This window comes from Rhipicephalus sanguineus, chromosome 6 (assembly GCF_013339695.2).
Source record: "Rhipicephalus sanguineus isolate Rsan-2018 chromosome 6, BIME_Rsan_1.4, whole genome shotgun sequence".
In the NCBI taxonomy this organism is placed as follows: domain Eukaryota; kingdom Metazoa; phylum Arthropoda; class Arachnida; order Ixodida; family Ixodidae; genus Rhipicephalus; species Rhipicephalus sanguineus.
Window position 1 is genome coordinate 63,808,605 of NC_051181.1, and position 72,089 is coordinate 63,880,693.

Here is a 72,089-nt window from a genome sequence, read left to right on the forward strand (position 1 = left end):
CGGAAATTGTGAAGATCTGGTATTGTTTCAACGTCCACCCGCTGTCGGCACCTTAACGCAAGACCACCGCGGCAGGTAGGTCCCGAGTGATTATTTTGTCACAAACGTAGTTTTGAAATTTCGCATTCGCGTTGCATTTGCTGTGAAGTGATGTTATGTGATGTTATGACACGCAGGACAGGTTTAACATGTAATTAGGCTCCCAACAGATTTGAACCGCGTACCCACGATCCGATGACGAGCGTCTTGACCACTCGGCTACCCAGGCACGCTAGCAGAGCATACCATAGCCTTGTATATCATAGTATAGCAAGATGCTGGGAAGGGAAAGTAAGGATGACGAGGAGAGAAATGGGAGAGGAGACAGTAAAACATAGTCTAGAAAGAGAAATAGAGAAATAGAGAGCGAAAGGTAGAAAGGGTTAGCCAGGAAAGAGACGGAAACACATAGGAAGCTAAAGAAAGAGAAATATATAAAGGGGAAGTGAGAAATGCAGAGAGAGAGAAAGGGAAAAAATGGAAGATAGAGAAAGAAAAACAGAATGACCGAGAAAGAGAAAGAGATAGGGAGATCCCGAAAAATAGAAATAAACGTATACCAAAAAGAGATACACAAAAACTAGAAAGCCAGAAAAACAAAGGCAACAAGAAAAAACAAAAAAAAATTGCAGAAATTCGCAAATAGCTGCAGCCAGGACTACTAAGGTGCCCATCATCTCCGCTGCCTCTTTACCATTGCGCCTCCAGTGAAAGCTGTGCTAAAAAAATTTTTCTTTAACTCTCACGCCTTTTTACGTCAGTGTTTGAATTCCTACCTAAAGATTCCTGTGCTCTTAGAAGCTCCTGTCACGAGAATATCGCCTAGATAATATATCACTACTGGCAGACATTTCAGGTGTTATCTATAATGTTCTGGAACAACACCAGTCCTTCCCGAGTGATTCGACACAATAGCAATAGTGACAATAATGATGACAAAAACGATTTTAATTTCATCTTTGTGATGGAAAAGAGCGAAAAAAAAACTGATGTAAGAACGTTATTGGCTCCGTGCTTGCTGAAAAGAACAAGCTAGCAATTTGAAAACGAGATAGAACATCGCACGCTGCACCTTAGCGTTTAGGATGCTTGAAATGCGACTAAACTACAGAGCAGCTATCACTAAGAAAAAAATGAGTATGTGTGACTCCTTTCCGGGAGTCTCGATTTGCCAAGTCTATGACTCTTTTTTAGATACATTTTAACTGTATTGTGAGTCACACGACTTTCCGATATGAGTACAGTGATCTCCAAAGAAAGTTGACCGGCCTCCTTAAAGAGAGTCATTATGCAGCAAGTCAGGACTCGCCTAAATGAGTCGAAAGACCCTTTTTTCCTGTATAGTGTAGCTTAAATGCAAGGTTACAACGGATTCGACATCCACACTCAAGAACACGATGTCGAAAAGTTGGCAAACATTTCTCGTAGAGAACCAGTTATAATGTTTATAGGCACGGACAAGACTGATGATAACGGACACAGGGAGCAAAACATCGCCTTACGTTGACATTTCACAGATGGCATTTCCCAAATGTCATACATGGGTCTTTTCTGATGGGGATTTGAAGACGGTGTCGCGGACAGTTTTTTCTTCGGAGATCCGAGAACTGAGAAAAGCCACATGTGTGGCATACGGCCCCCGGGTGCGTGGCCTTGAAGCACTGAAAGGGCGTCTCACTGAATGGGCCGTAAAACGGGGGGACAATGCCACACGTGTCGGTGGTTGTTTGTGTGTGTGTGTGTGTGTTTGTGGTGCGAGGAGGAGAGCCCAGCGGAGTCGGCACGGAGCATCAGTCGCCAGCGAACCACTTGAGCTGTGTGGACGTTTCTTTCTTGGTGTAGCACATAAATCAGTTCGTTTTGTTTTTAAACACTGGCTCTGTACGTCTTACCTATAGATGTCTCACGACTTCATCTAACGATTCGTAGAGACACTACACTCTTGGTGCCGAAACCCGGTACTTTCTCGCCGTGGACTTTGTGTTGTTTATTCAACCGTCAACGACTCCACGCCTTGAACGCCTCGGCAACGACGGACGTGAACCTACTCCGGTGAGCGAACTGTTTAACGAATTTGCTTAACGATGGAACGTCTCGTAAAGAAGAGAAAGGTCATACGAGCTCAAATTACGCGACTCATCAACGACTACGAGAATCGGCCACAGCCACTCGATGAAAATGAAGCGGCTATCCTGCACGCCAGACTTGCCAGTTGGCATAACGAAGTGAACACTGTCAACGACGAAATCGAGCCGCTGGTGACAGATGAAGACGCGGAGAACGAGTTCCAACAGACTTGCGAATATCAAGACCGCATCGTAGCTTGCCTCGCTCGCCTGCAGCGGCAAATGACTGTTACGAGTCGCCCAACGAACGCCGAATCAGCGGGCAATGGCAGCGCTTCACAGACGACGGCGGAACTCAGGACAAGGGTGAAGCTCCCGAAATTTGAGCTTGTGAAGTTCAGCGGGCGGCGCTCGGACTGGCAACCATTTTGGGAAGTGTTTGAGCAGGTGGTTGACAAGAACGAAGAACTGTCACTTATTGACAAATTCCACTACCTGAGGTTGTCAGTCACGGGTGATGCTGCTGCTGCTCTTGCGGGACTACCACCTACGTCTCGATGCTATCGCGACGCCGTAGAGCTTCTGAAAGGGCGTTTCGGGAACAACGAGCTCCTGATGCAAGAGCACATGAGGAGTCTGCTAGACATCAAACCATTGCGCTCTTCGGATGACGTACGAAGCCTTCGCCGCCTCTACGACACTCTGGCAGCACACATCTGCGGACTTGAGTCGCTGGGAAGGAAACTCCACACCTACGGTGCAATGCTGCTACCTGTGGTTCAGAGGGCCATGCCTCGGGACATTCTTCTCGACTTTGGAAGGAAGTGCGCCACGGACGCCAACTCTACTTTCGACGATCAGCGGAGTTCATCCACAGAGGGACCGGAGCCAACAACACCGGAGGGAGACAGAGGTACAGTGAACACTTTCAACAAACTCCTGTCTTTCCTAAAAGTAGAAGTCGAGAGCCGAGAAAATCTTGCTGCACTTCAGAGTTTGGACTTAAAGCAGCCCTCGAGGGAGATTCCCAGTCAGAAGCAAAAATCGAACTCAAGAATGCATGGCACAACTGCCCAATCGTCGGCAATGTTGCATCAGAACGTGACACCTCAGGAATGCTTCTTTTGTGGAATGAGCGAGCATGCAACGACAAACTGCGATGCCGCAAAACCACTTGAAGAGAAAAGACAGCTTCTGCGATCGTCCGGGCGATGTTTCAAGTGCACGAGGCGAGGGCACTTATCGAGTGCATGCCGTGTGAATGTGCGATGCGCGAAATGCCAGCGGAAGCATGCAACGACCATGTGTGACCCATCGTACCCGACCAGACCACCAGATGCTAACCATGCCGTCACTAACACGCAAATCAGTCTCGAAGCTGTCACCAAAGACGGGACTGTTCCTAAACAAACAGTTTTGCTGCAAACAGCAACGGTTCAGTGTAGCGGAAAGTCGTCAAATGCTCGCGTGCGAGTTATGTTTGATGGGGGTAGCCAGCGCTCCTATATCACCTCACTTACCGCACAGAAGCTTGGATGTGAGCTTGTAGGACAAGAGAGACTGAGTGTTGGCTTCTTTGGAGGACACCAAGAAGAACGGCCATTTCGAAGAGTAAAGGTGTTCCTGGAAGCGAAAAGGGGTGAGAAGCGGGAACTTGAAGTGCTTGAGACGGATGTGATATGCGACCAAACGATTCCCGAACCACCAAAACAAACATGGGAGAAATTGGAAGCTTTGGGATACGCATGTGCTGATTTCAGCAACGGCGACGGTCCGAAAGACATTGGTATGCTGATTGGAGCCGATTATCTATGGGCCCTGACCACTGGCCGAACGGTCAAGTTAGGGAAACGGCTCAGAGCAGTGGAAACGGCAGCAGGATGGACGGTGCAAGGTCCCGTTGAGGGAAGCAATAACGACGGTCGCTGCACCCAGATCGTGATGCTGCGCACTTCGGTTATCGAGATGACAAGCGACACGCCCAGCAAGCACTGGGCGCTAGAATCGATTGACGTCATTGAGGGGAATGAAACAACAAGTACCGCGCCAGAATTCTTTGAGAGCACACTCTCAATGGCGACACGGAAAGACTTTGAATGCGGGGCCCTCTCGACAACTGAATTGAATCGAGCTGAGTTGTTTTGGGTCCGTCACGAACAGAAAAAGGGGCTACTAAGGGAGTTTAAGAGTGTTCAAGAAGAACGGCAGCTTCCTGCAGATTCACCACTGAGAAACACATCACTCATGATTGATGAAATGGGAGTACTGAGAATCAGTGGAAGACTGCAACATAGAAACATGACCTATGAGGCCAAACACCCTAGCGTGCCACCCAAGGAAAGCAGCACAGCAAATCTCCTAATTAAGCGTTGTCATCACCAGGTACTTCATGGAGGAATTCGCGACACTCTGACGCAATTTAGAGAGAAGTACTGGGTGGTTGGAGCTCGACAGCTCGTCAAGAAGTCCCTGAGAGAATGCGTAACGTGTCAGCGCTTTCATGCACTACCTGCCAACGAGGTACTCGCTCCTCTGCCGAGGGACCGAATAACGGAGGCTCAGCCCTTTGAGGTAACTGGTCGATATTTTGCCGGACCTCTTCTCATTAAGGGGGCATCTGCTGCGAAATGCTACATCGCCTTGTTCACTTGCGGAGTAACCCGAGCGGTTCATTTAGAACTAGTTAACGACATGTCAACAACCTCATTTCTTCTTGCCTTCAGGAGATTCATAGCAAGACGTGGCATTCCGAGCACAATTTACAGCGACAATGCACCATGGTGGGGAGGGTTTTACGAGCGCCTCGTAGCACTGACGAAGCAAGCATTGAAGAAGACACCTGGAACTAACGACTCAACGAAGGAAATGACCTTGTCATTGCGGCGGGGAGTGTGTCGCGGACAGTTTTTTCTTCGGAGATCCGAGAACTGAGAAAAGCCACATGTGTGGCATACGGCCCCCGGGTGCGTGGCCTTGAAGCACTGAAAGGGCGTCTCACTGAATGGGCCGTAAAACGGGGGGACAATGCCACACGTGTCGGTGGTTGTTTGTGTGTGTGTGTGTGTGTGTTTGTGGTGCGAGGAGGAGAGCCCAGCGGAGTCGGCACGGAGCATCAGTCGCCAGCGAACCACTTGAGCTGTGTGGACGTTTCTTTCTTGGTGTAGCAAATAAATCAGTTCGTTTTGTTTTTAAACACCGGCTCTGTACGTCTTACCTATAGATGTCTCACGACTTGATCTAACGATTCGTAGAGACACTACAGACGGGATTCGGGAAACATATAGATACCGATCTCCAGAGTGAATAAAATCTGCAAGCAGATTCAAAATATAGATCTATTATTTCACGGCTGTGTTTCGATAAAAATGCGTGAGATCAGTCACGTCTGTCTAGCTAACTCGAACAAAGCGTTATTAACAGCTTTAAGTTAGAAAATAATGCGAGTAACATTTAGCGAGCTTTAACGCTCATGGACATGCTTATCCACTTCAGGCACGAATTATGATTGACTCTCTGCAAAAGAGCCAAATTCGCACAAATTTAAAGGCACTCGATATTGTATTCCCAGATAGAAAATGAGGTAACATTTTGTTTTGTGCCGTTTTCGTATTTAATCATGATTAGTGTCTAATTTAGTGCTTCATTAATCCGGAGTCATCATGTTCAATATTTATTTAAAAAGAGTGAAATAGACGGCTCAATAAGGGTGCGCAATTTGTTCTTGGGTGTACTCGTTTAGAGCTCATATGAATTATACTTTTGACGTTTGTCCTAGACGCGTCATGTCGACAAGGCGGTGGAACATCGTAGTCCCTTCACCAAAAAGGTCGGTTGCAGTCACACGCAGAGGACTGAGTTTAGGGAAAGACAGTGATTATGCAGAACGTTCACTTTATCCTATGAGCAACGTATATCTTTCTTTTTTAGTTGCTTGTCCAAATAACTGGCAAAACGAGATCCGCCCCCATATGTGGTCGTTAAGCCTCGACGGTTTATTGTGAAAATAAAGAAAAAAAAACTGGGACGAAAACATTAATGTGGGGTCTTGGGTCGCCAGCGAAAGGCCCGCTGGCCGCGCGTTTGAGACCCCCGATTTAGGGCGTAGTTGGTACCTTGTAACTGTACTTGCAGTAGCAGCCCCAAGTGAGCTTAGAACGGGTCTACAGGAGCCGCCCCTGCAGCCGTCGATGTTACTGCGCTGCATGTTCCTCGCGGGCTTGGCTTTTTTTATTTAAAGCTGTGAGCCACACTTCACAGGTGTTCCAAGCGAACTGTAATTTTCACCAATGCCCGATATGCCCTCATTTCCAGGCAATAGTTACCGACACCAGGGTGCCAGAACAGCGGCACCTGCCTCATGCTTCATGTACTTCACGTTCCACATTAGATAACATTGGAAAGGTGCAGGCAGGCATCGTGGTTACAAGTTTTCTTTGGTATTTATTGCGTTTGATGCTTTAGGAACGTCTAGGTCTTAGCGCAAGTTACTAGGTGTGTATTCGTATCCGAAATATAGCGCGCTCGCTACGGTGTGCGCAACACGGTGACTTTAGGAGAAGGACACGGTTTATGATTAAAATTATTATACATAATGAAGCATTCGAATAGACGTAACATTGTGTTGGTTGTGATGTTTCAACTGCCTTCTTTTTGGTCTTGGAAATGTAGTTGAACTGGGGGTTACATGAACAATATGTTTGTATCTCCAGGGCCACGTCGTATGTTAGCTTTACGTGGTTACTTCTAACTTGGTAATGCAGCGCGATTTTACGCTTGTCAAGCAGCCACCCTTGAAACAGCAACAATATTTATGTGTGACGAAATATTGGTAAATGCCGGCAACACCTACAGTGAACGAAGCGCCATGGCGGATGGGTGGGGCCATATCAAGCTAAGCTCACATGGCTCACATTAACTAAAGGCGCAGGATAAATTTATACTCAAGACAACACGCCGGAGTCAAAGAGGAACCCATATAAATCAGTAATAAACCATGTATATTAGTAAATCAGTAATGGCACGTTACTGAGCACTTTAATTGCCTTTTGTATGCGTAGAATTATGGAATATGTACTTTTCATGGAGTTACCATCATCAAAGAAACATTAAATTAAAAACTTGCCTTTCGTATATGTGTGATTCTACAGAGGGCACATTTCTTGCGAATGTGTTCTTTAGTAATGTGTATATATCCAGTAAATTGATACAAATATGCAGCTACAATATAACTTGTGCTTAGAGTGTATAGATGTTCACAGAGAAATTGAGAATGCTTTGATCGCATTGACCTAAACACATAGCTTGATGCGAATCATTTCTCAATTGGACAAGGCGAGTATATTCAGTATAGTTCATGTGTGCTATATTGTGGTCAGTTAGCAGGCTCCATGCCTTCTTACGACCCTAGCTCTGCTGAGTAAATGCTCTGCGAGGCAAGCGATGCCACTTTCCGAGTTTCCATGAGGGCTGCGCCCTTAGTACCCTACACTGTAAGCAAAAGTTAGCCGTGATTGGGGTTCTTGCGGCTAGTTCACTCTGAAACCTTCCTCGCTCCTAAAATTACTAACTCGTTTTGGAGTAAAAGTGGTGGATGACATTGTTTTGCCACCACCTCTGAGGAAGGTGGTAAAAGGATGCCACAATCCAATTTTACTACGTGGGGAGTTTTATGCCACGTGATTTTAACCACCATTTGAGAGTTTATAACCATGTCTCCTCAAGCCCCCCCTCCCCCCCCCCCTGCTTCGGCGACTTTTGTCCGCCGATGAGTGCTTTTCCAGTTCCAGTGAAGTTATACGAAGACCACAAATGTTTTCTTCTTGCTTTTTCAAAGCTGGTATGGCATTGTCATGCCTCATAGTTTACCCTCAGCCTACGCACTTTCACTAGAACTGCAGCTGCAGAAGCACAACGAGCGAGAAAAGCAGTCTGTGAACGAAAGGGCTTGCTCGAAGAAAAAAAAGAACCTGCTGGAAAGCCGTATTGCAGATTTTCGCATATCGTTGGCGTATGTTGTCTAATGGCCCTGGAGACAAGCGAGTGTAAGAAACTTGCGCTCTATATGTCTGGTTGTGGTGATGGCATGTTCAACTCGCGGCGGCGTCCGGCTGCGCACAGCGGGCTGGATCTCACGTGCTTCGAGCGGCCGTACGCGTATAAGCGCAAGCCTCCGAGCCTGACGCCGCGGATACCTCGCTTCTGTGCCGAATCGCAAAGAGCTACGAAGAACACTCACAGAGGCAACAAAATCAAGCTGGTGTGCTCGTCCGTGCTTTCTTCCTGGACAGTGACCGGCTACAACTTCGAAGCGATAAGAAAAAGGCTTCGCTACGTCGTCGGCACCGAGCCGGCCGCGGCCGGTGTAAGTGCGTCGCTGAAGCAGGTGAAACAAGCGTCGCGTAGATTTTGTTTCACAGAAAACAATGAATGCTGAAGTAAACTGCAGTTCGAACTGTGTATTTCGTTCCATGTGATAATCGCTCTGAAACATCTAGCGCGAAGGCGAGCCCCGATACGAGGCAGACGGGACCAGCGTGCGGCCGCCTGTGCACTGCGACTACGAGCACGGTGAAAACCGGGCCTGCGAGCTGTCTCGTTCGTTGTGTACACATCGCTTCGTAAGACTCCGCGAATACTGGACACGTATATCTTATTCATGTCCAAAATAACGACAACGAAAATTGCACATGTGACGCAATCTGGGATCGCCAGCTGTCGTTCATCGCATAGCCGTGCTCCTCGAAAAGGCCTAGCGACGCCCTTGGTAAGAAGCCGGCACAGGCGCGGCGCCGCTCTTTGCCGGCGTACCTGGATATGTGCTGCTACTGTGTTTGTGCACCGCTGCTCAATGAAAAAAATTATTGAATGGCCGTGGTTTGTGTGTGCTTAGGTACATTTTGCGTGTTTGCGCCTCAGCACTGCCAACGCGGATGTGGCCAACACGAAGGAGTGCCAACGAATAAATGGATAATCAAAAAGGTGAGATAAGGCGGCTTTATAGTAAAGGGTCGGTGTGACTCGTGGCGACTTGCGCCAACCTTGAAAGTGTACGCGTAGGCTATGAATCTTCATAGTTCAAGCCTGCAAAATATAATTCTCCTACCGGCACTACATGGCAGGTCAAGATGTGGCGCTTATATATTTATGGGTACTATGTTTTCTAGTTGATTAAATTTGAATTTCGATGAGTCATGATGCAATCAAACCCGTTAATGTTTCTTAACCACCAGAAAAAGCCGCGAAAACTCAGTTACGGGACTAAATATATGCTATTACTTCAGCCACAAGAAACTGCCAACCCAGAAATAACTCAGAAATTACACGAAAAACTTTGTAAAGGCAGTAAAAAGTTACTCAACCTATGCTGGCTGAAAACCGCAGTGGGGTATATACTTACTGCTGTTTCTGTGTTCAAAAAGGCAGTTAGCATGGGAGTAAATTTTTACCTCGACGGGTACGCAGTAAAAAAAAAAAAAACCCAGAAAAGGGAATGGGCTAGAGGACGAGCAGTGTACCCCCATTTCTGGTTATTTTTGTTTAGTGTGTATCACACGGTGTAACGTAAACGTGTTTTTGTTCTACTTTTCTTACACTTCATTCCATTGCTTCTGAAACATTATTGCATGCTCGGCTGCAATCCTCTTTTAGATTAACCCCCGGCCTCCTCCTTTTCCCTCCGTAGCAATGAAGCTTATTTCTTCGCCAACCAACACCTGTATAATTGATGTTAGTGGTTCATTGTTGGCATCTGGATGGGGCATTGACCTTTCGAAGCTAATAGCTCTGCTATGATTAGTGAGCGCTCCATGTTTAAGAAAGAAATGAATGAAACTGAAATCGCGGGCTAGTAATTCTTTTTTTGGATAATATTCAGAGGCTGCAGCTGGCACCTGATCTGTCCTCTTTTATGTGGCGCCTTCAAATCTTTACGGACTGCAATGGCGACACAGTTTCAAAAGGTCCAGTTTAGTTCATAACTTGTAACATGTCGTGTGCTTTAGTACAAATAACATTATTTGTTATATCGGTCAGCCAACCGGTCTCTTCTCAGCAGTACGATATACAGCAAGCATTGCGCTTACTCTCGTTCGCAAAGTAGAAAATATTGTCCCACGGGGTCGAAAGGGTGAGTGCCAGCTTTGTCGTGATGGGAAACTAGAGAAAACAGCCCGTAATCTACCTAGTTTTCCATATGAAACTACTTTGCACGTTCTTTGCACTCCGTGAATTGTCCACCGTTGCGAATTTTGTAAATAAACCGTGATTATTTTAGAACACAACTTCACGGCAGTAAATTACGTTCTCGTGAATTATACCAAAATCAAGCTTTAAATCATGCAGGCTGCCGCTATGTGCGGGCGTATCTTCTTATTGCTATACCACATTAGTTGAACAACATCTCTTTTCTTTTATTCTTACTGTGCAATGCGCACCATATGCTGTTGCAAAAATATTTCAGTACAGCAAATCACAACCTAACGCGGGTTGCGCGAAACGGGGCTCCACTGACTAATAGTAGTGTTTCATTCACAGTTTGTTTTTTTTTTTTTGCTTGACAACACAATTCGTCTATGGCTTAGCAGAATCCGGAACAGCTTGAAAATTGAAACTTTCAAAATGCATATTTCGCAATTATGCATAAATTTTATGCGTAAAAATGCATAATTTTTTCTCAGTTTTTCGTTTAACAATGACAGCACTTCACAGCTCAGGCAGGCAGAGGAAAGCACTCAATATATACGTTCTACGTAAATTAAATAAAAAACACTTTCCTTTGTTTTGGAGGTGAAATTTAAGGACATTTCCTGAAGACAAACTGCGCTCTAATCCCGTCTGCTACTTTTATTACGTTTGTTTAAAACGTCATCATGGATGAAGAAGTTAGTTCGCCTTAATTTCTTCCTCGGAAACCATATTATCGTTATTTACCGCATAGAATACTGACTGAAATTGCTTGCTATTTTACATGCTTGTTCGCCATCCGATACGTTGATGTGGCCGCTAAGACAAGTGAATACCATTCTCCAATCTCAGAATTTTACACCTTCGCACGTATTAGCGATTGGCCCTTGGCTTTCTTTAGTGAAAATAGTGGCCACGCGGTGTTCGCTTTCTCTTTTGCGCCGGGAGTGATACTCATCAGCATTATGAAATACTCCTTTGGCGATTTATTGCTCATTCTTGGGAGTAGTGTAGCTGCGAGAGTTGTTTGTGCTTTACAATTGCTTCTATATCGGCAGATTACCAGGTGAGGTGATCAGGTGAATCACTGTGCTTCGCTGCATTCTTACGTTCTGAGTAGTGAGGAACATCGGTGATGGCGCAGTCTGTGCAGTCACTCCAAACTATGTACGCGACTCAGTGCCTGAGAAAAAAAGGGCAGAAGTAAAACTGTGAAAATCATGTTGCCTGAGTGGGCGTGTGCGTTATATGTCAGATAATTGGCAAGAGATAGAAAACGGCCCTAGGACAGAATGTCTCATATTGTGGGGAACATTCTGATAGGGAACCCTCTCTGCATCACAGCAGGAATTTCTGCGGCACTATTGTCACAACTGTGTCTCCCGTGATAGTGTGTAGTGTGTTTACTAACGCCCCTTTTTCCGAAGCGCTGTGTATGTGCGTCCCTCTTCTCCGTCCCTGCCGTGGTGCGCTACGCCGTACGAATTATGAATCCTAACCAACTAGCCCAGCAACGTGCCTTAGCAAATTTGTAGCCCGAACGGAAAAAAACGGTGACACTTTGTTGCTGGCCCTTATGAAAATGACTGTTGATTTTCCATTGCCGGAGTATGATCGAATTATTGATTTTATTGATTATCAATGATTCCGCAATACTCATTGACTTGCTTCAATACTTCGTCAACAACATTTCTGTTGAGCAGTTCGCAATAAAAATATCATTGACTCATTTCTATTGAAATACCGTTGAGGGAATATTTCGTCGACAATAATTCTGTTGAGCACTTGGCAATAAATATTTCATTGACTCATTTCAATCGAAATACTATTGAGGGAATATTTCCTCAACAATAATTTTGTTGACCATTTTGCAATAAAAATTTCATTGACTCATTTTTATCGAAATACCATTGAGGACATGATTCGTAAACAATATTTCTGTTGACCATTTTGCAATAAAAATTTTATTGACTCATTTCTATCGAAATACTATTGAGGACATAATTCGTAAACAATATTTCTGTTGAACACTTTGCAATAAAAATTTCATTGACGCAATTATTTTGAAATACAATTGAGGAAATATTTCACCAACAGTATTTCTGTTGAGTATAGTTTGGAATAAAAATGTCATTGACGCAATTATGTCGAAATACCATCGAGGCATTATTCACTGCCAGTGGAACTTGATGCAATCAATGCCTCATAAATTTTGATACTGTAGGTCAGTCCAAAACGCGCGCGCACACACACACACACACACACACACACACACACACACACACACACACACACACACACACACACACACACAAACGCGCGTGCGCGCTGGTCGAAGTCTTCACGAAGGCTGTGCCACGGCCAAAACGTTCACAAACCAGTATATGCACGCAGTTTTCGTAAGTATACGCCCTTTCATTTCTCCAACCATATGTGCACCGGACCTACAGAACTTCCTCGCAACCTTACCGTTGAAACTCCACGTTTCTTTTGTGAACATTCGTCGCAGACCGCTCTTCTCGACCGATCCTTTATTGTAAAACCACGGCCGGTCTGGAGGCGCGCGCTCGCTCCGCGCCCCCCCCCCCCGCCCCGCCCCTCCCCCCTGGTTTCGCCGGTCGTTCTCATCGTTATTTACCACTAATGTCTTATTTAACCATCTGAGAACAGTTTTTGTGTATGCACGGGTTCTTTGACTCTAACCCTCCTGGGATCAATGATGCTATAAAAACGCATCGAAACTTGTAAATTTTGTGTTGTATTTATACATCGCACTTTTAACGAACACAGTAACTCACAAAAGAAACTAATATAACTGCAAGGACCGTATGGTCTTTCCGCCTTCGTTTGTCCATTGCCAAGGACAACGTATTTCATGGAATACTCCAAAGCGCAATGTCGAAGCGGGATAACGGTCACGCTGAACACAGGAAAACAGCCTCTTTAAGGACATAAATAGCAGAATTCAGTGCAGTATTGCTGTTTCTGTTACTATTCAGTATACACAGTACGTGGGCTTTCTTTTCGAATATAAACGAACTTGCCCAGAAACGAAGTTTGCTAAACTACTATTTTGTCGATTAGCTGTCGCCTTTCAACAAATAAGTATTTTCTCCTGCTTTTATTACGACGACGTGCAATGTACTTTTGAATAGTGTTTAAATGGGCAATTTCAAATTGATAGTAACTTGCTTACATGCCCAACTTAGAATATATCAATTAAGGCTAACAAAGTACATCAATAAGAAAGAAGCTGCAGCTGAATCACACTAAGGGCGAGGCATTGATGGTGCCATTGGTTCGTTGCTCAATACGAAGAGGCAGGCACGTAGAAACGAGTTTTTTTTTTTTTTTTCGGGGGGGGGGGGGGGGCTTGCCTACGTGCCTGCGAAGAGGTATTAAGGAGCACAGTGCACACTTGTTGTCAAAAGGCCCCGGTTTTCGACGTGCTTTTGTTTTGCACACGCACGGACGTGCACACTTAGCCAGCCGTAAAGACAGCAGCTGTTACTTTTAGCAGTAATTAAAACGTACCACTCGTGTACAGATGCTGTATATTTTTAAACAGCAAAAGCGCAGTAGTAGTAGTAGTAGTATTAAGAACCGATCAGACGCGGTTGACGCGTTGCGGCCGCCCGATTGTACACTACAGTACAGGCGCGCGTCCGAGAAAGAAGTGGTGAACAAGCTATGGCCTCCAAGATTGCGCGCCGGCGTATCAGAGGCCATGAACAGGGAGATGCAGTCGACGGAAGGGAGAGAGAGTTGCCGCAACTCAGTTCAAGGATTCAAATCGCCCGCTGAGCGAGAGAGCCAATCAGTTCAAACCGAAGAACGCGCACGCGCAGAGACGTCAGTGAACACGTGACGTTTTCAAACGGGTTCCGTTGAAAGGCTCCCTGCGCTCGCTGCGAACGAAGTGGTGTTTCGCGCATCTATTTTTACCGTGTTTATCAATATTACGTGCGGTTATCGTTGTTGAATGAACACGTACTACTTACATCGCGTGTCGGGACGTTCGGGTCGTTGTTTGACATGGAATCGACGGCGGCGATGCGTCGTCGTGGCACCAACCAACGGACGCGAGCTTTGAACAAGAGCGCAAGCGCGGGCCGTTTGACGAGACAGTCGCCGCAGCGGATACAACACCTCGGTGAGTTCAAGAATGTTACCAAATTGCGTTACTGAGTTACCTTAGTGCATGGAAACTTTTATGCAGGTAAGAGTGCCTGGGCGGGCGGCCAGTTACCACAGAAGGGATGCTGCGCAAGAGCAAGGGCCTGCTAAAAAAGTATGCATTGTGCTAGTATCGCTGCTTTCTGTGCTCTTCGTTATACCTTTCTATGGAGCGGTTGCCGTGTGCGTTGATTACAGTTGAAAACAAGCTGAAGAATGCGCGTTCCATTACGGGATTCTGTGCTCCTGCCACGCACGGCCTTGTGCTTGTTGAGCCGTTATAACTTGGCTGCACGAGATCGTCGCTTGGAGCGACTTGCACATTGCCTTGTCGCCGTAAAAGTGGGTCCGCTTTTAAACATACTGGTCGTTCCACACCCTTTCTGTGGTGTAAATGCAATTGAAGTTATAGTTCCATAAGCATAGGTATAATGAATTAACTTGCAAAGGTAGACGGGGACGCAGGTAGGAAGACACAATGCTGTCATGCACACGCTATACTGCTCAGAGCATATGTCTCTGGTTGCGTCGGCGTCTACCGTGCTGCGTCGTTTTTGCAAGTAATTAGCACAGTTGCCTTCTGGCTACGCAAGGTCGCGGCTCGTAGCACCTAGATGTGTGGTGGATGCCCATTGAAGCAATGCATTTGTGTGAATCACGCTATGGATACTGGTAGTAACAGGAAGTACACACATCAAGTCGCACAGCATGCATGTAGTGTGTGTGTTTTCTTTTTGGACATTACATATTTTTTATAAACGTTGTGTGACAGTCAGGCTCCTGTCATTTTCGCTCATGAACTTGAAGTCGAGGCGGAAATACTTTGCCGCAAGCAAAATTACATTTACGCTGTTAATTAACAACTCGTTCATCCACTTCTTAATTATTGAGGGAGGTAGTTTATATTAAAAAGATATAGTGTGTGCCAAGTTGTGGCATGCCGTTTTTTTTTTTTTTTGAAATCGCGTGAGTTGCACGTTATCCGAGATATTCAACTTCCAATTTTAAGGTTGATATCGAAACTGGGCGCGGGACACGCGGCGTGTCTGAACTGCACGTGACAAGGAAGGGACGACATTTCAAGCAAAACTTGGTATGCGCTAAATTGTCATGCACCACAACTTTCTAATATAAACAACTGCACTCAAGTCAGCAATTAAAAAGTAGGTAATGAGTGCTTGATATTTAGTGTCAGTTCAATTAAGCTTATTAAGCAAGTACATGCTCTTTTTGTTGCTGTGTTTGTGTGATAAAAATTGGGTCAGATATCTGACATGCCATTTCATATTTTCTTTGATGAACCATACACGTTCTACTACAAATTCTTGTAACAGGGAATGGCACCATTGCAAAAGCTTCTTATCCCAAATGGTAAATGGTTTAGGCTGTGCTGGTGCATTGAAACACTACTTGATTGTGTTGTACTGTATAGTCCTTGTTTTCCTTGGTGCTTTGCTAAAGAAAGAGGAAATTGAAAGGGGGTTCTTATTTGCAGGATGTACAACTAAGATCTAGCATTCAGTGAAACTGGTGACAATGCTGCTTTAGTTTATGAAGTAGTTAATTAGAGAATGCAATTTCTGATATCTGTATATGTGTTTGCAGATCACAGTGAGCTTACTGGCTCAGGCGTGATTACAGCACTGAGAAATTGAACAAACTAAAAAGAATGGAATAGATCAAGGGGCTCAGTTTTTTTGTTCGACAAAACCTGATGAAGCCAAGGGAGGTATAGGGGAGATTATTCGTAGTTTTTAAAAGTAGTGTAGTAATTATGACATAAAGAGGAATTAATGTAGACAAAAATACAAACATTCTGCTGCCAGGGCCTGAACCTACAACAAAGTGTTGCATCTCATACTCCACCACTCTAGCTACGACATAGTCGTTCTCTCATCCACCCCACTGGGCACTTCTGTGTGTGTAATCCCGGCAGTGTCCACACCAGCATTCGTAGTCATGCTGGTGTCGCATAGCCCGTGAAATCTACGAGCTGGTAGCTGATCAATAAACCGTCATGAGCTACCTGAGGGCATAAAGTTTGCTGGCACGAGGCCCTCGCTATTAAAGAACAAAAGAACGGGAGTGGATCAAGGGCTCATTAAATTGAACAGGCACTTCTAGTGTAAAGGACCAGGTCTGCACATGAATGGACTTTAGTACAGCAAGGATAGTTGTTTCAGAGAGAGGAAAATTGGGCATGTTGCTAAAGCATGCCCAAGATTTAATGAAAGTAAGAACAGCAGAGGGACAGAAAAACTGACACAGTGCTCAATCTTTTCTGTCCCGTCTGGCATTCTTGCTCTTTTACTGAATCTTAAGCTTTTTTGAAATCTCCACATTCATGATGTCATACAATAAATGGGCTCATTGTCATCCATTCTGCAAATTGAGCACACGTATATTTATTTAATATTTTGATGGGAGTGCTCCTGGAGTTTTCTTGTGTTCAAATTACCTATATGGCAAGCTGTATATCTCACCCTTTTGTAATACACAATTGTAGCAAAATTCGACAACTAATGCAAATTACAATTATTTGCAGTGACCCACTGCTACTGTAATACTTGTTCTTAATGCATCCTGGGCCTATTTTCGAGGACAATTTTGGTATATAATCATATGCCTGTGTTAAGCCATCATGCTTAATATTACTACTTGTGTACTGTAAGGACTCTTTGTGCACAAGTTGACGGAACTTTTTGTGGTATCTGTTATGCATGTATCCAGCAGCTCAAGAGACTGAAGTGGTGGACAGCTTGCTGTGAAAGATGGAAGCGTTCTTCCTGCAAGTCTGGACAAGGCCATATTAAATGGTATTTATTTGTTTCCATCAATACAAATCGACCGTTTAGACCCTTTCAATTGAGACCTATTGCTCCTATATTGTGAGCAACTCCAAGACAGGAAACAATATGTAATAGCAAGTGCATGTCATATACATGTTCCACTTGGCCATTCATGCTTGTGGCCACCTGCTTCTGGTAGGATGTGCTGAAAAAATATGTTGTCAGCTACCTGCACAGCGCCATAGCAGGATATCTCACTGTTTGAGGAAACTTGGGACATCTATGCGAAGCAGAATTAACAAATTGATTTTCAGAGTTTCATGATAAAGTAAAACTTGGTAAAACAAGTTGTAAGGTATGCATGCTTGTGCGTTAGAGTGCCGTCTTTGGCATTGTATTTGCCCTAACCAAGTTGTGCCAATGAACTGGCAGCGGACTATGGCATTCAAGTATTATTCTTTACGTTTATGTGCAAAACAGCAATAACGAAGAGCAAGACTGGTAGAGCACAGCCAGAGTGCTGACTACGAACTGAATGTTATTAGTAAAATCCAGCCATATATTGCAGTTTCAAAAAGTAATTTTCACAGAGGAAAGGAAGAAAGGGACACATCAGGTGTCTTATCATTGAGTGATGTTAATTCCGCTGCCATATCTATTAATGGCGTGCTGACTATCTTGTCACCAGATGAAGCAAATTTTTGCATGCACGCTCCTTGTACTGTAATGCTCAGTGACTTCCATATTCTTTTTTACATTGTTTGGCCCCTGCCACGGTGGTCTAGTGGTTATGGCGCCCGAAGTTTGCGGGATCGAATCCCGGTCGCGGCGGCTGCATTTTTGATGGAGGCGAAAATGTTTGAGGCCCGTGTACTTAGATTTAGGTGCACGTTAAAGTACCCCAGGTGTTCGAAATTTCCGGAGTCCTCCACTATGGCATCTCTCATAATCATATCGTGGTTTTGGGTCATAAAACCCCTGATATTATTACATTGTTTGCGCATTCCATAGCTTGGTCGTTAACATTGTCCCGTCTGCTGTTTAAAACTTCACTACAAGCTAATAGGATATTGTATTCCAGATGAGTTATTCGATGTCTTGTGTGATTGGTGGTCCCCTTATATTTGCATGTGATGTTTGGTGCTTGTTTGCCGGTAAGCACCTAGCCCATTTATAACACGCCGTCAGTCAACTTCGCCGCTAAGTTAGGGAAAACGTGTTTAACTTTTTTCATCATGCTGACTAAATCAAACAGCTCTGAACAGGCGTTTGATGTCTGCTATTTTTCGCTTCTTACAAACTGTGACATGTACCTTGGAATACCACTGTGAAACTGTTCAACTCTTTCGTGATTTCTTACTTCAAAAGGAGCATTTGGTTGTCGTAGACTGCTTGTCAGTAAGTGTGGGTTTATAGTTATAAAAAAAATATTCTTACAAGTATATCCCACAGTGAGTATGCCACTTTTGAAACAGAACATTTCTTATAGCTGTTGTGTTCTGCAGGCTTTAGTCTAACCAGCTTGCATAACTGCAGTAAAGCCAAAGTAAAATGGTGTTCTGAAGTTTGAAAACACACTTCATTGTCAGCCGTGTTATTAGGTTTGTTTGTAGAGAAGCCTATGAAGAGTAATTATGACATACAAAATGCACTTAACAGCATATCAGCTTGTACGATGCAAATTAAATTGAAGCTACTCTTAATTCTTGTGGCGTGGTGGAATTTTGTTTAGGAGCAATGAAAATATGCTACACGATACGAACTTCCAAAAGCTGTTTGCATCTCACTTGGGTGAACAGACAAAATTACTTCAAAATGTCTCGTAGTTTTTGTAAGTTTTCTTAGTAAACATATTGTTACTCAGTAGGCAAAGTTAAGTAAGAGAGTTGGGCTAGTTTGTGTGATTGCTTTAGCTGTGACATATCTCCTAACGCCTATGCTGAACAGGAAAATGAAGAGTGAAGGGGCAGAGGCAGCTCAATCTTTTTGGCAGCTCAACTGCCAGAGAGTGCTAGGCTTCAGCTGACGAAATTGAAACAATCAGACATGCAAGGAAGTCACTTTACGTGCAAGCAAATCCACTGAGCAATGCACTCTATTTATTTGACTGTTAAAACTGAAAACGTAACTCGTGTTTTTAACTAGATAAGTGGGCTCTGACTGCTCTCTAGACAGACAGGCAGTAAGACTGCTGCATTTTCATGGCTGGTGATAAATATGTAAGCGTGCCATTTTTGAACTCGCTGGGCAAGAAGTGGCGTATCTTAAGAAGCTTAGCAACAGTGACTTCTGTCGCCAGTGAAACTTTTTTTGCTGGCCTGCTTAAATGATATTCTGGCACACTTGTTGGATCATTTGTTTGTCCATTGGGGATACTCTGGGTTTGCGAATGAATTTAAGCAGTTGAAGGCAAGAGCTCTGCCCTGTCTCTCCTCTTATGTTTGTTATATGTCTAGCTGAAAATTATGTTGCAGCCAAAGTGGTAAAGTATGGTTCACACCTTTGACATAGAAGGTATTCATAAAGCTCTGGCACAGCGTGCTTTTCGTTCTTGCCCTCTTTTGCATTTTTACTGGGGAACGCAATGTGCTGGTCATGCACTGCAGTTATACCCATACAGAACTAATCAAATAATTTCATCGTGACGTGTGCAAAGATTGTTATATTTTTCTAGTGGAACTTTTAGTTATAAGTGCCCTGTCCTTCTGTCGCAGGCTTCATCTGTCACAAATCGCTGGCCACGAATGTAAAGGATACCTTGGCCCCACTTCTGTCGAGGGAACCGAAGTTGCCTGAACAGATGAAGAGGGGTGGTGCTACCAATAGTGAACGACTGTGATTTTATAATGTGCAAGTGTATGAAAAATCTTGTTACACTAATTTAACGTTAATTGCATTCACTAGTCAAGTGTCAATATTGTAATGTGTAAGTTTATGCACAGTTGCATTAAGTGAGCGCTCATTCAAGCTTCAAGTTCGCAATCATATATTTTGGTGGTATTCATAGGGCACACATTCCACTTTAAATTGTGATCTGCTCCTTTACTGAGGGTGCATGCAGGTCCTTGAAACGATTGAAAACCCTTGAAAAAGTAAAAGTACATTTTTAAAGCCCTGGAACCCTTGGAATTTCTTAGCATATAGTGTCCAATATTGACAATACTAATTTCTTTCGGTGTTCTGTAAACATTTGTCTAGCAAACTGAGGGAACATGTCATGCTCAGTGATGATTCGGCTACTCTGTTTACCTTGCTTGCATCACTGCTTTACCGATCATTCATTTCATTTCCGCAACTGTCGGTCCGCCTTCTCCCCCTTTCTCTTGATTTGGCTTCTTGGGACTCGACTTCACTTCCAGCGCTTATGCTAGTTTCTCTTCTTCTATAGCAAGCTCACTACTTGTGATAGATCTTCTAGCTCAACAAACATCCACTGTCCTATAATGCAGGCAAAATGTGAAAAAAAAGTTGATGCTTTGTGTTAGAAGCCAAGTACTTCTGACTAAAGCTGATGGCACTGCTGCTCAGGCTTAGTGATTGACTCCCATGTAGTGATTGTTATTGCTCTTTTGTGTAGGCAAGAACCTTGACTTTATATGTAGAGGATATTTGCTAAGTTGATTGCTCTACTGGCATAAATCCAATTCGCACTTGACTCAATTGTTATCAAAGCCCAAAAACAGGAGAAGCATGATGACTGCATGGAGTCAAAAATGTATTCAACGATCGAATTGTAAAAATTGGGGATAAAATTTTGAAGCGGTCATTACTGTTTTGTTGTTTAGCAGGTCAGTACTCGGAAAAAGTAGAAGCGTTGTACATCACCGTCATGAAACTAAACAGTTTCTCAATGCCTGAAAAAGTGAGACGGGGGAACTGAACAAGATTACTTATCTAATATAAAAGATGTCCCAGCAGCTTCATTAATGCTGTGAATTTTGTGCACAGTAGGAAGCTAATATGATCAGGTAGAGTATCGGACGCATTATCTCAAGGTTGTAGATTTGGTCCCTATCAGCAGCAAGTTGATTTTTCATCCTTTTTAATTGCTTGCCATTTATGTCATAATTACTACTCTACAGTTAAAACCTACAAATTATGTCCTTTATACTTTCCTTGGCTTCATTGTCTCTCGGTTCTGACTTGGCTAAATCCCATTTTTTACTTCAAATGCATAAAGCTCCCCGTATTGTTTTGGAAACTTTGTTAGAGCAGAAAATTGATACTTGTGATGCTGCCTTCCATCCTCCAAGAACCTTCTATAGGAATCCTTGAAGATCCTTGAATTTGGGCTTTGAAACCAGTGTGAGCCCTGTTCACTCCTTCTGCACATTTCTTCCCGTAGTGTGTGTGCCTTGCCAGTAGTGTTTATGCGCTTTTTTACCTTCTGATACTTGTAGTTGTCTAAAATTTATTTATTAAAGTGGTGCTTTACATAGTGTTTAACTTATTTTGTCAACTTGGATGCGGTTTGCACATTACAGTGGGAAGTTCTTGCTATGTCAAACCACAAATACTTAGAAACTTGAACAAAAGTTGTTGCTCAAAAATAAATATTTTACTTAGAAAACTGTTCTCTTCTTTTTTCCCAAGTTACACAGAAACTCGGCTAGTGTCCATTAAAACAAGCTAATAGAGAAGAATAGAAGTTCATGGCAGTGTTAATGTGTTGCTGCTTGGCATGTGCCTTGGTGTCGCCAATCTCGGGTGCAAGTATAAGTGTCGTTTACTCACAGGTGTTTGCACCCTGCAAACACTACCTGAATGGACAAAGGGAGCCATGTATACTGCTAAAATATGACCTGTGTGAATATCTGTTGGTAGAGGAGACTGGTATATAGCTTTGGCTGTGAGAGACATTACCTCCTTTGCTGCACCTTACAGCGTGTGAAAAACAAGCAGTGTATTCATAAACGATGATGCTAAAGGTTTTATTCCAGCTGGCAGCAATCTGAATGTATGTTGCGTAATTGAGATTATTGTTGTTTTTAAAGAATGGGCAAATGAAAATGTAGGCACTTATGTACTGCAGGCCAAAGGTGACCTAGCTAGGCCTGCAGTACACATGTACTTACATATACATTTGGCCGTTTTCCCAAATCAAGAATGATCTCAGTCAGGGTATGAGCGTCACCCATGTTTCATTGACCTTTCAGTGTTGAATGTGAAAACCCTATCAACAATGCTTCAATTTGACGTTCACCGTTTTTTCAACGATAAATCAATATTGATTTCCTTAATGGTCGTTCAATTGAAAGTCGTGGGCCAATTTTCAATACTGGTCAACAGCTAGCGCAACGAAATTTCACTTGAACCACAACGTATTTTCAATTGACATTTCTTTTCCTCTCAATGATAAATCAATGTTGATTTGCGTAATGGTCTTTCAATTGAAAGTCGCGGGCCAATTTTCAATACTGGTCAACAGCTACCGCAACGAAATTTCACTTGAACCACAACGTATTTTCAATTGACGTTTCTTTTCCTCTCAATGATAAATCAATGTTGATTTGCGTAATGGTCTTTCAATTGAAAGTCGCGGGCCAATTTTCAATACTGGTCAATAGCTTGCTCAACGGTTTTTCTATTGATCCACAATGCATTTTCAATTGACGTTTCTTTTCCTCTCAACGATATATCGATGTTGATTTACAACATGGTCTTTCAATTGAAAGTCGCGGGCCAATTTTCAATACTGGTCAACAGTTTTCTCAACAGTTTTTCTATTGATCCACAATGTATTTTCAGTGCCATCTGTTGACATTGCTCAATAACTTCTCAATGGTTTTTCAATGAGAATTTTTGTAAGGGGGGCCGCAACTGGCTAGAGGCTTTGAAGCGGAATTTGCCTAGCGTGTGTAATATTGTCACGTAGGTCGTGACGTCGACGGAGACAGCAGAGAGCACGTCCGAGAAGAAATTGTTTATTTGACCTAACTTGTGGCCGGGAAACTTAAAGTCAAACTACAGAGATGCACTGATAGCGGCGAACAGAGCGTCGACCGTCGATCAACTGTCAAGCGGTAAAGCGAGTCGCCATTTATACATGTGCCGTCGAATATTCCATCGTTATCGTGGGTTGTCGCGCATTTTCTACAATAAGCTTGAGCGTTCACGTCTTGCGCGCAATCTTAACAAAACGATCTACTACAATCGCGAAGCTTCTCGAACCCTGCGGCCTGAACAGCGTCGAGCGTTGATAACCGTTCAATAAAACTTGTAACTGGGCGAGTTGGTTCATACTTGAAGGTAAAAACTGGTAAGCGCAAATAAACAAGACAGGGACACAGGAAGACTGAACATGGACAGGCGCTTCCATAGCGCCTGTCCATGTTCAGTCTTCCTGTGTCCCTGTCTTGTTTATTTGCGCTTACCAGTTTTTACCTTCAAGTTGATAACCGTTCTTGCTGGTCAAACCCGAATACAATAAGTTGGCGTGGCATTGCCCCCCTCTGTAAAAGCATCGTCCCGATGCATGTGAAAGAACAAAGAAGAGAAAAAAATAAGTGCATAAATAAATTACAATAACAAAGGAAACAGTAGAGTCCACAGATTCGCTAACGCGCAAGAAACGGCTTAAGGCGCACGACATGTACTTCAAGTCGTGCGCGGCGTCGCTGCGAGTTCGTAATGCCGTCCGGGATGACCTCGTAGTCAAGAGCGCCGAGACGTCGAAGAACCTTGTATGGACCGCAGTATCGCCGAAGGAGATTTTCGCTAAGCCCAAGTCGGCGTATCGGCGTCCAGACCCAAACATGGTCGCCGGGCTGGTATTACACGGAGTGTCGTCGAATATTGTAGCGACAGCTGTCGGTGTGCTGCTGCGTCTTGATGCGCAGGCGGGCGAGCTGTCGAGCTTCTTCGGCACGTTGTAAGTAAGCGGCGGCGTCGGGTTTTTCTTCGTCGGTGACGTTCGGTAGCATGGCGTCGAGCGTCGTCGCCCGGCTCCTTCCGTAGACCAACTTGTATGGCGTCATCTGCGTTGTTTCTTGGACGGCCGTGTTGTAAGCGAAGGTCACGTAGAGAAGGACGGCGTCGCACGTCTGGTGCTCAACGTCAACGTACATGGCCAGCATGTCGGCGATGGTCTTATTTAGACGTTCGGTGAGGCCATTGGTCTGCGAGTGGTAGGCGGGGGTGCGGCGGTCGCTCGTGTCGCTGTATTTGATGATCGCCTGAGTTAGGTCCCGCTGGCCTAGTAGGCGTTGTCTTCCGTCGCTGGCAATCTCGGCAAGTCTTAACGTAGTGGGCGACGACGGCAGCAACGCGTGGCCAGTAGTATTTTTCCTGTATTCTGGCGAGCGTGTGGGAAACACCGAGGTGTCCAGCCGTCGGGTCGTCGTGTAGGGCCTGGAGGACTTCTGGTCGCAATGATGAGGGCACGACAAGAAGGTAGTCGGTTCGAAGTGGCGAGAAGTTCTTCAGGAGAACGCCGTTCCGTAAGAAAAACGACGGCAGTCCTCGCTTGAATATCTTCGGAACAACGGCGGTATTGCTCTCGAGGCACTCCATAAGGCCCCCCGTTTCGCGTCGGCTCGTTGCCTTTCGGCGAAGTCATCGGCACTTACAGTTCCGAGGAAGCAGTCGTCGTCGTCGTCTTGCGGCGGCGCGTCGACCGGGGCATGAGACAGGCAGTCGGCGTCAGAGTGTTTTCGTCCGTATTGTACGCGACGGTAATGTCGAATTCTTCAAGCCTCAGACTCCATCGTGCGAGACGACCTGACGGGTCCTTCAAGTTAGCTAGCCAACATAAGGCGTGATGGTCACTGACAACTTTTAAGGGCCTCCCATGAGGTAGGGGCGAAACTTTGACGTAGCCCAGAGGACGGCGAGGCATTCCTTTTTTTGTTGTGGAATAGTTGACTTCGGCCTTGGATAGTGGCCGGCTAGCATAACCGATAACCCTTTCAAGCCCGGCAGTCTTTTGCACAAGGACGGCACCGAGTCCTACGCTGCTTGCGTCGGTGTGTATTTCCGTATCGGCGCAATCATCGAAATGCACAAGTATGGGTGGCGTCTGCAGACGTCGTTTAAGTTCTTCAAAGGCTCGCACTTTCGCCGTTTCCCACCTGAATTCCACGTTAGACTTCGTGAGAAGAGTGAGTGGTTCGGCTATCCGTGAAAAGTTTTTGACGAAGCGTCTGTATAGGCGCATAAGCCGAGAAATCGGCGCACGGCCTTCTTGTCGGTGGGTGGCGCGAAGTCGGCGATGGCGACTGTTTTCCGCGGGTCTGGGCGCACTCCAGAATTGCTGATCACATGACCCAGAAACAAGAGCTCGTCGTACACCAGATATCACGTGGTCGTGACGTCGACGAAGACAGCAGTCAGCACGTCCGAGATGAAACTGTTTATTTGGCCGTACTTGTGGCCGGGAAACAAAGTCAAACTACAGCGATACACTGATAGCGGCGAACAGAGCGTCGACCGTCGATCAACTGACAAGCGGTGAAGCGCGTCGTCATTTATACATGTGCCGTCGAATATTACAGCGTTATCGCTGGTTGTCGCGCATGTTCTAGAATAAGCTCGAGCGTTGGCGTCTTGCGCGCAATCTTAAGAAAACGATCTACTACAATCGCGAAGCTTCTCGAACACTGCGGCGTGGACAGCGTCGAGCGTTGATAACCGTCTCTGCTGGTCAAACCCGAATACAAGAAGTGGGCGTCGCATTATCAACTTTGAACGATCAAACACACTTGATAGATCAGAAGCACTGATCGAAAAGTTTCTGGAAGTGTTTAATTCGTCACTAGGACTGATAGCTGACACGGCGGTCAAACCGGTGCTAAAAGACAGCTGTACGCCCGTTTTCTGCAAGCATCGCCAGGTGCCATTGAATTGAATTGAATTGAAGTTTATTTGTCCTGAATTCTTACAGGATCGGGAGCAGAGGCTAAAGGCTATGTAGCCTGACATGGGGCCTCTGCTCCTAAATACAGTTTGGCACGCAGGCCGCTGAACATCTCACTCTGTCGCAGACATTTTCAGAAATAAAACAATAACACAACAATATTTAACATGTTCTTGTTACACAATTTCAGAGAAAACATAACAAAAGAACTTCATCACAAAAGCTTCATCAAAAGAGACTTCATCAATACACAATGTTAAAGAAAGCATAAGAAAAGAAACTACAACACAACTGAAATTGATAGATAGGATGTAACAAATCAAGCATAGGAACTCTAATAAGCATACTCAATATCATGGTTCATTAGGATGGACTTGATAATGGTGTTCGAGGATATGGAATTGAAATCTATGAGACCGTGTAAACGATTTAACATTGTGGGTATTTGATACTGAACGTGTTGCTTGCCATAATTTGTCCTTAATGCTGGGACTTTCCGGCGTTGATGACGCATGGTATAATGCGTATTGTCAGGCGGGTTCTGAAGACACTGTGGCTTGTTTTGTTTCACCCATTGCAGAAGTTTGAAATGATACAGTTTTGTTGCCGTTATTATTACGTATTTTTCAAAGAGTGGCTTAGTTTTCAAATCCTTGATAATACCATGGTACTGCTCGAATGCTCGCAAAACTCTTTTTTGAAGAGCCAGTAATTTTTGATAGTTTTTTTGTGTAGTAGTACCCCATACCAAGATACCGTATGTCATTTTAGAGTAGAAAAGAGCATAATATAATTCTAGTTGTTACCACTTCGGTAAGACTGGGCTGAGCTTATATAAACATCCAACGGTTTTACTGAGTTCTACCGTTAGTTTTTCTATATGTGTGTTCCATGTCAAGCCTTCGGAAAACCATACACCTAGAAACTTCTGGCTGGTGACTTGCTCTATCTCTTTGCCCTCAAATAAAACAGTCGAACTATAGTTACGCGGCTTATTAGGTGGGGCAAACACAATGTATTTCGTTTTACTAACATTTAGTTGCAGTTTATTCAAACTAAGATAAGAGGACAACTTTTGTAGGTAGTTATTAACCTGGTGTTCAAGCTCTAGAATGGATGTGCCGCTGAAGAATATGTTAGTGTCATCAGCATATATTATTAACTTGGGAGAACATGGGATATCACACAGGTCGTTTATATAAATTATGAACAATAGAGGGCCAAGAATTGACCCTTGCGGTACTCCTCTTGTAATGTTTAAGTAAGTGGATGCACTGTTGTTTATACAAACATATTGATGGCGGTTTGTCAGATAGTCTTTCATTAACTCAAGAACCACACCACGTACGCCATATTTGCTTAGTTTACCCGTTAGTACTTCGTGACATACCGAATCAAACGCCTTCCTAAAGTCTATGAACAAACCGAGTGAGTACAGTCTGTGTTCGATGTTTGTGATTAGTTCATGTTTAATATTAAGCAGAGCTGCTTCACAAGATTTATTTTTTTGAAAACCATACTGAGCCTCACTGATCACATTATACTTGTCAAAGAATTTGTACAAGCGTACGTTTATTGCATTCTCGAATACCTTAGATAAAACAGGAAGAACGGATATTGGCCTGTAGTTGTGAATTGCCTTTTATCACCACCCTTGAACACGGGGCATACTCTCGCTATTTTTAGGCGGTCTGGAAAAATGCAAGTTTCAAATATTCTATTTATTATATAAACAATCACTGGAGCTATAATATCAGCTACGTATTTTAGCGGAGTTGCCTTGATCTCATCAAAGCCAGAGGCTACGTTATTCTTAATCTGGTTTATTAATTGTATCACTTCCTCTGATGTCACTGGAGATAGTGACACGGAGTTTTTAAGCCCGTACTCTTTTAATGTAACACAGGGAGCTGTACTGCTATCATTTTTGTATTCTGCACTGGTCACAAAGTAATCATTCATCTTATTCGCTGCGTCACTATCAGATAAGGTGCCTGCACTGGTATGAAAACATAGCGGTGGTGCTTCTTTTTTCTCAGACATTAGATTCTTAACCTCGTCCCACACCTTCCTAGAGTCATTTTTTATCTTCGTAAACAACTTTTCGTAATATGTTTCCCTCGCGCGCTTTAAGGCGGTGTTCAACCTATTTCGGTATTTTTTAAACTCTGAGAACGCCTCCAGGTTCCGTGACCGAACAAAAGTGTGGTACATTTTATTTTTTGTTTTAATCATTTTCAGTAGTTTTTTATCAATCCACGGCTTCCTTGCGCGTTTGGGTTTTCGATTTCGCAAGGTCATTGGAAATGCTTGATTATAACATACTCTAAGTTTTTCAAAAAATGCCTCGTATGCTGCATTTGGGTTTCTTTGCTCAAACACGCATGTCCAATCGACTGATTGAATATGTGAGCGAAACACTTCCAAGCGTGCAGCACTAATGCTGCGAGATAAGGCTTCCGCTGTGGTTTCGCGTTTGACGTGCATATTCGGCAGTAAGCAAAAAATTGGTAGATGGTCGCTTACGTCAGCTGTTAGCAGTCCAGAAAAACAGTCTCGAGAATAAATGTTTGTTACACATATGTCGAGTGAAGTTGCACTTTTTTCAGTTAATCTTGTGGCTTCCGTAATACGATTGGTGCATGTAGTAGGTTGTTGAATGCTTCCAACCCATTACAAAGAGCTCTGCCATAATTCTTCATCGTCATCACGCACAGCATCAACAAAGTGCGCATAATGCCTTACATGCGTTTAGCAGGTACCACGGCTGTCTGTAGAATCACGAAAAATGGCACAGTGCCTACTGCCCTACTTCTCAAAAATTACAATGATTTATAGCGTAGTGGGTTCCTCGCAAGTGCACTTCTATTGGTTGCCAAGGAAGCCCATAAGGCTCCCATGATCCATTGCCTCAGGGTCTCAATAAAGTCAATTCTCTCTCTCTCTCTCGCTCTACGTTTCTCGGGTTAACGTATGTTATAAAGCGTGGTGGGACAGTTAAATAACGACCGGGCGTCACACAATATGCATTACGTAACTAGTGGGTCGTTTAAAGCTTCCAACCCATTACAAAGGGCGGAACCGTAATTATTCATCGTCATCAACTGTCGCATCAACAAACGGCACATAATCGCTTACATATGGTACCTCGCTTCTCCGCAGAACAACGAATAATGTCGTGCTGGGTGCTTCCAACTTCCCCAAAATTACGCTTTGTGGCGTAGTGGGTACGTTGCTAATGTACCTGTATTAGTAGCCACAGGAGAGTTTATAACGGGCTCTAGAAATGCCGCTCTTCCAGCTTTCGCTGTGACTGTGCTGCGCTTTCCGCGCAGGCCTGGCGTTTTTTCACTAAGACAGAAGGCAGCTTACTCACCGGCTATTTTGCCAAGGGAGATGTCCAAAATAGCGCGGTATTTCTCGAAGTGTCAGCTTATTCGCATGCTGTGGTCTTCTTAGATCGCACCACGCCTTAGAGCGCTAGGCGCAGCTTTGAACGTAGCTTTCGTCCCTATTCAAGCAAGGAATTTCGAATCACTCACGTGCTTGTGGAGATTGTGCGCTATGGTCAACAACGTACAGTCGAAGGTCATCAACTTGTTGCTTCTACCATACGAAGAGTTCGTGGCCGGATTGTGACCAATTAACGAAGGTTTCGCGCCGTAGACTAGTATGCACTTTGGCCGGAGACTAAAAGAGCGGTCCTAATGTTCGCATTTTCCGCATTAAACGGCATCGCATTAAGGATATTTTATTGCATTAGCCCTTTCACAAGAGGGTGTCGCCTGAGCCCGTATAGATTTTTTGATTAGCTAAATTCGGACCATTCTGCCTAGCACCCCTGCGATATAACTTCTCCTTTAAAAAGTTCTCAGACCTTCTGGTCACATTTTTCTGAGATTTATCGCTTTCCGGCGCTAGGCTATATAAGAGGAGTACTCAACTGTGATATAACTCTGAGCGTGTGAGTCAGTCGTGACCCCACGGGAAGGAAGAAAACAACGCAATCACCATAGACTGCTTGGCAAAAAATACGTTTATTAAAAACCATGCGTGCCTGCATCCTTTAGTAGTCACTACCACGTGGAGAATAACAATGGTCTTCTGAGTGTCCACCTTTTGAACCTAATTGCCATTGTCGTCGTCATCCACGTCATTTTCGTCATCCAAGCAGAGGTCGCTGTCGCGAAGGGGCACCATGACGCCGCACACGTCGTGAAACTGTTCCAAGCAGGAGACGGGCACCAGGTCCTCCACCGCCTTCGAAACCCACAGGGTACACTCTGCAGCGGAGCAACGAAGAAAATACCTGAGTGTTTTGACACAATTGTAATACTGACAATAGTGGTAACAAATACAGTTTTAATTACATCTTTGTGTTGGGAAAGAACGAAAAAAAAGCTTATCTAGGACGTTGCTGGTTTCATGCTTGCTGAAAAAAAAACAACCTAGCAGTTTTATATTTTATAGCTAAATACAGCAACGCACGCTTGACCTTAGCGTTTAGGTTGCATGAAATGCAACTAAACTACGGAGCAGCTATACTCTGAGAAAAAAAGAGTCTGTGTGACTCCTTTTGGGTGTCTTGACATATGCCACGTATATGAATCTCTTTAGAGAGACACGTAAACTCTCTTGCGGGAGACACGATTTTTCGATGTGAGTATAATGATGTGCAAAGGGACGACGTGCCTCTTTAAAGAGTGATATACGTGGCAGGTCAGTACTCCCCGGAATGAGCCAAAAGACTTTTTTTTCTGAGTGTAGCTTCAATGCAACCTTGCAAAAGATTGCACATGCTCACTCAAGGAGGCGATGCCAAAAAGTGGGCAAACATTTCTCGTAGAGCTCCAGTTACAACGTTTATAGGCACGGACAAGATTGATGATGACCGATACAACGAGCAAAACATCGCCTTACGTCAAAATTTGAGAAACGGCATTTCCAAAATCTCATACATGGGTCATTTATGAAGGGGATCTGAAGACAGCATTCTGGAAACATACAGATACCGATCTCCAGATAGAATGAACTCTCGAAGCAGATTCTAAAGCATAGATATTTTATTCCACGGCTATGCTTCGATAGATGGTGACTGCATGGAGTGCCTCACAAAAATAAATGCTTGAGATCAGTCACATCTGTGTAGCTTATTCGAACAACGCGTTCTTAACACATACACAGGTTGAAAACGCAAAAGACGAAGACAGAGGAGAGGCTTGACACACACGAGCGCTGACTAACAACAGTATTTTATTCGGAACCAAGCAACCACATATTATAGCTCACAAGGCGCGACACATCACGTGTGCGCTGTCGGCACAAAAGTCCTCTCACGACGCAAGAAACATAACTCTTTCCTAGAAAGAGCAATAGACGGCTGTGATACACATGCGTCACCTAATCTATCAATTAACTCCGCCTCAATGATCTCGCGGGTTAACCGATTTCTATTTCTGCTCACAACTGAACACTCGTCGTTAGACGGGTCACACGTGGTCATAACAGCGCAAGATCTACAATGCGCATCTAAAAACCCGCCTCTCATCTCGGACACGTTGTAACGATGCTCCCGGAGCCTATCATTAAGGCATCGTCCACTTTGGCCAACATAATAGCTACCACAAGTCAAAGGCAGTTTATAAACTGTACCTTTTGCGCAGTCAACGAAAGAAGTTTTATGCTTCTTATTGCACTCACTATTTTTGGGGGCACACACGCTAGTCAATCTGCACAAAGATCGCAGTTTATCTGCCGCAGAAAAAACAACTGTAATGCTTGCACGTTCACCGATACGTTTTTGGCGGTGTGAAAAACCGTGAATGTACGGAATGACTGCTACTTTACTTTTGGAAGGCGGAGAAATGATTCTATTCGGTGCCATATGGTTCAGAAGGCCTTCAGCAACGCTAACGAGTACATGCGAGGGATACCCCGCATCCCGGAGGCGAAGTACCTGCTCATAGAAACTATCACTCATGAGCTCGGGGGAAGACCTACGCAAAGCATTGGACAGACACAACTTCGCAATACCCCTTTTCACCAGCTTTGAGTGTGCCGAGGCATACGCGAGCAACGGTTTGTTCGCGCGCGGCTCAAATTTCCAGTACACACGTTGATCGCAAGATAAAAAGATTGATGTCAAGAAAGCGTAAGCTTCCCCTACTGAAACGTTCCGTATGCCATTCCAATAATTCCGTATGTTTCCGTAAGAATCTTACGGAAATATATGAAAAATATATGGAGAATATACGGAAAACATATGGATTCCGTATGGAAACATATAGAATTATTGGAATGGCATGCGGAACGTTTCAATAGGGTTCCGTTAGATGGTAACTCAAGAGTTAAAACTAGGTGTGATAATCCATGACGAAAAAAGGTAAGTGCGCTAGTAGGTAGCGTCTCGAAACCATCAGAATTGCAATCAAGAAAAATTTTAAAAATCATCCACATACCGGAACGTTTTTGTGATGCTAAAGTCATGAATGCGACCACTAAGGTTTCTGTCCAGTTCAGCTAAAAACAAATCACTTAAAATAGGGGCAATGCATGAGCCAATGCATATCCCTTCTTTCTGTATGTATGCCAGGTCTCCCCACTGAATGAAGGTAGACATAAGGTAAAACTGGAGCAATTATAAGAATCCACCACATGACGTGCCAGTCTCATTCATAAAAGGAACACTTCCGAACCTATCAATACAATTCTGTACGCAGGAAAGCAAACAAGACTGAGGTAAAGAATAAAATAGATCCTTTATATCCATGGATAATGCACCACGGTTCTCGTTCGAAGGCGACATCAGGTAATCTATGACACTATCAGAATTCTTGACAAGGAAGGGGTCATCAATGGGGAGCAAATTTAGCGATTTTTGCAGAAATAGGGCAATAGACTTTTGCCACGTACCATTCTCAGAAACGATAGCTCTGAAAGGAGCGTCAATCTTATGTGTTTTGACGCTGAAAAACACTTCGAGACAACCGCGCTTGCTCACGTCTATACCTTTGAGGACACTGTCTAATTTGAGCCTTTCACACAATATTTTTGCCTTTGCCTTTTCCTTAGGGGCCGGTTCACATTTGCCGGTGTGTTTTGAATGTGCCACGACTCGGGCAAGAGCCTCCTTCTCTGATTCCGTTCTGTTTCCAGAACAGAAGCGCCGTCGAAGTTGATCTTATGGTCGTGCTTCTCACAGTGCTCTGCAACAGCGCTGCGTTGCATTTCCATCTTCCTGACGTCGTTCTTATGTTGGCGCATTCTTTCTGGGAAGCACTTGCTCTCGCCTATGTAGCTAGCTGGGCATTCCGAACACGGCACCCTGTACACTACGCCCTGGTGTTGTTCCCTCAAGGGTCGATCCTTCGGCCGCGGAAGCAGGCGGGTGAGCGTCGACTCTGGCTTGTGTATCACCGTGACCTCCTCTTTTCTGAGAATCTTGGTGAGCTCTTCACTGATGCCCGGCACATGTGGTATGACAATGCGCTTGGCTGGCTTCTTGGATTCCATTGTGGCCGGTGGGGTGGCCGGGGAGGGGGGAGGGGGTCGCGTAGCGTGTCTTTCGCCACACAGCGTGACACTCGGCGAATGAAAGCTTCGGTGTATCCGTTCTTTAGCAGCTCGGCGACGACCCTCTCCTCTTCTCTCTTTCTCCCCCCGCCTCCGACGTGCAGATTATGCTTGCACGTGAAAGGAGCGCCGAAACTACCGAAGCTTTGTGGGCAGTCGGACGACAGGACGTAAAATGCAAATACCTGCCGGTGTGCGTTGACTTTCTGTACACCGAGAAGGTCATGCGCTCGCGCTGCCGTCCGACTGCCACATCGAGAAATGGAAGCGTTGCGTCTCGCTCTCGCTCCACCGAGAACTGTATCGCCTGGTCGACAGTGTATAGATGTTCACAGAGACATTGAGGATACCTTGATGACATTGACCTAAATACTTAAGTTGATGCGCATCATTTATTTTATTATTCTGACGATGCGAGTGTATTAAGTATAGTTCATGTGCGCTATTTCGTGGAAAATTAGCAGGCCCCATGCCTTCTTACGACCCTACTCTGCTGAGTAAATGCACTGCGAAGTAACCGATGCCACTTTCCGAGTTTCCATGAGGGCTGCGTCCATGGTGCCATGTGACGCGTGTAACGTAAACATGTTTTCGCTTTAATTTTAGTACCCTTGTTTCCATTGGTTCTCAAACATTAGTACATACGCGGCCGCAATACATAATTATTGATGAACGCTCGAAGCGTATTTCTTCGTCAACCAACACATGTACATTTGATGTGAGTGGTTCAATGTTGGCATCTGGATGGGGCAAGTGCCTCTTTAAGCTAATAGGTCTGCTACGATTTAGTGGGTGCTCCATTCTTAAGATAGAAACCAATGGAAATGAAATCGCGGGCTACTACATTTTTCGGATATTATTTAGAGGCTGTAGCTTACACCTGATCTGAAATCATTTACGTGGCGCCTTGACATCTTTAGAGACTGCAATGAAGGTACAGTTTCGAGAGGTCCAGATTATTTCATAACCTCCAAAATCTGCGCTTTAGTACCAATAACAAGATTTGTTATACCGATCAGCCAACTGGCCACTTTCAGCAGTATGAGATACAGCGAGCTTTGCGCTCACTCTCGTTGTCAAAGTAGAAGAAAATGTCACATAAGGTCGAAAGGATGAGGACCAGCTTTGTCGAGAATGCAGCTCGTAATCGAAGCTGCAAATTCCCTATTGCAAACCACTCTGCACGTCCTTTGTACTCCATAAATTGTGCACCGTTGGAAAGTTTGTAAAACATGGACCACGATTTTAGAATACAACTTTAAGGCAATAAATGACACTCTCGTGAATTACACCAAAATCATGCTTTAGGCGATGCAGGCTGCCGTTATTTGAGGGCATATCTTCTTATTGATAAACCACATTAGTTGAACAACATCTGTTTTCTTTTTGCTTAGTGTGTAATAGGCGTCCTAAGCTGTAGCAAAAATATTTCAGTATAGCAAATCACAACCTAACGCGGGTTGTGCAAAATGAGGCTCCACTGACCAACAGTAGCGGTTCAATCACAGTTTTAGGAGCGAAGCTCCTTATAGCGTCACTTGGTCGGTCGTCGCTCCGTCGGGCGTGTCCCTGCCGTCGCGTCTCCCGTATCATTCAATAGACGTCAGACTCTGCCCAGGCGGCGCTGCGAAAAACACCGCCACCAGCGCCCTCATCGTAGCCCTGGCACTAACTGGGTAGTGCAAAGAGAGCCGCCCGCAAGCGAATGTGCATAGGCCGCAATATAACCTTCCTCTTTCGTTGGTGTCGAGGCGCGGTTTCCTGAAAATCGAGGACCTGGAAAGCTTCTTCCGCCAATCCACGCTTCAGAAACAAAGGAAGCTGATCAAAGCGAACTGCGAGTACAATGCAAAATAAGTTTTAGTTATTCCCGCGCGCTGCAACTCGCAAGTACAAGCGAGCATCACACGACACCGAGTTCGAGGCAAGCCCCCCGACATCCGTTCTCTAGAGCCTAAATGCGTTAAAATCGGGTATATACGTATGCCACAGCGATAAAGTACCTACATACACGATCAATTTACTTAGCTATGCATCTTACGATCAGTGGTACAAAACTCGGTTCATCAGGGGCGAAAGGCTTCGGCGATTTTCGCCTTTTCAGTTGCATTCTCCCTTAATTCATCTCTCGCTTCCTGTGCATTGGAGTGTTTTATTACGCATCCTCAAATGGTCTCTTGATGGTCGTCTTCCGTTTGTATGTACTGCAAATGGGTATACGTGCGTGTCCACTTTCGCGGGGTACAACCAAAGGCAAAACCGTGGCCTCCGAGATAGCTACGGCAACCGCGGAGGACACGGGCGAAACAAACCTGAAGGGGGTCACGACCAACATTCTGCGATTTACTTGTATGACACACGTGGTGTTAGCTAGTTAGAACCAGAACTCTGAGCCTTCAAAACGTACATACGTCCGCGATGCTGTGTTGTGACGACCAACTCGTCGCGGTGTGCGTATCACGCGTCTCCAGTCTGCCTCTAGCTGCTCACTTCGTGTTACACGACAAGCACCGCGGTCAGAGCCTCTGCTGAGCTTCATAGTCAAGGTTACCACGGTTTTGCATCAGGGCTACGCAAAACAACAGCAGAGCCACACATTCATGCCACCGGCTGTGGAGAACGCGGGTACTTCGCTTACCCAACACGCTCGCAACGGCCCGTATCCAACGCTCTCGCCTTTCTTCTTCGTACGACAACTATGAAAATCGGTAAAACTGAACGTTGTTGTTCAGTCTTTTACGTCCGTGGCAATTCACAACGCAACAGTGCGTCTTTTGCGGAGTTTCTTCGTAGCGTGCGGAGGGCTCTCGTCTGCTGCTGTTTTCGCCGTCGTTGAAGCGAGTGATCCAGCAAGCACTTCACGACTGTTCGGTGGCGCGTCCGACTAGCGGAGAGCAATTCACAGCTCTCGTTCTGAGTGCCAAATGCGCAAACACACGCGATATTAAGCTCAATCGTTGTTTCGCACTCGCTGGTTGCACCTGGTCCCATAGCAACTGTGCGAGAGAGTCGGTCTATGCACTACTCAATACTTCTCCGACAGGTGCCGCCACACATCTTGGAAACTCCAGAGTCTGACGTCTATAGATGGCGCTGTCCCATAGAGATGCATGCAAACTGCAGTTGGGTGACGATATACTAGATGGCGTTGTTCCATAGAGATGTGTGCAATATGTGTGAAAAAAAAAACAAAAAAGGAAAAAAAGAAAAGAAAGAGAAAAAAGCAGTGGCACCCTGCACGGTAGATGGCGTGCAGTTATCAAAGCGGCGTATCGCTTTTGATTACTGCTGGGCGAAGCCACTGACCATTTCCCGGTGTAACCATGATTGCTTCAGGAGCTTCGCCCAAGCTCTTCATAATTCACCCGTGGATATGCTGTCATTTTTTTCTTTTCCTTGAGAACACAATACGTCAGTGGCTTAGCAGAATCTGGAACAGCTCGAAAATTGGAAGTTTCACAATACATATTGCATAATTAGGGATATTTTTTTTTAATTTTTCGTTTTTCATTGACAACGCTTCACAGCTTCGATAGGCGGGCACTTAGTCGAGGAAAGCAATCAATGTATATGTTATTGCTATAGTAAAAAAGCAATTTCCTTTGCTTGAGAGGTGGAACTTTAGGAAATTTCTTGGAGACACACCGCGCTGTAATCCCGTCTGCTACTTTTAATATGCTTGTGTAAAACGTCCTCAGACAGGAAAAAGCATGTAGCATTAATTTCTTCCTTGGAAGACAATTTATCATTATTTACTCCATAGAATACTGACTGAAGTTCCTTGCTACCTTACATACTTGTTCGCCAACCGAAGCGCTGCTGTGACTGCTGAGACAAGTCAATACCAATGTTCAATCTCAGAATTTTACAGCTTCGCACGTATTAGCGTGTGGCCCATGGCTTTCTTTAGCGAAAAGAGTGAACATGCGGAGTGCAATTTCTCTTTTTCGCAGGGAGTGATACTCATCAGCATTACAAAATACTCCTCTGGCGATATATTGCTAATTCCTGGGAGTACTGTAGCTGCCAGAGATATGTGTGCTGTACAATTGTTTGCATATCAGCAGATCACCAGCTGAGCTAATTAGATCAATAACTGTATTTCACTGCATTCTTACGTTGTGAGAAGTGAGAAACATCGGTGATGGCGCAGTCTTTGTAGTCACTCCAAACAATGTACGCCACTTCCACGTCAGTGCCTGCGTAAAAAAATGAGCGTAAAACTATGGGAAAATTGTGTTGCCTAAGGGGACGCGTGGGTCATATCTCAGAAAACTGGCACGGAATAGAAAACGGTCGAAGGACAGAATGTTTCGTATTGTGGGCATCATTCTGATCGGGGGATCTATCTGCGCCAGAGCAGGAATTTCTTCGGCACTATCATCACAACTTTGCCTCCCGTAGTATTGTGTGATATGTTTACCAACGTCACTTTTTCGACTTGTTTGGGCTGCGTATTTCAAGCCAAAATGAGCGATGCCTTGAAACGGGCACGCAGATAACTGTGTTTGTCCTCCTATTGCTTGATTTGTAACTACCTCATACGAAGTCGAGATTTTCCTCTCGAAGTGGACAGAGTAAATTGACAGTACTTATAAGAAAAAAAAATAGACTGGATATAAAGCATCTGCGGCTCGAGGCAGTTGGTTCGTCGCTTTTGACAGCATGGTAGATGGATGCTTATGTTTCTTTAATGATAGAGAAGCAAGATAAACAAACGCCAAATCGCCCTTCTACGTGTCAGATAAGAGGTAAGTAGGATGCAGATATGATTTCATTTACAGCAAAGCGACAACCAACAATAGTTCAAGTGTAATCATTTGTCGCTGCCACCTCAAGCTCACATATAGCTCTATGAGATTAAGGACTGACTTGAAAGTAGCAAGCAAATGATAGTGCTTTGTCTGCTCGGCCTGACGGGGCTAGATTTGGCCATAACGTTTTCTGTAGACGTAAATACAGGCAACCAGTTGATTTTGTGACACTAACGTCTAGGCACAACCATTTGTTACAGCGCACCTAGGGCAAACTAGCTACAAGGCACATGTACAGCTGGAAATGTGAACCGCTTTACTGCGTAATACGCTGGCACCTTCATTTCGCAGCAGGCCTTGTAGCTGTTGCATAATTGAATGGAATACATTTCACGCTGGAAAGGTTCATTTACGTTCACATGTTTAATGCACGTACCCTTACACATTTCTGGCCGGCTTATTTATTTCCACGACACAGACAATTTTTTTGGCTTTGTCAGTTAACCTTAATATTTCCGTGGTAGGTTATCCTCGTGCAAGGAAAAAAGTAGCTGCAGAGCTGTTGCGCTGGCATACCCGCGTTTGTCAGCGTAGTGCTACTTCACGATTGAATCTAGACGTTATCGCAGACTCAACTTAAATCCTTTGTTTACGTAGACTAGTATTTTCAAATACGTATGTTTCAAATACGCGAGTGTTCTTGAAAGGTAGGCCTATTTACTCGGTTGTGTTCGTGAAGTGGCGTTGTCAGATTTCATACAAGTACTGTTGCGATAATAAATACCATTTTCTTTCTTCATGTTTTTTATGGCATTTTGTGAACTACTTATTTATTGTTCTTTGTAAAAATGTACAATACAACTCCAATAGCCATGCACAGCTCTGCATTATGTGAAAATAAATAAATAATCAAATAAACGAATATATAAACCATCGAATAATTTCGAGAGACACTGGACAACAACGACGATAAAATTGAAGTAGTACATATATATATATATATATATATATATATATATATATATATATATATATATATATTTACACTCACTTTTGCCAACAGTGAAGTTTGTCGCATCCGGGGTTGCACCAGCGGTGTGGTGAAAAGCAACGCGTTTTCTGGAAGGTAATTTTTGGCATTGATTATTTTGTCCTACGCAGAACGAAATAAAGCTGTTTTGAGTACTAGTAATTCTAAGCACATGACCATGACACTGAAGTTTACACACCATCTTTAGATCAACTAGAATACTTGTTGTAGATGTCGGTGCGTGACTGAGCAAGTAGGACGACCAACATCGACACATCTGCACATGAGTGCAACTAGCAGACGACCGGAATCAGGTCCCTCTTCACGATAACGTTTGCAGTGGTGTTAGTTCAGTGTAGTTAACGTATGTGCGCCATACCTGCCATAATGGCATGCACAGCCGCCACACCCACTAATTGAAGACAATCGATGTTTGATGTAATGACTTTCGCTCATTGTGGACCTCTAGGAAATGTATAGCAGTACAGCTCTTCAACGTTTCTGTTTCGCCGGCGAGGTTGATCATATTTAATAGTTCTGCTAAAATTACCATCAGCCGCTTTTTGTAAATCTCAAAGCAGCAGCGGAATGATCTCAGGAAGGGTTCCAATTCTTTTATTTCACCCGACCGCCTGTTTCCACAAATTAAAATGTTACTTGATTATAGAAAAATAATTACTACCATAATCGATGATTCTGGTGATGTTCAACTATGTGCCGCGGGAGAAACAGTAATTATGGAGGCAGCTATCAAACGTTGGATGCCCCTTATTTCGTAAGATTTTCTGACAGATTCCTTGAAAGACCCTGTATACCCGTCTAGCCGTGGTCTAAATACCTGGTCCCAAAAGCTAGGCTTCTGGTGGTAAGGTTCTTAGCTGTGGTTACGTAGGCAATATCAAAGATGGAGAGTGACATTTGTTATCCTGATAGTCCCATGCTATCGTTACGTATAGCTTTAGTCTGACTCTGTGTAAGTTTCTTAGGTCGTATTTCTGAATAGGTGATAGAAAAAAAAATTCGGCAGATCGCACGTGCCGCCGGAATCGATGTTCTGCAAAGCATGCGGCGGCAAGGTGACTGTGGCGTAATATCTTTACATGAGCGAAACGTTACGAAACGATGCTAAAGATATGTGCAATTGGTATACGCACACACATATGTTGAAAAATCACACGTGTATTACAAAACCAGTTTACAGTTGCGTAATCATGTCAACAGCAACATGGGTAATAACAACAGCAGACGGGGTAAGCTGATATGTAGTGCTTTTACTTGTCCGTTATGATGAAAACGCACGCACGTTTCACGATCCAGTGTGCATTCGTCGAGGGGTTCTTGAGAGTTTTCAGGTAGAAGGCGGCAAGCGGAATGTCTTTGGTAGTGTAAATAAAGTACGCAACGCAGACCTCGCCGATTCCTCTGCTTGTCTGTGGGTGTTCTGCGCCTGGCGGCCGGCAAAGAGGGATGCGGCCCATGTTAAAGTTGCGCATCGCCGTTTTCCTATATGTACCCGCGCATGCGCCCCTTCAATGAAGCCTCTTGCTGTGAACAATACACCGGGCTCATCGATCCAGTTTTCAGAAAGTGGTAACGCGCGAGTTTCTGGGAAAGAGTGTCTTTTTCGTGGACGTGCGCGCACAGACACTGTATGTTGAGAGCGGCGAGCGTAAGGGGATTTTTCTGGTTGCGGCACCGAATGAGGGCTGTAGCCCGATTCAAGACAGTGTCTAGAGGCATGCTTGCTAGGCGTGTCATGTCATCGACTGGCTGTCTGTCGACATAGCCGGCGACATTTCGGAACCTGAAGTTACCTTTTGTGAGGGTGCGGTATAGGCCATCGAGGCTCGTAGCCCTGGAAATTGCTACGTAGACCAAATTCAGTGGTTGGCGCTTATCGTATCCGTAGGCTACCTGGGCGTATGTGGTCCTTCGTGACTTACATAGAACTATGACGTTTGCTTGCCCAAGGCGAAACTCTCTACGCTTACACAAGAAATTTTTCTGACGTATATCGTGGTTGTGGTGGTTCGCATTACCACGGGCACCCAATTCAATTCTATTGAGGGGTGTGCGGTAGTGATGTGATTCGTCCTGGCTGGAAGGACGATATGTACCGTGGACGTTGGAAATTGAAGCCACAGTTCCTCACGCTCGATGTACCACGAGATACCCATGTTTCCATTAACGAGACCGTCGCTTACGTCGATGTTGGCTTGCGGATGCTCAGGCAGACCGGCAGGCTACCCATGTCGCTTGCGTTCTTCTTGGCCACCTTCTTCACCTTCTTCCGGGTATCCTGGTGAACCTCCTCGTTCTTCTAGCCAGTTATTACATGCGGGATGACATAACACGTCGCCCGCAGCGTAACGCGCGCAGCGTGGACGCCGCGTGCGTTAGAGCGATCAACGTCCGCATTGCTGTGGTATGGCCGTATGCCGTCAGGGCACACATCGGTGGCTTCTTCACGTGTCACAAAGCGGGTGTCAATCAATCTGACGTAATACTCGGTTGTATGAGGCCATAGACCAGCCTCGTAAGAAATGAAAAGAACAGTGCGTCATTAAGGAGGACGACGTGGACGGGTGGATGTCAGCCGAGCGCGTTCCAGGGGAGTTCTTTCTTCTGCTCCCTGACTTCTCTCGAGTTTCAGTGTGTACGTTCGCGGGTACTGTGTTGATTGAGGCTGTGAATCACCTGTGGCACATACCGGCATAACGTGAACTGTGGTATGCGGGTATTTGTATTCTCACTACTGCTACCTCACTTGTGCGCTTCGCTGTTAAAAAGAAGCGTCTCTGCTGGTCGTACCTGAACAGGGGGTCTCAGTAGCTTTAAGCGTAATTAACTTCTTTTGAGGCTACACAGGTCAAGAGCATAACAATCATTGATTATGAGAAACGGCGCAGTGCAAGACAATGGAATAAGTTTTCACATCTATTGTTGCATAGCATGCATTCATTTAGGTGTTATGTGCGGGAACGTTTGCATTTCTCTGCACTGAAATTCGGCCGCCGCTGTTTCGCCTCGAAGCCACGCTCTCGTGCCCCACTGCTTTATGATATTGTCACGTGGTTGTGACGTCGACGAAGGCAGCGATGAAAGTCCGAGATGAAACTCTTTATTAGGCCGAACTTGTGGCCGAGAAAATGAAACTCCGGCTACAGCAATACACTGATAGCGGCGAACAGAGCGTCGACCAACTGACAAGCGGTCAAGCGCGTCGGCTTTTATACAGGCGCTATCGAATTTTCCGGCAATATCGCTGGTGGCGGCATTATCTCTCGGCAAAGCTAGAACATTCACGGGCGGTGCGCAATCTTGACAAAACGATCTACTACAATCGAGAAGCTTCTCGAACACTGCTTTGCGGACAGCGTCGATCGTTGATAAACGTCCTAGCTGGTCAAATTAACAAGACGTGGGCGTGGTATTGCCCCCCTCTGAAAAAGCATCGCCCCGATGCTTGTGAAAGAACAATGAAGCGAGAAAAAAAAACAAGTATATACATAAATAAATTACAATAACAAAGAAAAAGTAGAGTCCCCAAGTTCGCTAACGCGCGAAAAACGGCTTAAGGCGCACGACATGGACGACTTCAGGTCGTGCGCGGCGTCGCTGGGAGTTCGTAATGCCGTCCGGGATGACCTCGTAATCAAGAGCGCCGAGGCTTCGAAGAACCTTGTATGGCCCGAAGCATCGCCGAAGAAGATTTTCGCTAAGCCCACGTCGGCGTATCGGCGTCCAGATCCAAACACGGTCGCCGGGCTGGTATTCCACGAAGCGTCGTCGAAGATTGTAGCGACGGCTGTCGGCGTACTGCTGGGTCTTGATGCGCAGGCGGGCGAACTGTCGAGCTTCTTCGGCACGTTATAAGTAAGCGGCGGCGTCAAGGTTTTCTTCGTCGGTGACGTTCGGTAGCATGGCGTCGAGCGTCGTCGCCGGGCTCCTTCCTTAGACCAATTTGTACGGCGTCATCTGCGTTGTTTCTTGCACGGCCGTGTTGTAGGCGAAGATCACGTACGGAAGGACGGCGTCCCACGTCTTGTGCTCAACATCGACGTACATGGCCAGCGTGTCGGCGATGGTCTTATTTAGACGTTCGGTGAGGCCATTGGTCTGCGGGTGGTAGGCGGTGGTGCGGCGGTGGCTCGTCTCACTGTATTTGAAGATCGCCGGAGTTAAGTCCGCAGTAAAGGCGGTACCTCTGTCTGTGATGAGGACCTCTGGGGCGCCATGACGCAAGACGATGTTCTCCACGAAGAACTTGGCTACCTCGGCGGCGCTGCCTTTGGGAAAGGCCTTTGTCTCTGCGTAGCGGTTGAGGTAGTCAGTCGCTACAACGATCCATTTGTTGCCGGAAGTCGACGTCGGGAACGGCCCCAGTAGGTCCATTCCGATTGGCTGGAACGGCCGGTGAGGTGGTTCGATTGGCTGCAGAAGTCCCGCTGGCCTAATCGGCGGTGTCTTCCGTCGCTGGCAATCTCGGCAAGTCTTAACGTAGTGGGCGACGTCGGCAGCAAGGCGTGGCCAGTAGTATTTTTCCTGTATTCTGGCGAGCGTGCGGGAAACACTGAGGTGTCCAGCCGTCGGGTCGTCGTGTCGGGCCTGGAGGACTTCTGGTCGCAATGATGAGGGTACGACGAGAAGGTAGTCGGTTCGAAGTGGTGAGAAGTTCTTCTTCAGTAGAACGCCGTTCCGTAAGAAAAACGACGGCTGTCCTCGCTTGAATACCTTCGGAACAACGGCGGTCTTGCACTCGAGGTACTCAATAAGGTCCCCCAGTTCCGCGTCGGCCCGTTGCCTTTCGGCGAAGTCGTCGGCACTTATAGTTCCGAGGAAGCAGTCATCGTCGTCGTCTTGCGGCGGCGCGTCGACGGGGGCACGAGACAGGCAGTCGGTGTCAGAGTGTTTTCGTCCGGACTTGTACACGACGGTAATATCGAATTCTTGAAGCCTGAGACTCCATCATGCGAGACGCCATGAAGGGTCCTTCAAGTTAGCTAGACAACGTAAGGCTTTGAAGGGCCTGCCATAGAGGTAGGGGCGAAACTTTGAGGTAGCCCAGAGAATGGCAAGGCATTCCTTTTCTGTTGCGGAATAGTTTGCTTCTGCCTTGGATAGTGATCGGCTAGCATAACTGATAACCCTTTCAAGCCCGTCAGTCTTTTGCACAAGGACGGCACCGAGTCCTACGCTGCTTGCGTCGGTGCGTATTTCCGTATCGGCGCAATCGTCGAAATGCGCAAGTATGGGTGGTGTCTGCAGGCGTCGTTTAAGTTCTTGAAAGGCTTGCACTTGCGCCGTTTCCCACATGAATTCCACGTTATTCTTCGCGAAAAGCTTCAGTGGTTCGGCGATCCGTGCAAAGTTTTTGACGAAGCGTCGGTAATAGGCACATAAGCCGAGAAATCGGCGCACAGCCTTCTTGTCGGTGGGTGGCGCAAAGTCGCTGATGGCAGCTGTTTTCCGCGGGTCTGGGCGCACTCCAGACTTGCTGATCACATGACCCAGAAACAAGAGCTCGTCATACGCGAATCTGCACGTTTCTGGCTTCAGGGTCAGACCAGAGGCCTTGATTGCGTGAAGTACTGCCTCAAGCCGCCGGAGATGCTCGTCGAAGGTCGAGGAAAACACGACGACGTCGTCCAAATACACAAGGCACGTCTGCCACTTCAATCCGGCCAGTACGGTGTCCATGACACGCTGGAACGTCGCAGGTGCCGAGCAAAGACCGAAAGGCATGACCTTGAACTCAAAGAGGCCGTCGGGTGTTATAAAGGCAGTATTTTCTCGGTCTGTCTCGTCGACTTCGATTTGCCAGTAGCCGGTCTTGAGGTCCATCGACGAAAAGTACGTCGCGTTGGGAAGTCGATCCAGGGTGTCCTCTATTCGTGGGAGGGGGTACACGTCCTTCGTGATTTTGTTCAGGCGCCGGTAATCAACGCAGAAGCGCAGTGTCCCGTCCTTCTTCTTCACTAACACCACGGGTGACGCTCACGGACTCTTGGACGGCTGGATGATGTTGTCGCGTAGCATCTCGTCGACCTGTTTCTTTATCGCGTCGCGCTCTCGAGTAGAACCTCTGTAGGGGCTCTCACGGAGTGGTCGAGAATTCTCATCTGTTATAATGCGGTGCTTCGCGAGGGGCGTTTGTCGGACCCGCGATGACGACGAGAAACAGTTCTCCTATTGCAAGAGCAGGATTTCGAGCTGGTCTTGCTTGGCCTTCGGAGGGCTCGGGTTGACGTCAAAATCCGGTTCGGGACCTCTATTCGTCGAAGCAGGTTCGGCAGCATCGAAGAGGGCGAAAGCATCGCTGGGGGCTGCACATTCGTCGATGTAGGCAACCGTCGTACCAAAGTTGAGGTGCCTATATTCGTGGCTGAAGTTTGTCAGAACTACTTTTGCTTTACCGTCACGCAGTTCGGCTATACCTCGTGCGACGCAAATTTCACGGTTCAGGAGTAGGTGCTGATCACCCTCGATGACGCCTTCAAGGTTCGCAGGTTTTTCGGTGCCGATGGAAATAATGACGATGGAGCGCGGCGGAATGGTCACCTGCTCTTCTATCACATTCAATGCATGGTTGCCTGGCATCGCGTGGGGCTTTGTCTGAGTTCAGTGTTATCGACTCAGACCTCAGGTCGATGACGGCGCCGTGGTCACTTAGGAAGTCCATTACAAGTATCACATCCCTGGAGCAGTTTTGTAGGATTACAAAGCTCGCAGGATAAGTCTGGTTATTGATGCTGACTCTCACCGTGCAGACACCAATCGGCGTTATCAGGTGGCCTACAGCTGTCCGGATTTCGGGTCCACTCTAAGCGGTCTTTACTTTCGTCAGCTTGGTGGCGAACGGTCCACTGAAGACAGAATAGTTGGCTCCGGTGTCGACGAGAGCTGTGATGCTGTGGCCGTCGATAAGAACATCGAGGTCGCTACTTCGTCGTCTCGCGTTGCAGTTAGGTCGTGGCGTGGGGTCACGGCTGCGTCGGTGTGTTCCGCTGCTTCCAATTTGCGTCGTCGGGTCTTCTTTAGTCCGCGAGATTTCGTCGTCAGGGGTCCGTCTGGTTCGCGTCGTGTTCTGAAGGTTTCGTCGCGGCGTCGTCGTCGGCGGCGGAGGATCTTCGGTAGTTCGTCGTGCAGCAACCGCACCTCCATCGGTTGCTGGCCTTAGTTTTCCGGATACGGGCTACGCGACCGGCCCCGGTTTGGGCCAGTGTACCGCCGGCAGTGCGGTGACATGAAGCGGCCGGGCGACGGCGTGCGGGAAGGTCGTCGTTCTTGCCACTGTGTTCCGGTGAGGTAGTCGTCGATGTCGCGCGGCCGTTCGCCTGGCTGCGGGCGCGGCGCGTTGATTGCGAATCCGCGGAGTCCCATCTGTCGGTACTTCTAGCGGCGGTACGTGTGGCCGGCCTCTCCGCAGTGGTAGCAGAGCGGGCGGTTGTCGGGGGCACGCCAGACATCGCTCTTCCTCGGGGTGTTGCGCTGGCCGACAGGTGGTCGGTAGGGCGTCGGTGGCGGCGGCGGCGTCTGGCGACGGTACTGCGGCGGTGTGGCGTCTTGGCGGGGGCGTGGAGGAGGAGCATGACGGCGGGCTGCAGCAGCATAGCTAATAGCTTGCGGCTGCGGCTCTGCTAGCTGAGGCGCGCCGAGTGAATGCTGGATCTCCTGGCGCACGACGTCGGCGATGGACTCTACTTGAGGTTGCGACGAAGGTAGAATTTTCGCAACTCCTCTTGCACGATTGCTGGAATCGTCTCACGCAGGTCGGCGGGTCCTAGGGCTTGAACGTCGGCGTAGCTTGTAGCCGAGAAGCTGCGGCTGTATTGCCGCGTTCGCATCTCCAGCGTTTTCTCGATCGTGGAAGCCTCTGATGCAAATTCAGCGACCGTGTTCGGCGGGTTCCTTATCAATCCAGCGAAGAGTTCCTGTTTGACACCCCGCATGAGGAACCTCACTTTCTTCTCTTTGGGCATAGTTGGGTGGGCGTGTCGAAACAGGCGATTTATCTCTTCCGTGTAGATGGCAATATTTTCGTTGGGTAGGTGCACACGGGTCTCCAGCATAGCCGCGGCCCGTTCCTTGCGGACCACGCTCGTGAACGTGCTTAGGAACGTCGTCCGAAAGAGATCCCATGTTTGTAGGGCGGATTCTCGGTTCTCGAACCACGTCGTAGAAGTAGACGTGGCGCAGCTTCTCTTCAGTGTCCCAGTGGTTGAAGGTGGCGACTCGCTCGTACGTCTCCAGCCAGCTCTCCGGGTCTTCAAACGACGATCCACGGAAAGTCGGTGGCTCCCTTGGCTGTTGCATCACTACCGCGGGCGGTGGCGCAGTGTCTGTCATCGTTGCCGCAGTCGTGGTCATGGCCTTTCTGTTCCGAGTGTTGTCGGTAGAGGCCCGTACTCTGGTGCTAGGCCTTGTTGCCTACGGCTAGCTCGCTGGTCGTGGTTGGCGTCGATGTCTTCTCCGCGCTGGGGGCTGGGTTCACGGCTTGACGGGGGCGTCCGGATCATGAAGGAACAGCACCTCCACCAGATGTCTCGTGGTTGTGACGTCGACGAAGGCAGCAGTCAGCACGTCCGAGATGAAACTCTTTATTAGGCCGAACTTGTGGCCGAGAAAATGAAACTCCAGCTACAGCAATAAACTGATAGCGGCGAACAGAGCGTCGACCGTCGATCAACTGACAAGCGGTCAAGCGCGTCGGCTTTTATACAGGGCTATCGAATTTTCCAGCAATATCGCTGGTGGTGGCATTATCTCTCGACAAAGCTATAACAATCACGGGCGGCGCGCAATCTTAACAAAACGATCTAATACAATCGAGAAGCTTCTCGAACACAGCTTTGCGGACAGCGTTGATAAACGTCCTAGCTGGTCAAACCCGAATAATTCAAACTAAAACGAGAAGTGGGCGTGGCAATATACCTTTAACGCGATCAAGGGAGATTTGCCCCCTACAACTGAACAAACGCGTGACAATGAACCGCAGCTACCCCAGTGTTATACCACATTTAGACAGTGGAGGCGCACGAGCATAGAGTAGCCATAATCAGTACCTAACTATAGAAATGGTTTCGGCAAGAGATCGTATCGGCGCATAATCAGCGACGCAGTGTTCTTTTAACCAAGCAGCGCGGTCGCTGTCGTCGTCGCTTACGACATACTGCGCTTGCCATCGCAAAAGGGTCGTAGTCATCCACTTATCATTCTCACATAAGCTCGCCTTTCGCAGCTCTAAGTTGTGTCGTAATAATTCGCACAACAGTAAAAAATGGTTGACGAGCGGATATTGGTAAGGTATTTCGACCAGGCTTATGACCGTATGTTGAATTTTAGTTTTTTACTATTGTGTCTTGAAATGCATGACGAAGACGGAGATTCCGAAGTTATGGCTCTCAGTTTTGTTAATTCAGCCTATTGAATAATGAGTCAGAGCAAATAAAATAATTGGCCGCGTATATGCGTGCTTCGCTGCAAATGTCGTCGAAAGACGATGGAAGAGGCGCTGCGTGAGGTATGGACGCCATCCGGCAATACGTTGGGAAACGTGAGTGCTGTGTTGCGGGCTGGTAGTCCCGGCGCAGCGGCAGGCGAAGACCAGCGGTGACCAACGCGACCGGTGGGAACGCCGGCCAGCCCGAATACGCTGTTTGGCGCGATGCGCCGAAGGAGAAGAAACGTCCGTACTCAACGAGTACTCTCCACAAACTCTTATTTACACGTCACCTGGGTAAAACAGGAATGCCAGAGCGGCGCCCCCTGTCATTCGTACAATGCAATACTGAACCGAAACCGAAACACAACATGAGCTTGTGCAGAGGGCACGGAGGAAGACAAGTTTCAGCGCAGTCGCATTTTCAGCCCAGCTTAAGAAACTAGGGTCTTTAAAATTGCGTATCTATGTATTTTTTATTAAAGGAACACACCACCTAATACTTCCCTAATGATGTTGCGTCTTAGATATGCGTAATATTTACTTTTTGATCGACAACGTTCACAAGTATGAACAGCCGTACCAGTTCAAGATGGGTGGGCGGTAAGCAAGTGGTTCAACTTTGGCCGTGTGGCTGAATCGGGTGACGTGCCGACAAACAGAAAGACAGACCAAAATTTCTGCGTTTAAGTTCCCCAAGAAAGACTATAGGCGATGCGCAAAGCGCCGACGACGCCATCTGCCGCCATGGCTCGGAAGAGCTCGCGGGGCCCGGCGAGCAGCGTTCCCGCGAGCGTCTATACGCGAGTGCACGGATGGATGTGTTTTTCATCGTGATTTAACGATTCTGGCGGGCCTCAGCGATGTCGAAAAATACCTGCTGCGTTGTCGGCTGCTCAAACACACACAAAAAATCGCCAGGAACGCACATCTACAGGTTTCCGGTGCTATTTCATGAGCGAAAACGACGGCGGCGGTGGATTGCGGCTGTACGACGTAGAAGCTAAGCAATAGCGCTTTGTTTACGGCAGTGTTAGAACGATTACCGTGTTTTTATTTCTTCTGTTTTGTCGCTACGTTTTCAGCGAACGCTACTACGTTACACTTGGTCGCCTCGCTGCATTGTAGACATTCACATGAGGTTGTTATTACTGATAAGACGCGATACCTTGGCTCACTTGAAAAACGAATGGCGCGAAGCGCAATGCGAGAGAATGTAGGGCAGGCGACGGCTCCTTTAAAAAAGCGCCGTGGAATCACACGTGTGCTGTACGAAATCGGCTGCATTCTACCTATTGATGGCACTGGAATGCGATCATCGCTGCAGAATGTTCGCTGTGCGCTTCTTCACCGATGATGACAAGCTTATCGTTTATTTTTTCACAAGTTTATCGTGCTGGTTTCAAAGTTTTACCAACGCTGACCCTTCACGTGGCCGACCCTGTGAAATCTATACGCCGGTGCGACAGCGCTCCCTCAAAATCTACTATATCAGCACATGGCACGTAAACGAAGCTACTGTGTCGAGAAAAAACATTGGTTCACGCTTCAACGCATGCAGGCGTTAGTGATCGGGACGTTATAAAGAAAGCGGTGTACTTACGATGAGCTCCACTTCGTAGGAGAAGCTTGTTGTCGATTGTCTGTGACAAACGCTTGTCGCGTATGGGGACACTGTCGTCCCACACAGCTGTGACATCGGACACATGTCCACTATTATAAAGTTCGGCTCCTTTGCGCACACTGTTGCCGCAAAAGTAATTATCTGGGACGCGCACAACCGGCGAATCGCACGCGCGCAGATGAGGCTTCCGCTACGCGACCCGCGAGCGGTTCCAACGGCCGCCGCTACGCGGCTTTCAGTGGCGCCCCTATAAGCGCTGCGCATCGCGGATAGTCTTTAATAAAAGACGCGTTTCCGCAGATATACACGAAGGCAGCCACATGCACTGGACCACAGTCCAAGACTTGTGTGTTCATTTCTGTGCGGAAACGTACGTTTAGTTTGGGTGCGCTCCTTTATTACCCAGACTCACCAAGTTCCGGGCATCTGTGAAGTATCTATCAGTATCTATCAGAGTCCATGGGTACAGTTGAAATCCTCAATAACGAAATCGGCGGGGAAAGCACAAAAGTTCCCTCTCGCGGGAATTTCGTTGGCGCGAGAATGCGGCAGAAAAAACACATTTATTTCCAAAAGTCAGTAAGTTTGCCTTGGCGGGCCTTACCATGCAGCAGTTTCATACCTCTCGATCGGGAATCTCGTTTGCCACGGCACAAAGTTCGCCCCATGCACAGGTCAGTGACGGCGGCACTGCGCTGTCACCAGTACCGTCATCAAGTGTGCCTACAGGCGAACCTTCTTCCGGCTCCGCTGGATCAGCACGGATCAGCGCAGAATCGTGGCAGCGAGCTGCACGCAACGCCGAATTCTTCGGCGGTGTCCATTTTTTTCCTGCCCTTTGCCACCTCACTGATGATTGCAGCCTTATCTTCCAGCGTTATGAACTTCCGATTTTTCGTTAGAGGCGGCATCCTCGCAGGCAGCAAAATCGGACGAAACAGTCGCAACCCACAGTTCACGTTGCACCAAGCGCTCCACAAATGGCTCCACAAATGGCTCCACAAGTGCTCCACAAACGCTCCACAAATGGCTCCACACACGCGACCATGTGCACGCAAAGCCGACAAAGCCAAGCACAGATCCAAGGTAAAGAATGAAACTACATGAGGAATGTGGATTTGGCTACGTAGTCCGCGACAACGAGCAGGTGCCTCGGCAAGCCATCATCATCATAATTGTTGCCAGCTTTATGTTTTTTTTTGTAAACAATGATGGCGGCTGCTTCTCAGGTGCGCTGTAGCGATAGTTTCGCACAATTTAAGCGTGCATTTCAGCAGTTTTCGAATGTAGGTAATGTTGCGAGAGTAGAATATTTGCGCACTCGTGTTTCAAAAATTTCGCTAATGAGGTACTGCGGTATGAATATCTTTCGTAGTCGCAAGTTACGAAATGCATTGACTCTTATGGGCGTTCGCCGGTGCTCCGAAAATATTTCGTTGCGCTAAGAATTTCGTTCCCTCTAATAATAATAATAATATCTGGGGTTTAACGTCCCAAAACCACGATATGATTATGAGAGACGCCGTAGTGGAGGGCTCCGGAAATTTCGACCACCTGGGGAATTTCGTTCCCTCGGGCATTCGTTATCGCGGGTTTGAACAGCAGTATCAATATCTAGCCTGTAATTACTCAAAATATGTGGAGTAGCAAAAAAATTCACGAAGTCCTTTATGCATTCGCCTGAGACAACTCGAAGGCACATGTCATCATATTCTTCTTTTTTACTCAGTCGATGTAATAGTCTGCTCTACCCGCCCCCCCCCCTCCGAAAGTTTTATCCACCTAACGTGATTTTGCACTGCCTCCGAGATCGGAGGCATTGTAAGCCTTCTTCACGTCACCTGGTGCTGCACTGTTTCCATGATCGGCCCACTTTTGAGCGAGCGATGTCATGTGTTGATGCCACAGTAACGTCATCAGGACATTAAAAAAATTATACAATCAATGATGTCATGACGACGCCATATGTTGACGTCATCACATCATGGTCATTTTTTTGCATTATGTTTTGCATTTTGTTCACGCTTCTCAAGATCCGTGTTTCCGTGTTTGGTGAGGCATGCAAGGCTTTCGCCTCAAATATCACACTGCTTGGGCAGTGTCATATTATTTGGCTATTTCGATTGGCTTGATACGGTCAGTTAATTTTAACACTATGTAATGCAGTTAATGGTAACGTTTAGCGTAGTGGATTATTGAGGAAAATGTGTACACTTCAGGGCGCTGGCAACACTCGAACTTTACAAATGCGTGTTTTTTTTTCTTTCTTTTAATTGAACCTTATATGAATGAGAGGTTTTCGCATCGTACACAAAAGATCCGGCGCCCGAAAATGGAAGGAAATGTGGCCTTTGATGGTGCCCCGATCACATAGGTATTCGTTCGTATGCGCTGTTTTCCAATAATTGTTCCCATCTCAAAAGTGGACGGACTCCTCGGCGATCAGCCTCGGTGATCGTCGCGATATGGGAATCCTTTCTTTTACCGAGGTGACTTGTCATTTCATTTTTCGTGGATGTCAACGCATGATCCTTCTTATTGCCTAGAGGAATTGTAGTGTAGGCGGCTAAGCAGACGCATGAAAGTGCAATCCCTGCATGGAAGAGGGGAACAGTTCCTCATGCAATGCGACAAAAAGAAAGAAAGAAAGAAATAAAGAGAGAAAGAAGGAAATGATGAAAGAAAGAAATAAAAAAGAAAGGAAGAAAGAAAGAAAAGAAAGAAAGGAAGAAAGAAAGAAAGAAAGAAAGAAAAGTGGTACGTCAGCCTCGCACACGCCAATGTTCGCTTCGTCCATTCCCCATACCCGATAGGGCAAGACCACATAATTTTTAGATGCGAAGTATCTTAAGGCCGAGCTCAATCCGGTGGTGGTGTGCGGCGTGACCACCCTTACTGCGCATGCGCATACCCTCTCCACACACCTCCTCTCCCCTTCCCCTCTCCACATTCCATCTCCACTTTCCCTCTCCACTCTCCCTCTTTCAACTTTCCCTCTCCACTCCCCTCTCCCATACCCCTCTCCCCTCCCCTTTCCACTCTTCCTCTGAAACGCGGGCTAGACATGCCGAAATTCTCTCCTGCGCAACGCCGCGATGAGCTCGAGCGCATGCGCGTCCCCTCCCCTTCTCTCTCCTCTCCTACGCTGCCCCCCTCTCGCCCGCCTGTCGACCGCGTTCCCCGCTCGCCCTGTGAGAATTAACGGCCAGGCTAGATGGAAGATACGACGCGCGTAGCCTCCCTCTTCGCGTTCCACGACGCGAGGTCGGTAGCATGCCCAACGAGCGCCAACGGAACGCGATCGTGCAAGTGCTCCGGCTTCGCATCGCCTCATGGTCCCCTTTAGCGGGAGATGGTGTAATTTTTCTTCTTTTTTATTGAAGCAAAACGACGCAAGACTTACCGCTTCCCTGGGCCATCGTTGAGTGACCACACGTACGTTACCGTCTTGGCCTCCGGATCAAAATCTTTGCGCCTCGCCGACAGGCATTCGAAGATGGTGTCGTTGTTGATGTCAGAGATACCGACGGCGTAAGGAAATGCAGCGAAGACCTGAATATAAGGATAAACAGATTGAGCTATATCGTGTCTGCGTAATAGCTCGTTCGCACTCGAGAATCCACCGTGTACAGCGACCGGAATTCACGTGCCGCCGAAATTCCGCATCGTCCACACGGTTTGCCGACCACACCTTCGAAACGCGATGCATGACCATCTGCCTAAAAGCGCTAACCAAAACGCAGGCGCCAAATACTCCGGTTGGTCCCCGCGGCCCTCCGGTCGCGTTGTGGTACTTTGTCCTAATTGCGAATTACATAAACAGGAGTAAAGTCGTCGTACTGCTATCCCTGCTGGCACGCAAATTTCTGGCGATGCATGACGATCAGAAACATGCATTCGCCCAAGAAAAAAATCGGGGCAGTTACGCACTAATGGCGCGTAGCTCCGCTACCTTTCCCCTCCACTTTCCCTTCCCCTCATCCTCACTTTGCTGCCCCACCCCTCGCTACAATATACTTTGCAAGGCTATGCTATGCTTGCTTTACTCCCTCCCCTTCTACACCGTTGTATCATTCCCCCTCACCCTCACATCCCTTTCCCTCCCCATGCTATACTATACAGTACTATACATGCCTACCCACCTCTTCCTATGCTATAAACTATACATGACTGTGCTTTGCTTCACCCTCTCCCCTCCTCCTTTTCATCCTACCCACCCTCACCACCATTCCCACCCCTTGATTTTCTATACTATGCATTGCTATGCTATGCTTCACTACCTCTACTACTCCATTTTCTATTCTCTCTCTCACTTCCGTGTCATTCACTGCTTCGCCGCAAGGGCAAAGCAGTGAATGCGATAGCAAGAAATTGGAATGTCACACGAATAACGCGAAGAATCTCGATAGTTGCGGCGCCTGTCACAGTTGTTACGTCCTTGTGCTTGAGCAACGCGCTGCAATAGTCGATCGACAATGGAGATATTTCTTTTTCATTTAAAACTGCGGCGCGTAGAGTGACAACCTGCGTTTCTTGCCACTCTGGGACGTCTGATGCAAGGTGTGCCCGGTGTTTGTTTACTTCTTCCCCCACATCTCGAGTGGGTACAGAAGAGGACCATTTTGTCGTGCGAGTCTCAAGGGCAGTTTTCGAATTGAAACATAATTAGGAGCGAGGGCAGTTTTCGAATTGAAACATAATTAGGAGCGTCCCCTTTGTTGAATTTCGGTTTGCGTGCATATCTCGAAACCAACTTCCACTAAATTCATGCGCACAGCGTCGAAAAACGAAAAAAAAAAACACATAAGCAATACATGTGGAAAATCTCGTAATGGTCCCGTCAATTTCCGCGTGTACGCATTTCTTTTGTGGGTAATTTGTCGCGGATAAGACTTGCAAAACAGAAAATGTGCACACGACTGTCTGTAGATCACAGCTACGAAGAAATTCGTGGGGATTTCTCACGATGTAAAGCTTTCGTTATACTGCTCCTTTAACGCGGCACATCGAGAGACCGTTCAAGCATTGTAGTGTCTTCCCCAATGTGATCGGCTGCACTCATACGCAGCACATGGAGGTTTGCTGGAGACTTACTGACTGTGAAAGATGTTGAATTCGAATTAATGCTATGCGCAATTTACCGAACACAGACTCGGGCGCCTGAAAAAAAAATATATATATATATATATATATATATGCTGGACACCTCGGTGTTTCCCGCACGCTCGCAAGAACACAGGAACGGTACAACTGGCCGCGTCTTGCCAAATTGCGAGTGTTCGTACACAGCTGCTCCTTACCTCAAAAGCGTCTGGTGCTTCGCGCTGCAAAACATTCGGGCCTTTACCAGCGTCAGATCTGTATACGAGCGCGAGGGCCGCCACGCTTAAAACAACACGCAGAGAATGCCTCATTTTCTGAGTAGACTTGATCCATAGAGCTTCCTTTCAGGCAATTTATACTTTCCGTGGACCGTCTCGTGCACTCCCTCCCAGAACTGGTTGAGAGTACACGGAGCCACTCACTCACTCTACAAATTACACCTCATCTGCATTATTACTCGCATGTCAAGCCATGTTGTCAATCGACTGTCACTTTCTCCATGATGTTACTCTACTGGAAAATATCCAACAGCCACTCCGCGTATTTCGGGCTACGTGCAACACCTGCCATGCCGTGAGGCAATTTCCCAGCGTCGCTCGTGTCCTGCTATCACCACAGCTGCTTGTTCTTTAGCTGCTATTCAAAAACAACAACAAAAGTGGTAAAGAGCATGTTCCGTAAGCAGCCCTCACTTTTCTGTATGCAATGTCATTGTACTGCTGCGTGGGGACGCAATTAGTGTTGAAAAACATCCCAGTTCATTAAAAACATTGCAGCAGTACATTTATCGCAGGCGGCTGTATTTTTTACACTTGTTTTCGCATGGGCACGTGTGTGCGCGGGTGTGTGCGTGCTCGTGTGTGTGTGTGTGTGTGTGTGTGTGTGTGTGTGTGTGTGTGTGTGTGTGTGTGTGTGTGTGTGTGTGTGTGTGTGTGTGTGTGTGTGTGTGTGTGTGTGTGTGTGTGTGTGTGTGTGTGTGTGTGTGTGTGTGTGTGTGTGTGTGTGTGTGTGTGTGTGTGTGTGTGTGTGTGTGTGTGTGTGTGTGTGTGTGTGTGTGTGTGTGTGTGTGTGTGTGTGTGTGAGAGGAACGAAAACACTCGATCCCTCACTGAGAACTCGAAAAATTGCATCAAAAAGAGAAAGCGTGGGCTTAATAAATTTGTCAGCCACGAGCCTTTGAAAAATACGCGCGGGAATGACACTTCAAACCATTTTCACTGAAAGCATGTCTGATGAAATAAAATCGACTGAGGATCACCTTTACTGTGTGAGTGAGTGAAGCGAGTGCCCTCAATTTGGGAACCCCGTCATTCAAACACGTGCGCTAAAATTCTGACGTGTTTTCTTCTACAAAAACTGCACAATCAAAGCTCGCGGTGAAACGCACTCCCCGCAAGTACTCGTAAATTATCCATGACCTATATAGTAGCAATGTAATGACGCTTTTTGTAGCGATAATTCTGTGAGATCAGTGAAATTGCAGCACTGTTAACAAGAGTATAATTGTTAATGCCAAATAGACATATACTTACCCATCGCACCAGAATTTTAGCGCGATAGCGTTAAAGTCCTCGTTTGACAAAAATTCCGGTGTTTATTACAGCATAGGTGTCGGCGTCGTTGGTTGTGAGCGAAAATTTGAAATAGGTACAAATACAGAAATAATTGGCCGCGTATCTGCGTGCTTCGCTGCAAATGTCGTCTAAAGACGATCGAAGAGGCGCTGCATGAGATATGGACGCCATCTCGCAATACGTCGTGAAACATGAGTGCTGTGTTGCGGGATGGTAGGCCCGGTGCAGCGGCAATGAAGACCGGCGGTTACCAACGCGACCGGCGGGGACGCCAGCCAGCCCGAACACGCGGTTTGGCGCGAAGCGCCGAAGCAGAAGAAACGTCCGCACTCAAAGGGTACTCTTCACACTCTTTTATTTACACGTCGCCTGGGTAAAACAGAAATGCCAGAGCGGCGCCCCATGGCATTCGTACAGTGCAATACTGAACCGAAACCGAAACACAGCATGAGCTCGTGCAGATGGCACGGAGGAAGACAAGTTTCAGCGCAGTCGCATTTTGAGCGCAGCTTAAGAAATTGGGGTCTCTAGAATTACGTATCTATGTGTTTTCTATTAAAGGAACACACAAGCTAATACTTACCTAGCGATGTTGCGCCTCAGATATGCGTAATGCTTGCTTTTTCATCAACAATGTACACAAGTATGAACCTAGTCAGCCGTTCGAGATGGCTGGCCCTTGGGCAAGTGGTTCAACTTGGGCCGGGTGGCTGAATCGAGTGACGTGCCGACAAACAGAAAGACAGAAAGACAGACCAGAATTTCTGCGTTTAAGTTCCCCAAGAAAGACTATCGTCTTTAAAAAATTACACAATTTCCCCCTAAAGGGGGCCATGAGGCGATGCGTAGCGGGAGCATTTGCACGGTCGCGTTCCTTTGGCGTTCTTTGGGCATGCTACCGACCTCGCGTCGTGGAACGCGAAGAGGAACGCTACGCGCGTCTTGTCTTCCCTCTAGGCTGGTCGTTAATTCTCACAGGGCGAGCGGGGAACGCAGTCGGCAGGCGTGTGAGAGGGGGGTAGAGTAGTGGAGGACAGAGAGAGGGAGGGGACGCGCATGCGCTGGTGCTGATTGCGGCGTTGCGCAGGAGAGAATTTCGGCATGTCTAGCCCGCGTTTCAGAGGAAGAGTGGAAAGGGAGAGATAGAGGGAAAGTGGAAAGGGGGAGGTGAGATGGAAAGTGGAGAGTGTGAAGGGAAGTGGAGAGGGGTAGGGGAGAGGGTGAGTGGAGAGGGTATGCGCATGCGCAGTAAGGGTGGTCACGTCGCACACCACCACCACCACCACCGGATTTTACTCCGCGATAAGATACTTCGCATCTAATAATAAAACTCTTCGGTTCGAGTGGCAGCCGAAACCACGACTTCAGAACGGCAAGCAGGCGCTCTACCACAGAACCACACCCGTGCTCGAAAGTACTTGAAAAGAAAAAAAACTATATAAATGTTAAGTGATGCGGGGACGGCCATTTACGCATGATGGCCATTTACGCATGGCCATTTATGCATGGCATAAGCGCAGAATAATAATTGTTGAGGTTTGACATCCCAAAACCAGGATAGTATAATGAGAGGGCCGTAGTGGAGGGCTCCGGAAATTTTGACCACCTGGGGTTCCTTTCACGTGCATCCAAATCTATGCACAAGGGCCTCGAGCATTTTCGCCTACATCGAAAATGCGGCTGCCGCGGCCGGGATTTCACCCCGCGACCTGGGGGTCCGCAGTCGAGCACCATAAACACTAGGCCACCGTGGCGGGTGAAAAGCGTAGAATCAGAGCAGGCGTCAAATCTTGTGAGTTTTGCGACAAGTGGTTGGATTAAAGGCCCACATATTACAATGCACACTTACATAATTAGTCAGCATTATCAACAGCAGCATCAACAACACGACCAGCTGCGTATGTGATGTGCCCGTATTGGCCTACGGAGCGGTTTTGGGTGCTTCGCCAACTCAAAAAAGGAAGAGTTATGGCGTAGTGGGCACTTCGCAACAGTACTTGTAGTTGGCATTTTAGCATAGTCTCAACGGGTCGACTTACAGGCGCATAGACGTTCCTTTCTTTGGAGCGCGGTTTAGGTGTCCATGGGGAGAAGCGAAGCAAGGCTTGTGATTGAGAAGCTGATGCGAACAAGGCCTGCTCACACTATCGCGTTCTATTCTCGATGGCGAAGCTCAAGCGTCCTCCAAGTTTTTCCAGATTATTTGCGGCAAGTGTTTGAAATCGCTCTTTATTTTCGAAGTTTTACGAGCACGCTGAAACTCGTAATGTACTATCGTGAGCAATATGAGCTCGAACACGCGAGCGCGTGTCTAATAGCCTCGAACCCTACATCGGCTGATTCGCAGCGGCCGGTGTCGGAAACAAAGTGGAAAGGGCGCTGCGCTTCCGCTAGCTATTGACACTCCCGCCTCGATATCGTTGCTGCAAAACGTCAGCTTATAGTGTGTCAGTGGCCGCTAACGGTGATATGAATTCGCATCAGTGCGCACAACCACACCCACCAGCCTATGCAGCTGCTGAGATATCAATTGTGACGTAGCATGCACAGGCCATGCTTGCATTATAACTAGGTGGTGTTGGCTGAGCATTTTGATACCTCTTTTTTTATCTTGTTTTTCGTGCAATTTCTTTTGGCGTTATCATTGCTAGCGGCCGATGGCACGCAATCAGCTGCCATTTCGCAGCAACGCTAGCGAAGCGGGAGTGCCAATAGTCAGCAGAAGAGCGCCCCTCCTTTCCCCTCCGGTTTCGGCAGTGCCATCCACGTATCACGTTATCTCGGTTTTGAGGCTATTCGCCAGGCGGTCGCGTGTTTGAGCTCATATTGCTCACGACAGTACATGGTCGACAATCAAGGCAACATTGTTTTCTCGGCACATAACCTCCAACGTTTTCCCGATATTTCTCCTAAGTGCATGCAGCAGGGCTCTTCAAAATTTACTCTTCGACACTGTCAGAACATGTACAGTTATGGAAGAATACCGCGAACTGTTTCGGATATGTGTACCAACCCAACGAACCGCCAGCGCGAACCATTCTTCTCGTCAACAAAGTTGTTAAGACGTGTTTAATCCTTAAACACGGGCATCCCTGCACATTACACCTGTGTCACCCCACCAAGTTTTCACTCGTCACTGCGTTTGGAAAACCATGTAACTTTTCGGACTTCACCCGTACGATTTATTCGTTGCGTTTGTACCTAAAGGAATATTCTGATATATTACGTTAGCGATGCCATCTAACGACGCACAAATTAAACACGCAAGCGCAAAACGTTAGCTCCGCAATTCCCCGCGCCATAGTGGGAGATGGCGTCGAGATGGTAACCGGAAACAACGATTAATCGTTGAAAAGTGCCCCGCAACACCAATAACCATTCTTGATGTTCGCTTTACATTTCATCCACCCGATCAATGAAACCGTTTCGATTAATCGTTTTCTTAATTTACAGCAGCAGGGAGTCGAAAGTTCTGAAACCCCACTAGAATGCTAGAAGTAACGACCGTGATGGTGCAGAGAGTGTATGGTGGGTGTGTTAAGGCAGTTGTTGCTTGTTCTCTCGTGTTCAAAGTAATGCCTCAGCCTTCTGAACCAAAATCTTACCCTGTAAAACTCCAAAGTGGGCAATGAGCCTTGAAGGGTCTGGAATGTCCCAGAAACTCCTCAAACGGAAAAAATCAACAGCAGCTCATTCAATATTGAAGGGTGAGGATTGGATCTACAAATATCTCGCGTATCTCACCCTATCGCGCTTTCGGCAATTTCTTGTAGGAGCGCCCGTTACGGGGTCTACGTCAATGCAGAAGATGGTTGAAGTTAGCGAATACAGCTCCTTTTCAGAGTAGTACATATAAATAAAACACACTACTATTTCTACTGAGTGTTCTTGCGGGGCACTCCGTCAGTTAGGAAATGCAGAAAACTTGCAATGCGTCCGACACTAGAGGCAATGCAAAACCAGGTTTGGTGACGACAGCTTTCGGACGGGGACGGGGTAGGTCAATACATCGACTGGGAACAAAAAGAAGATGGCTTTCGCCTTCGAATCGTCTTAGAAGAATTTATAAGAGACCGTGTGATATTTTACAGCGAGGCTGTATATCTCTCGTTGGCCAGAAAATTGTGTGGCGTCAGCACAAAGATACTATAGCACGTATGTGCCACAGCCATCAGGCAATTCCCACTACTCTCCGAAGACGCTAGCATGCTCCTCTGCTAGCAGATGCGCGCACTCTGCGTTTTCACCATGGACGCTGAGGAAGGGCATTCGGAGAGGTGGACAGACGATCTGACGAACGCAGCATAGCGAAGGAAAGAGCGAAACGAGCAGACGCCCGCAACCCCGCTACCGTTCTGTGTGGTACGGCCATTATATAAAAACGAAGTGCGGCCTGCCAAACGCTCTCTTGCGCCGGTGAGAGCGCTAGTTCTTGCTCTTACCGCCCCAGCCTGAACAACGGTAAAGGAAACTCGCTCGCACAGTCGGCCAGCCGGCGGCGCGCATTCGTTTTACTGGTCATTATAGACAAGAACACAGCGAATTCCATGCTTAGCGCCCTATTGGCGTCGCGCGTCGCGCCATCTATCATACACGCTACGAAACAACATGCCTGGGCTGCCATGCCAGCAGACGCTACACAGAGCAAACGCGGAACTCCCGAAACTCAGCCCGTCAGAGAGCGTGTTTGGCGTTTTTTCTAGCCTGGATATTTTCGCCGTTTTTATTAGAACATCAAAAACACCTTGCTCATGAAAGTCCAGAATGTATACGCTATATATACGTGCTGAGCAGGCTGCGGAAGCAACCTTGTCAGGTACGTACGCTGTTACATTTGTGAAGAAAACGTCCTCGCTGTAGTACGCGTGAGTCGTAATTACAATGCAGCTCGCGAAACAGTGAAACGATGCTTTGTTGCCACATATTACAAGTTGCGCACAAATGTTTGTGAAAACTCGTCATTTTAACATGGATCGCGCAATATTTAGAGTACGCATTGCGCGTAGTTTCGCAGAACGTAATTTTTGTTGCACGAGCGCTCTTACAATAATGCGTCTTGCTCACAAAAGCGTTCTATCAGAGAGTATCACCTGCAGTGACGTTCATCGATCACTTTTGGAAGCTACCCGCGCGATTTTAATTCTGTAACGATGATAATTTACACGCGAAACTATATGCGACCCTTAGTTGAGCCGATATTGAAATGGACGTAATCCAGCTGTCTCTTATTAAATGTGTGCTGTGTAAATATGCTAAAATTTAGCTGCTTGATCTAGCGCTACGCCTGCGACGTAAAGGACACTGGGGCGTGTACTGCTTACTTACGTGCCGATATATGTTCTGTGTCCAAATAAATTTGGGAACATCAAACACTGAAATGAAAGCACGAAATTCTGGCCAGGTGTTGAGGAACGCCGTACCATTTACTACCTTTTGAAGGCAAAAGCTTGTAACCTTGAAAGCGTGGATGCCATCAAAAACACTAAAGCTTGAGCTTGATACTACGTTGAAAGTGGCAAAGCATGCTGATTGCTTGTGCTTGAAACCACTACCTCGCACTACATTTTCGCCAATGGAAACGCTTAAGGGTAGGAAGTGCGCCCCTACACAAAGCTCGCGCCTGCCTTCAACCCAGCTGCGTGTCACGCAACTTAGGTTCGTAAAATGAAATAGGTGGGCATCACACTGCAGAATACACGCAGTTAGTGTACTTACTGGCGCATTTTCACTCGGCTCCTAGTTTTTTTGCTTGAGTCACAGTTATCCATTCGCGGCGAAGCTCAAAACACTGCGCTGGCGCTATTCCCGTGGCGCGTCGTGATCGCCGCAGACAACGCTAAGTAATATCCACTGATCTCCACTAGGAGGAGCTGGATGGCGCATCGAGCACGCGGGCGTGAAGCCACCGGAAGCCGCCGTTTTTGTCCCGGAAGAGAGCTTTTCTCTTCTTTTTTCAAAGAAATACATGCCTGTAGCGCAGTAAACTCTACGAATCGACCGGAAAAGTCGTCAGGGCAGACATTTCACGTGTAAGTACCTCAAAGTTGCATTACGTTTTACGCATTTTGTACGTTGCAGCACTCCGCCATATTCAGACGGTGTCGGTACGGCGTCTGTCATCTTTCGTGTAGCGTTCGTCGGCGTCTAAAGTGAGGCGTAATCGCAGAGTTTGAAAAAATAAAAAGAAAAACGATCATAACAACAGCTGCCACCCGAGAATATTTGAATTGCGCGACTGAGACGGACAGAAGACGCCAGCTTCCGGGACAAACAGGGGACCTTCCAGTGGCTTCACAAGCGCCCGCCTCGCAGAGTGGGGATGCGCCGTCCAGACTTTTTAATGGAGGTCAGTGGTAATATCCTCCTGTTGCGCTGCTTGTTTTGGCATCCAAAGACGACGCAGTAGTGCCCGACGAGCTCCTATACGCTGAAGCGGGATGAACGAGCACTTTTTCGCCCTTTAGAGCCTCAGAGCTGTAGCTTGCCCTGTTTACTTGGTGCAACCCGCGCGCGCCTTGGCAGTCCGGCTAGCCCGACGTCTGGGTGCGAGAGTATCCGCTCGGCTCGCCACCAGCCTGGGTGCGAGACAGGCGTGCTCTGGTGTATACTAGCCTCGCCTTGAGTTGTGGTTGCATTTCGGCTATTTATGTGCAACACACGCCAGATGACAAACCACTATGGTTGTCTTTGCTGTTATTGGTACTATACGCCAGAAGGTTATGCTCCTATTAAGACAGGCTTACAAGCGAGCGGCCTTGCGCTCTTGCCCAAGATGGATTTATGGATGCCGAACATTATTGGTTTCTGTCTTCTGCTTGGAAGAAAATTGGTATACTGCTCTTCGTTGATGTTCTCAGTCGTTTGAATGCTCTCTATCTTTTGTTATCTGCGTGTACGACTGCCTCATTGCGGGGGCTTTTTCAGAGATGCGTGATTACCTTCCTCGATTAAGCTGATTACGCCTCTTTTACGAGTGGATGATCCCACATACTTCTGAAGCGTAGGCCGGCAAGGCAGCCTAACAATCTTCATAGCCTTCTCGTACGCGTAGCCTTTACGTGACGTCGCCTTCCAGAGCACACATTCTCGCAGTGTGCTCTCTTGCCATATCAGTGTCATATCATGTCATATCAATCAATAACTAACTCCTGAAGAAATTCATCAGACTTTTCACCTTCTGATGCCGCGTTTTTAATCTTAATTATAGCCTGCACCGCTAGAGGTCCTCTTTGTACAGGCGCGCTATGCAGGATGGCCCGAGTTTGGCGAAACTTGGAATCCGTCCGAGCTCTGGCGACAGCCCCTTTTGAACGAGCTTACAGTATGAAAAGGTCAAATCCATCCTCCAGCGCGCGCTGTATTCCATTGGTTACAATGAAATGCAGCGTCACGTCAACGGCGGTTGACAAAGGTGAGTGGTGTCTTCAAACCAGAGGCATCTTCTTTCATTTGTTTGTCGTTCCACTGAGTGCAGAAATGCACTCAAGCAAGAAAGGCGTAAAACATTTCCTAACGATATTTTTTTTACAACCATGGGCTGTTTAAATTCATTTTCATGCTTATAATGTCTGCGCTGAGTATTCTTCAGAACAATCAGCATCGTGGGCGCTGAGATTAGTTGCGGCCGGGCGCCTTACAACAGCGCGGCCGTCATGGTCGGCCTGATTATGGTAGGCCTGTACGTTGTAGCACGCCGCTCGGCCGGCACGCGCCCCTCTTTGCCGTCATTCATGTGTGCTAGCTCACCGAGCACGTAGGCCCGGCTGATTAAGTATCAGGACGGTATACCTAGGTTATTAAGTCAGGAAAGCTATGACCAAGCCAATTAAACCATGTCATAGTAAGGACTAGCTAATTAGGTGACATCTTAATAAGGTCATGCTTAAGCTGTGCAAAATTTACGACCATACTAATTAAGATCATGCTAATTAACACGACGGCAATTAGGAACGCGCTAAATAAAACTACCTAATTAGAACCTCACTCACAAAGACCATGCCAATTTGTATTATATTATTAGCTACGAACCAGTCAAGACGTTGCTCCTTATATCCGAGGTAATTATTACCCTGTTATTAGAACCTTCCCTATCACGATAACTGCTCAAAATTTTGTCAATTAAGCCCTAGCTAACTAGTGCCAGCAAAATTCAGGCCGAACTGACGCGGTCATCACTCCGATACAGCACGAGCCGACTGAGTAGACGAGCTACGTAAAAAGCTGGAAAAATCTAGGTGATCACAAGCTCCTCCATGGCTCCAGCCTTGCACAAGTAGTGCAAGCTGACCACATCATTTTATATGCAAAGAAGCTGCTGCTTAGCGTCCATCGCATGAAACGCTTGACAGGCACACCGGCACTGCGACAGTCACGACTTGAGCTGGGGCCTTTTCAGAATCAACGAGTTTGTGCCCGAGTTTGCGCGTCAGTCGGTTTGATTGACAGGCACCCGCGGCGAGGTCGGGTCCACCCACTGCGTTTGCTCTTGCCGAGGACCAATGCTCACGCCGCAAGGCCAGTGAGCGGCACGATTCATCTATGAGCTTAATTGCACAGACTATGCACACACGCAAAAACGAAAGGTTATATAATCGCGTGGCTACAATGTCTCGCATTCAGTTTCACCGTGCACGCGACGTACCACTCACAGCCGCGTTGCGGTCATGATGAGAGCGCCCCTGGTGATAACCTGTCCGTATATTTATCTGCAATATTCGAGAAGCGAAACGAGCTGCGTGAGAGTGCTGCGTGTGCGCCCTTGTTGCCGTCGAGAGTGGAAATATCCATGCTGCAGGTGGAACGAAAGGACTTGCTCGAAAGAGGACAAACGCCCACGAACACGCCCGTGGGAGGCGCGATGTTGAGTTGACAAAAATCTAGCGCGTCAATCACCCTGACTTTGCTGCACTGTTGAAATGTTGACTGAGTGGTGACGCTGATGCGTTCGCACGTGGTGTTCCTTTGAAAACCGCCGCAAGTGCTCCACATGCGTTTGTGACGCCATGTTCGTTCTTGTCGCCGTTTTTATAGTGAGAGCTAGGAAAAGACTCGTGTGCTCGAGATGCTCGGGCTATCCTGCACAGCAGTCCTAGTGCAGTAGTTCCTTAAGTTGTCGCATTGTTCTTGCAGCGTTTGCAAACGCTCATTCGCTCTGCTGGCGCGCATTTGGAAGCGGCGCGTGTTTTCCCCACAAACTGCGATGAATTTCGCGAAATCTAAAAGTGTCTGACACTCTTGTTTTTTAACGCGGCCTTCCACGGCAGGGCTGTGTAGGCCGTCGACTAGTGAAGAACACTTTGCCGCGTTCGACATCGTTCCGCTGACCGCTCTTTCTTGTTCAGGAACTGATCGACAGTTTCTTTTTTTTCAGCTTTTGCACTAGTCTTGTAAATCCTGTTTGTTCTCCGCTATGGCAGGGACAGGCAAAACACGAACACGAACATTTCAACGAGGGCGCCGGTAGCTTGTACGCGTGATAAGACGGAAGTATGGTCGGCACCGCTGTCGGTCGCAGCATCTTGCGCTTCAACCCTACCTTGACGTCGTCCTGCTTGAAGTATACAGAACAGATGGCTGCAGCCTTGATTACAAGCACCCTGGATAAAAGTTAAGATTGCCGTATCAGAAACGGCTGATCGGCGACAAGCCCACGATCAAGAGAGCATTCGCATATGGAGAAAGGCGCATACAAATGCGCATGCAACCGGGGCACCTTCGAGGGCCGCAGTTTTTTTTTTTAACAGCGGAGGCTGTTTGAAGCTTTTCGTTACGCCGGGTAGCGCGAACCAAGGTTATCCTCATCAACCGGCACGCCCTATCTTCGTCCTCTCCTTCATCTTCTGCTTTGCTCCCTCAACACGTGCGCCAATTTGTCTGGCGTGGAATGCAATAACTTGATGGCCGAATCTGTTATGTAACTAAAAAGCAAGTTGAATCACGTAACAAATAGTGACAAGACTAAAATCACGTAACTCACGTACACTCTAATCTCGGTAACGTTTACGACAGCGTAAAACGGCAAGTAACTTATATTTTATAAGTTACGTGGCTGTTACAAGAATTTTATCTTTGTGTTTTCTTAATTTCCCTCTCACATATAGGTTATATTAACAGTAGTATGCCACTTTAAAGTATAAAGCGCTGCAATATGCATGAATGATAGAAGATGGCTTTTGAGGGCTCGTTTTTCTTTGTTAGACGCAATATTAATTAGAACTAGCAGACAACCATGCCAAGGAAAGTATAGGAGATGGTATTTGTAATAATTGGGATATAAATGTAAATAAAGTAAAGTGGACGAAAAGGTAACTTGCCGCGGGCAGGGACCGAACCTGCGACCTTCGGAAAACGCGTCCGATGCTCTACCACTGAGCTACGGCAGCGGTCATCCCCCCGCCCACTTTATGGCATTGTAACCTTTAGATTCTGACTTATTAAAAGCGCAGTGATTCAACCGTCAGGGGACCTACACTATGGAGTGGAAGTTTATTGATCATTTTGTCACATCGTGGTCTGTGTTGTTGAAGGTTGGCCTTAGAAAGTGAACAGCGGATAATGTATACACATAACGGACGTTTGCAGCAGAAAAGCAAATCATAGAAGCAGCGATTTTACATACTGTGGCAAGCGATGGCGGGGTATGAATTAAAACTGGAATTCAATAAATTAACATTAAAGTTATTTCAATCAATCTATCATTAAAGTAAGCCAGCTTCCGAAACGCGTAATTTAGGAAGTGGCATAAAATCCGCTCAGACATGGGTAGAAGAACAAGAAGGGAATAGCTTCTTATATAGGTTAAATGTTTTTGCTAAACAACTTCTTAAGTTGCTCTTACATCTATTTTGCTTTTCAAATTGATTTGCCCCCGTGAAGCTTCGCTAATAGCGGAGAAGAGGATGCATCAGATACTAAATGGCGACACGATAAAATACTGTGAGCACGCGACAATCGACAAAATAAAGTAACGATGCGATCAACGAACCATTTGGTGGCGTGCTCTGGAAACAGAAATTTCCAGGACTCGAAATAATATTAGTCCCAATTTCCTTGTGGTTTTGTCTAGTTTATTTTCAGCGTTAACATTAAGTGGCTGTAAATTACAGCAAACGTGAGGTCATAACACGCTTAACCCTTATCAGTTTGACAACACAGGAGAAAAACAAGCCGCTAAGTTCACAAATTAGCATGCGACAGCCGCTGCAGTGATGGTGCGTAGAGAGATGTGTGAGCTCGCGGTGAGTCACAAATGTGCCGTCCTCCAGGCGCCACTTCAACTTCAGCGAACCAGGGACGGCGTCATACCTCCTAAGCTTTGAACAGCTTGAGATGGACGCCGGGACGAGCATTCCAACGTGAGGCTGTTGGTACGGTTGTTGAAGCCGCGTTTGTGCTACTCTTTGTTTCATCGGTTCAACTGTGTGAATGCTTGTTTCAATTTTTATTGTGTTCTTGTTTCGAATAAGTACCTATGTAGTGCAAGCTAGTTGCAAGCTAATAACTATGCATGTCTACTGGAAAAAGATGTATTACTGTTGTCTGTATTTATACGATTACATTTTTATGTTGCGCATTGTATTGGACCGGCCACTAGCCACTTTAGGCTATCGGTCCAAATAATCCCTGTAACTGCATATATCTGTTCATGAAAATAAAGTTTCATTGATTGATTGATTGCTTGATTGATTGATTGATTGATTGATTGCTTGATTGATTGATTGCTTGATTGATTGATTGATTGATTGATTTAACCACGTTTTACTCTCCGCGTTTGGTGAGGTGCGTGGTCTAATCATGGTTTATACGCGAGTGGCGTGTAAATGGTGATACAGTACGCAAGGACACTCATTAACGTGCGCGATCCGCCGCAAATCAGCCACGAGGCATTGCAACGGGGACGTTCAGTGCGCGGCGCGGCCATTGCAACGAGTTGCATTGCTGATTCTTCGCTTACCCGAGACAGGCAATTGTCGGGCGTGTTGTATCCGTTATCACGTTGGCCGAAGACAGTAGTAAATGTGATGTACAGGTAAGCAATATTCTCTGTTCAGCACGTTATTTGCTTGCGTATATGTGCCTATGTCGCGTGTTTACCTGAATTCGTGCTCATGCTTACGCTACTGTATGACATGGGTCATGTCATAAATAAATCATGTCATGTGTTTGTGCAATGCATTGTTATTGGCAGCATTTGCTCTGCGTTTGATTTTACAAGATGGGTGTTTGGGAGTATATTATCGAACATCCGACTACGATCATTCATCATACCCATTTTTGTGGGAAGCGATAAACGAACGAAGTTTAACTTGTCTTGCTGTCGCCGTCTTGGTACCTTCAACACGCTCGATGAAGGCTGCTATCACGATGTGAAATACTGTAGGCGGCATCAACAAAGTACCCCAGGTCAGCGTTGCCCAGACGAGCTCTGAGTGCGCAGTAACTCGCTCCTGTCCATGGCAGTCTGGGCTGTTGGTGACGCCTTGGTCGCAGGTATACGATATATCGTGGCGCCTATTCACCTCGAGATCTTTGAATGGCTTAGAAGCGCGGAAGCTTGGGCGAGTTTGTAAGACATCATGGCACAACTTCAAAGCGCTAAAAAAATTGGGGAACGCTTAAGCTTCGCCTTTAAGAGTTGAACGCGATAGCGATATTCTGTTCCTAGTGCGCAGTTCGAACACTACGAGTGTTTAACAGAATGCGCGCACTAAGGTGTGTGCCTTATGTAATGGGTAGCATGCTTTAAACCAGGAGCAGTTATGCGCGAGAAACATTTTCGAAGTTGCGATGCCCCCACTACGTGGTCTTAAGGGAATACGCGCAGTAATGTGTGTGCCTTTTGTAATGGGTGGCTGTCTTTAAACCACCAAGTCGTTATGATATTGACAAGGTGTGACGCCCGATGGCAATGTACGCTTGTACCACACAATATTACTGCGATATTACATCTCCTACTGTGACACCTGTATACAGGAACCGTATTTTTGGGAAGCATGAAAGTTACTTTCAATGCCGCTCCAAGAAGAGGCGTGGCTGTGTGGTAGAACACCTGCTTGCCACGCAGACGGCCTGGGTTCGATTCTCACTCGGACCCAACATTTTTATTATTTATTTTATTTGCAGCTTTTTCGATTTTTCGGTCACGGACAAGATGATGATTTTTCGCTCACAACCAACGGCGCCGACGCCGACGGCGGAATTTCTGCGATACGAGCTCTTTAACGCTATCGCGTTAAAACATGGACAAACGAAAAAGAGTGGACACGACGAGCGCTAGCTTGAAACTGAAATTTATTACAAGAAAGATTGAAAAAAGGTAAACTCTATTAGATGGCGCACATGCGTGCACACTTGCGCAGACTGCTCAGAAAAGCCCAACAAAAACACCACAAAATCACTTTGGTATGACGCCAGATTTCTGCAGTAGATTATATTCGCATTCCAACAGACTCAGTGAAGGCTCGCTGACACACACGTCGCCTTTCTCTTTAATCAGATAAGCTTCGACTATCTCCCTTGTAAGTTTATTATCGTGTCTGAAAATTACTGAAGTGTCAGGTAAACCAGGTTCACATCAGCAATCACGGCAATGCATCGCCAGGTGCGAATAGGCCGTTCCTTTGACAGAGCTGTGGTGCTCTCTAACACTAACATTCAGGCATCGGCCCGACTGTCCAACATAGCACCGACCTCACGCGAAAGGAATGTGGTACACAGCCCCCTGTTTACAGGGCACAAACTGCAAGCCATATTTCACCTTGCATCGATTACTTTTGGTACGCTCCTTAGTGCCAAGGCGCTTCTGCAAAGCAGGACATATAGCACTTAGCTTGTTCTTTGCAGAAAAAACGACATCAACGTCGTGCTGGGCGGCCACTTTCTTCAGCCGGTGTGAAAATCCGTGAAAATACGGAATAATCACAGAGGGCCGTTGTTTGAGCGGCTCATTCTCCTGCTTACTTTTGCCTTCCAACTTAATTGGCTAACCTGAGAGCCTGCTGGGCAGCGGAGGCAATCACTAAATTAGGATACCCTGCGCTTCGCAACTTGTGAACCTGGTTCTGAACACTCTGTTGCATGAGGTGCTCTAAGGATCTGTTAACGGCGGATCGTACACAAGACAGCGCACTCTCGCGTGTGACATCAGAGAGAGGACTCGGGTGCCGCTCTACGCGCGCGCGCGCGTGCGCTCGCTGCGTGAAGGCTGCTCAACGCTGCCGGCCAGTTTGTCCTGCTCGAGTTATCGACACATTAGTGGGTAAGTTCATAAAGCAATTTCTCCTGAACGTTCAAGCAAAATCCCCAGCGAAATCGAGGGGAGTTGCCGCAACGTTCAGTGTCGATTCCTCCTGGTGTCGTCTGCTAACCATCAATGTGTACATCTGCATGTATGGCGACGATTTCTTTTCGCGACTGTTCTATGGCCGTGGCGCACTCAAAATGGATTTCCGGTCCGTTTTCGATCACTAACTTCAGCGTTCGGGCTTCGGCTACCGTGTCTGCATAAAGAGCAATATATGTACGTACACCGCGTGCTGCGTGTGTTCGGTTGCCAAGCTGCTGTGATTGACTTTAAGACACTTGAAAGGCACTCTTAACGCTATTTCATTGCCTTTCGTATATTTAAACCCTCACTGACATTCTTTCCGTAGCGCAAGAAAATTAAAGACACAGACACAAGAGAGGACATATAGACAGGACGGGCACTAGACATCAGTTGACTTTACTGCAAGAAAACATACACTTCGAGAACTTGTTGGTTACCTTTCCGACCGTTGGTATCCCATTGCGGCCAAAGAAGTCGTGCACAGATGACTGCAGCGCGCACAACGCGACGTTGTGAAATTTCGCGCTGGGCCTTCTCTTCTACGCATTTCGTGGGTGAG

At 46.7% G+C, this 72,089-nt stretch overlaps 2 protein-coding genes and 1 long non-coding RNA gene across 3 annotated transcripts; 2 read left to right on the top strand and 1 right to left on the bottom strand.

Annotated features, from left to right (window-relative positions):
* Positions 1 to 2,123: 2,123 nt before the first annotated feature.
* LOC119397313 (uncharacterized) lies at positions 2,124 to 4,839 on the top strand. Its single transcript, XM_049416524.1, has 2 exons — positions 2,124 to 3,018; positions 4,829 to 4,839. Exons 1-2 carry the CDS (start codon positions 2,124 to 2,126, stop codon positions 4,837 to 4,839), a joined length of 906 nt encoding a protein of 301 aa, XP_049272481.1.
* A 9,335-nt stretch (positions 4,840 to 14,174) lies between these two features.
* LOC125758785 (uncharacterized) lies at positions 14,175 to 20,003 on the top strand. Its single transcript, XR_007416413.1, has 3 exons — positions 14,175 to 14,439; positions 17,196 to 17,278; positions 19,966 to 20,003. It is a non-coding gene; the product is annotated as an uncharacterized LOC125758785 (long non-coding RNA).
* Positions 20,004 to 30,230: 10,227 nt separating this feature from the next.
* On the bottom strand, positions 30,231 to 56,055 carry LOC119397314 (uncharacterized). Its single transcript, XM_037664744.2, has 5 exons — positions 55,828 to 56,055; positions 53,931 to 54,079; positions 39,483 to 39,550; positions 37,796 to 37,876; positions 30,231 to 30,388 (listed from the first exon to the last, which is right to left on the bottom strand). The coding sequence occupies exons 1-5, from the start codon at positions 55,939 to 55,941 to the stop codon at positions 30,231 to 30,233; spliced, it is 570 nt and encodes a 189-aa protein (XP_037520672.1). The 5' UTR covers positions 55,942 to 56,055.
* Between the last annotated feature and the right edge of the window lie 16,034 nt (positions 56,056 to 72,089).

Coding starts and splice junctions, on each gene's coding strand:
- LOC119397313 (XM_049416524.1), top strand. CDS start 2,124: ATGGAACGTCTCGTAAAGAAGAGAAAGGTCATACGAGCTCAAATTACG.
- LOC119397314 (XM_037664744.2), bottom strand. CDS start 55,941: ATGAGGCATTCTCTGCGTGTTGTTTTAAGCGTGGCGGCCCTCGCGCTC. Junction 39,551..53,930: donor AACGATGGCCCAGGGAAGCG/GTAAGTCTTGCG, acceptor ATTACCTTCCAG/AAAACGCGTTGCTTTTCACC. Junction 37,877..39,482: donor AAACTTCACTGTTGGCAAAA/GTGAGTGTAAAT, acceptor TTTTTTACGCAG/GCACTGACGTGGAAGTGGCG.